Source organism: Pleurodeles waltl, chromosome 9 (genome assembly GCF_031143425.1).
Source record: "Pleurodeles waltl isolate 20211129_DDA chromosome 9, aPleWal1.hap1.20221129, whole genome shotgun sequence".
NCBI classification, from domain to species: Eukaryota; Metazoa; Chordata; class Amphibia; order Caudata; family Salamandridae; genus Pleurodeles; species Pleurodeles waltl.
Window position 1 is genome coordinate 353,824,730 of NC_090448.1, and position 72,089 is coordinate 353,896,818.

Here is a 72,089-nt window from a genome sequence, read left to right on the forward strand (position 1 = left end):
CTCAGGGTGGTCAAGAGCCTCTGGAATCTTAAACAGTGGCCCAGGGGACCGCCAAAAAGAGGAAGGGCAATGGGTGTGGGAAACCGGCCCCAGAGGTTTCCACGGTCCGGGAGGAGGCGGAGCCTGAGGGTCACACCCCGGAGCCTACAGGGGTACAGGTGGCTGAACTAGGTGAGGTCCCTGAGCTGTCGCCGTGGCAGCAGGAAGAGGGGCCCACCAGGGAGTTATTCTGTGAAGCACAGAAAACATGCCCTACTGTAGAGGGGCTGCTGCAGCAGGCTGCAGTCCAGGCAGCTGGCAAGGAGCCAGGTACTAACCTGATCTATTGGGAGGACGTCCTCATGTACAGTGAGCCTAAGGTGCCTGAGACTGGGTCAGCCCATGTGCTGGTGGTACCTTAGTGCTTTAGGACCTTCCGACTGGTTCTGGCTCATGATGTGCCTTTAGCTGGACATCTGGGGCGGGGCAAGATCCTTGACAGGCTTGTCACCCACTTCTATTGGCCCCAAATACGCAAGCACTCTGCTGCACACTGTAGGTCTTCCCCAACTTGTCAGGCAAGTGGCAAGAGTGGGGGGAAATGTAAGGGGCCCCTCCAACCTTTTCCTGTGGTTAGTACCCCCTTTATAAGGGTTGGTATTGACATTGTGGGGCCTCTGGATCCCAAGACAGCCCTGGGCAACACGTTCATCCTGGTCTTGGTGGACCATGCCACCAGGTACCCAGAAGCCATTCCTCTGGGTCAGTCACTTCCCCTGTGGTGGGTTGTGCATTGATGGGGGGTTTTACTCGCATGGGGTTTCCCAAGGAGGTGGTATCTGATAGGGGTACCAACTTCATATCTACTTATATGGAGTCTCTGTGGAAGGTGTGTGGGGTAACCTACAAGTTCACCAGACCTTACCACCCCCAAAATAATGGACTGGTTGAGAGATTCAACCGCACCTTGAAAGGCATGAATATGGGCCTGTCAGAGCTCTTGAGGCCGAAGTGGGACGTCCTCTTGCCATGCCTTCTGTTCGCCTACAGGGAGGTGCCTCAAAAGGGACGTGGGTTTAGTCCTTTTGAGCTGATATATGGCCACCCTGTGAGGGGACCGTTAAGTCTGGTGAAGGAGGCTTTGGAAGAAAGCTCCTTGTAAACCCCCCCAGGATGTATTTAGTTACATGCTGGCTTTGAGAAACCCACTGCTCGCTTCAGGAGTCTCGCTCAGGAGAACCTGGAAGCAAGCCAGGAGGATATGAAACAGTGGTATGACCGGAATGCCACTCTGGTCGAGTTTCAACCTGGTCAGAAAGTGTGGGTGATGCACCAGTGGAGCCTAGGGCACTTCAGGATAAGTGGACTGGGCCATTTGTGGTGGTGGAGTGCAAGAGTGAAGTCACCTACCTGATGGACTTGCAGGCTCCCAGGAACCCTTTAAGGGTCCTGCATGCACACTTTGAGCGGACTGAACTGCCCATGCTCCTTGCAACAGATAATGGGGTAGAGGAGGAGAGCGAGCCTCTTTCTGACCTCCTGTCTACAGGAGAAAAAGATGGGTCTGTGGAGGGAGTGATCCTCTCCCCCTCCCTGACTGCAGAGCAGCAGAGGGACTGTCGCCAGGTGTTGGGACAGTTCGCCTCACTGTTTTGCCTGATCCCAGGGGTCACACGATTGTGTACAAATGATGTGGATACTGCGGACAGTCCACCAATTAAACAGAAAGTTTACAGGGTGACTGACAGGGTCAGGGCTAGCATTAAGGATGAGGTATCTAAAATGTTAACCCAAGGGGTTATTGAGCACTCCAGCAGTCCTTGGGCCAGCCCAGTGGTATTGGTCCCAAAGGCTGCTGCACCTGGTGCCAGTCCAGAACTCAGGTTCTATGTGGACCACCGGGGGCTCAATGCAGTCAGCAAGACTGATGCACACCCGATCCCCGAGCTAATGAGCTCATTGATCGGTTGGGAGCTGCCACCTACCTCAGCACGTTTGACTTAACATCTGGGTACTGGCAGATTGCCTTAACTGAGGGGGCCAAGGAGAGGTCTGCATTTTCTACCCCAGATGGGCACTTTCTATTTAAAGTTATGCTATTTGGGATGAAGAATGCCCCTGCCACCTTTCAGAAGTTGGTCAACCAGGTGTTGGCTAGGCTGGATGAGTTCAGTGCCGCCTACCTGGACGACATTGCTGTTTTTAGTTCCACATGGGAAGAACATCTGCAACACCTCTGCAGAGAGTTGGAGGCCCTGCAGAAGGCAGGCCTCACTATTAAGGCAAGCAAGTGCCAAATAGGACAGAGTTCTGTGGTGTACTTGGGACACCAGGTAGGGAGTGGCCAGGTGGCACCTCTACAGCCTAAAATTGACACCATTCTGGCTTGGGAACCTCCCAAGACCCATACTGAGATGAGAGACGTTTTAGGTTTCACTGGCTACTACATGAGGTTTTTCAAGGGATATCGTACCATTGTTACCCCCTTGACTGAGTTGACTTTGAAGAAGCAACCCAAAAAGGTGATCTGGACAGAGGCTTGCCAGAACGCTTTTGAAGCCCTGAAGGCTGCCATGTGCACAGCACCTGTGCTGAGGGCACCTGACTACTCCAACGAGTTTGTTGTACGAAACAGATGCCTCAGAGAATGGTAATGGAGCAGTACTCTCACAGCTTAAAGAAGAGGGCCTATGTCAACCTGTAGCCTTCATTAGCAGGTTGTTACTTCCCAGGGAACGTAGGTGGAGTGCCATAGGACGGGAAGCATTTGCTTGGTCTGGGTGCTGAAGAAGCTAAGACCCTATTTGTTTGGGACTCACTTCCAGGTTCAGACAGACCACAGGCCCCTCAGATGGTTAATGCAGATGAGGGGTGAGAATCGAAAACTGTTGAGGTGGTCCATTTCCCTCCAGGGGAAGGACTTTACGGTGGAACACCGCCATGGTACAGAGCATGCCAATGCTGATTGTCTGTCCAGATTCTTCCACCTTAGTGAGGAGAACTCCTATGAGTTTGGGTAGTTGCTCCCCACTTTTAGCTGGGGGGGACACTTGTTAGACTTTTCATCCTTGGTGTGGTCTCCCTTAACCTTTTGCCTCTGTTTCCTATGTTGTTGATGTGTGCTGTACTCTGTTTTTGCTAGTTTTGTTACTCTGGGTACTTTATCACTGCTAACCAGTGCTAAAGTGCAAGTGCTCCTATACAAAATGTGTATGTAATTGGTTCATCCATGATTGGCATATTTGAATTACTGGTAAGTCCCTAGTACAGTGCACTGGAGGTACCCAGCGACTATAAATCAAATGCTACCAGTGGGCCTGCAGCACTGGTTGTGCCACCCACCATAGTAGCTCTGTAAACATGGCTCAGACCTGCCACTGCAGTGTCTCTGTGTGCAGTTTTAAACTGCCAATTCGACTTGGCAAGTGCACCAACTTGCCAGGCCTAAGCCATCCCTTTCCTTACATGTAAGACTCCCCTAAGGTAGGCCCTAGGTAGCCCCTCGGACAGGGTGCAGGGTATGTTTAAGGTAGTACATATACTAATATGTTTTATGTGTCCTAACAGTGAAATACTGCTAAATTCAGTTTTCACTGTTGCAAGGCCTATCCCTCTCATGGGTTAACATGGGGGCTGCCTTTGAATATAATTAAAGTGTAGATTCCCTTTGGGAGCGGATAGATATGTGGTGTTCGGGGTCTCTGAGCTCACAATTTAAAAATACATCTTTTAGTAAAGTTGATTTTAAGATTGTGTGTTGGAAAATGCACTTTTAGAAAGTGAGCATTTTCTTGCTTAAACCATTCTGTGACTCTGCCTGTTTGTGGATTCCCTGTCTGGGTCAGTTTGACAGTTGGGCTGTTTGCACCTCACACTAGACAGTGACACAAAGGGAGCTGGGGTGTAGCCTGCATATCCCGATGAGCCATCTGCGCTAGGAGGGAGGGGAGGAGTGGTCACTCACATCTGAAAGGGCTGTGCCTACCCTCACACAATGCAGTCTCCAACCCCCTGGTGCATGTCTGGGGCCTAGCCTGGGCAAGGCAGGATTTCACAAACAAGAGAGAATTTTCTTTGAAGAAAGCCTACTTCAAAGGGCAAAATAGGTATAAGAAGGGCACCCAAAACCACAGACTTTAGATCACTCCTGGAAACCAAGCGGAACCTCTGCCTGGAGAAGAGCTGAGGAAGAAGAGTTGCCCTGCCTGTGACTGTGCTTTGTGGACCTATACTGCAGTTGCTGCTTCTGCCTGTGCAAAAGGACAATGATTGGACCTTGTGTGCCTTTCTGCTTGTGAAGAACTCTCCAAGGGCTTGAAACTGAGCTTGCCTCCTGTTGTTGAAGTCTCAGGGTCAGCAAAGCCTTCTCTCTGCCAGCACCTGGAGCCTCTGCTGAGACTCCTGCCCTGCCAAGTGGTGCCATATCCAGTTCCTGAGCCCTTGACAGGTGAAGCTGGTGGACCACGGTTGGAATCCATGCACAGATCGCCGTGTGGGGAAATTTACGATGCAACTTCAGAGAGTGGCTAAAGAAACGACATGCCGCCTGCTCCGTGTCTGGAATTGACACAGAGCTTGCAGCACGGCTGGGAAATCAATGCCCGTGGCTAGAGAAACGACGCTCTGCATCCTGAACGGAGGCTGCAACCGCGCAACATCACTGGGTGTGGAAAAACAACGCAAGCCTGCCCGGACCTGAGGTGTTTTGTCCGGATCGACGCATCTCTCTCCTCACTTGCCGGTGAGAAATAACGATCTGCTTACTTTTTTGACGCTCACTCACCCGTGTGTTATTTTGATGCGACCCAGGTACATTTTCACACTAACAGCATTAGCGTTGTGTTTAAAAGAACATGAAGACTCTTTTTGCATTTTAATTAATAACTTGACTTGTGTATGGTGGATTTTTGTCATTTTGGTCTTGTTTTGTGTCGATAAATATTTTGTATTTTTCTAAAACTGTGTTGTGCCATTTTGTAGTGTTTTCATTGAGTTACTGTTTGTGTTGGTACAAATACTTTACACCTAGCACTCTGAAGTTAAACTTGCCTGCTCGTGCCAAGCTACCAAGGGGGTGAGCGGGGGTTAGCTTAGGGTGATTCTTTTTTACCCTGACTAGAGTGAGGGTCCTTGCTTGGACAGAGGGTAACCTAACTGCCAACCAAAGATCCCATTTCTAACAGTTTCTGCTTTGCATTCTGGGACCTGTAATTTTATTTTTTTAACATGATACAAGCGGCGAATACAAAGCATAAACCTGACTAGATGATCTACTCACATTAGAGTCTGTGAATCTAGTGCTGTGTGTGCACGTATTTATAAAATTAAGCTCGAGGACAGCTTACAGTTGATTAAGCTGTTCAATGGTCAATATTTTAGAACTAATATTTCAGTTCAAGACTAACTGAGGATCATTAATATCATGTCAGATGGTGCTCCTCAAGCGTGTGAAAAATCATGGGCATTTTGTCCAACTCCCCAGACTGTAGTAAAGGGACAGTGATCCAGTAAGCATGCATTCTTGGAGTTCAATTATTTATTCACTACCCCACTGGCAATGTCGCCTGTACCAATGCCAAGTAAATCTTTTGCACCTGGGAATAGTTTGTGTTTTAAGGACCTTGTTTAAAAAAATATTCCAGTAGGCTTCCTAGGGCTTTTGTTATATGCATGGCCACTGGGCAGGCTTGACCAATTAATGTGGCAAAAAAGGTCCAGTTATGTTTTTACAATGCCAATAGCTCCAACTCAAGTAAATGCGAGACCTATTGTATTGCAAGCGCTTGTTTAGACATGTTACAGAGCAGTGCAAGCATGGCTTAAAGTTAAAAAAATAACTATGACACGGTCAATGCTGTCTACATCATGGGATTTTAACTGGACCCAAGGGATCCTTTAAAAGAATAAAACATTTCAGAATAAAACAAGTCAAATGTATGGCTTTATTGTGTAAATCAATGGTTCACAGCAGGCCGTATTCGAGCCAAGACTGTTCCGCTACATGCATGTTGTGTACTCCTGCATAGCGAAAGGAAAGATATGTGTCATTGTGTATGAGTAAGGGCAGGGACACAAGACTCATTGGGCTAAAAGGGCTTCGGCCCCTCCCATCTTGTGTTTTAGTCCAGGCTGCAGCAGCTTCCAGGTCACACACATATCTTTATCTGGTCTGTGCTGGACTGACCTGGAGATGGGGCATGGCAGCCTCAAAATATGTCCAAAGTATTTGAAGTGCATAAAAAACAATGGGAACTCTGATCCCTAGTGCAATTTCACTGGTGCCAGTGCCACAAAATCTTCTGCAACTGTTTTCTCCTCTTTCATCTTCACGCAGATGTATACAAAATATTAAATACATCTTAATAAATAAAATAAGAGGCATAGTTACAAGACCCATGGTGCAGGGCAGCGCAGCAAGTACCTAGATGAGCCACCCTTCGCCACCGAGAAAAGGCAGAAATGCTCCATATCTACAACATACATGTATTTCTGTCCTCTCTCCCTGCACTGGGCACAAATTGCTGCCATGCACAGATGTATGATGGAACAACACATGAGTATATCACAAGGCGCTTTCTACAATGACTGCGTCTTTACCTCACATGCCTTTACAACAAATTTAATGTGAAAGCATGTTTGGTAAAGGAATATGTGTGGTAAATTATCCCCCGTCCTACCTCCTACACCGGACACCATACTCCACCCGACCAAGCCCTTAAAACTGCCTCTTCCACCCCCTGCCTTCAGCCCTAACTCCCCCGCCCTCACCTGCCCTGTCCTAAAACCTACCCGACCTTGTCCTAAAAACTGCCCCACCCATGCCCCACCCTAAAACCTACCCTGTTCCTACAAACTACCCCAACCCCCACCCTAAACCCTAAAACCTACTATATCATGTCCTAAAAACTACCCGCCGCCCCTCTCCCACCCAGCTACCCTGCCCTATCCTAAAACCTACCCTCCCCTGCCCTAAAAGCTACTCTGATCCCTCACCCCTGCCCTAAACCCTAAACCCTAAAACCTAGTCTATCTTAAAAACTACCCCAACACCTCATCCCACCCTGAACCCTAAAACCTATCCCCCCTGCGCTAAAAACTATCCCGACTCCCTGCCTTTGCCCTAAACACTAAAAGCTACCATGGCCTGTCCTAAAGCCTACCCCACCCTGTGCAAAAAACTACCCGACCCCTATGCCCTAAACCCTAAAACCTACACTGCCCTTCCTAAAAATTACCCCGACCCCTGCCCTCACCCAAAACCCTAAAAGCTATCCTGCCCTGTCCTCAAACCTACCCCGCCCTGTCCTAAACACTACCCCACCCCCTGCCCTAAACCCTAAAACTGACCCTGTCCCAAAACCTATCCCACCCTGTCCAAAAAACTACCCTGACCCCTTCACCCCCTCCCTAAATCCTGAAACGTACCCTGCTATATCCAAAAAACTAACCCACCCTAAACCCTAAAAGCTACCCTGCCCTGTCATAAAACCTACCCTGCCCTGTCATAAAAACTATCCCAATCCTCCACCTTGCTCTAAACACTAGCACCCACCCTGTCCTAAAAACTAACCCGACACCAACCCCCCTACCCTGAACACTAAAATCTCCCCCTCCCTGTCCTAAAAACTACCCAACCCCCTGACCCTGTTCTAAAAATGACCCCAACCCCCCACAAACCTCTCTCTCTTCTGATCGCTCCTTCTTCCTCTCCCGCCCGGACTGCTCTCTCTGCCATTACCATGCACACGCATGGTAAAGGCATGCATGCTAAAGGTGTAGTAAGCGCATATATGTGGTAATGGCAGCATGGTCAATGCATAGCGTTGCATTGATCATGTTGTTAGTGATGTTTTCCCCATGCACCAATGCAGGCCCTCTTGCAACATGGTGCAAGGGTGCCTGCTTTGTGGGGATGATTGTTTTTGTGCAGCAAGGAACACCTTTTAATGGAGCCAATTTCTTCCTTCTGTGTGTGCTGCAGAATGGAGCATATGTAGAAAGAGGAAAAAACAGGGAGAAATAATGTTAGTTCTCCCTGTCACACCACTCTTACATCACCCCTGAGGAGGCGTACGCTTTTGGCGCATTCCCAGGTTTAGGAAACCTTGTAAATCTGGGAATGCATCAAAATACATGTGTGTTGCATAGGAACACCCACGCAACACCCATAAAACACCCCACTGGCACACAGTAAGGTTACGCAGCGACTTACACTGCCTTGCCGTACTCCATATCTACAAGGCCATGTAAAGCCATGCAAAGTGGCTTTGTGTAGCCTTGTAGATATGAGTGTGCAACCTGCACAGCCAGTGCGTCAAAAAAAGTGACGCACCCGCAGCGCAGGCTGCTTAATAATATTGCCCTAAATGACAAAATAATCTGTGGGTAAATGCATTCTTTTAGAGTATGAAAGCTGGATTTGATAATGGTGCCACTACAGATGTCTGTGTGTATGTAACTAGACAGTCAGACAACTGAATCCTCGTTTGGACTTGCTAGAAACGTTAACTGTATTTATTCTGCTATGCGGTCCCAGCCTATGACTGAAAGCACTGTGAATATACATGTTTCCCTGTATATTACACACTGTGTATAAAAAAGGCTGTTTTAAGAGGTAAATTAACTAACTGTTTATGCAATGCATCGAAGCAACAAAAGTTGGGCTGAGAAACATGAAAAGGAGTGAGTTCAACAGCTCAACATCAAATATTAATTGATTCTTCCTTTATTCGGTGTACAAATGTGGAACCTTAAAAGACAGCAGCAAATACAAAATAATAAATACAATAAAAACACATGATGAAAAACATTCCAATATAAGAACAGTTCTAATGGATAACACTTTCCAGATTATGCCTGATCAAATTTGCTCTCATTAGCAATCACCCATGCCCCTGACAACATTTGAAAATATAAAAGTGCCGGACTAATTTGCCTAGAGCCACGGCTTTTGAGCAGGGGGATGCTAAATCTAATCCTTGGGGCGAGATACAATTTGCACCACAAGATAAAATTTAAAGAATCCTGGGGTGACATCTCATCACAACTGTAAGGCCCCAATTGATTAAGATCATAACATCCCTGTGGATGTTGTTTTTCACCATTATTAGATAAGGCTCGATATCCCATGTGGTGTATATCAGCACATGATGGTGAACAGAGGGTTTCACCAACTCAACCTCTTTCCTACATGATGATGGACTTTCCCTAAAGGAGTCTTTGGTCCACTTCAAGTCCTCTTTGACAATAGCATCTGAGTTGAGGAAAATCGTTGCCCTACCTAACTTTGTAAAAGTTTCCTTGACAAAATTAACCAAGACATTTTAAGAGTGTAATTCATCTATAAACAGTGTTATAGTATTAAGCATTTTAGAATCAATTACTCCTTGGACCAAACCATGATCAATGACAACATTGGGCGCAATGCAATAAGATCAGTGAGGTGTTTAAGCACTAACTCCTCATGTACAGCAAAAGTTGGAGTACATTAGGGAACACGTAATACACACCTGACAAATGTATTCTATTCTGTCAGTAATTCTCTAGGTTGAAGGTACCCCCATAATTCATGTCCATTATGTAATTTGAAATACATTTAGCTTAGTAAATTTTTATTAGGGCTTTGAGTGGTTTGTACCAAGTCTTGCTGCAAAACAAAAGATAGCCCCTCTAAAACTCATTAACCTTGCCTCTGTCAAAGGCTTCCAACTTAATTTGGAAACAAAATGGACCCCCAAGTAGGGGAAACTCTCAACTTTAACTAAGGGAGAGACTTTCAAGGTGATGGTCTCAGACTTTAAAGTTTTGAGGCCCATCACAATGATATATGATTTTGACAGATTGACATTGATCTGAATTCCCCATAAATGTATCAAATGCATTTATTAACTTTTGCAGACCGTTTGAGGTTCTCGCCATCAGGACCGCATCGTCTGCATATAACAATACTGGCACGGGGCATGAGCCGATTATCGAACAATCAGACTTAACATCCACTAGTGCCTTCACAAGCCAATTTAACTATATAGAAAACAAAAACAGAGCAAGAATGCAGCCCTGTCTCACCCCTCATCTCATTTTAAAGCTCTTGGAACATGCCAGTTCTGCCAAATATCTCACCACAGACAGGGAATCTGAGTGGAACTCTTTCAGGAAATGAACAATATTTGAGTCAATCCACATTTGCAGCAAGATGTTCCACAGTTTATCCCGGTTTACCTCGTCAAACTTGGCTGTTAAGCCTATAAATGCAAGATATATAGGCCCTCATTTTATCTATAGCGGTAAGTGCCCCTGTGCCGCGGCGACTGCCGCCAAAAGACCATCACTACGGCTAACAGCCATCCGCCAAATAATGACCACAGCCGGATTTCCACCACACGAAGGGCGGAAAGCCAGCTGTAGCCATACTGGCAGACGGTGTTAAGATGGCGCTGCTACCACCAGCAGCGCCACGCCAGTAGACCTCCGCCAGCCGTATTATGACAAATAATACGGCCTGGCGGTATTCTGCTGACGGGCGCTGCTGGTGGTAGCAGCCCCCGACCTATCCCCTACTGGAAGACCTTCTGCATCCAGGTAAATTGGGTTTCCGACAGGGGCGGGTGTGTTGTGTGTGTGTGTGGGAGTGTGTGCATGAATGTGTGGTAAGGGGTTTATTATCCCTAGAAACGCAGAATCCCTTGCAAAATGGCTCAAACATCTGTTTTAAAAACTGTTGGCCTGCAGAGGACTCCCGGTCAAGGTCAGATTCATCCGTCCTAAATCCTAGTTTACAATCTGTGAATGAAAATCTCTAAATTATTTCTGAGGAGACCGCTGTTCAAGCCAATAAAAAGGAGTATGCATCCCAGAACGCTTTGTCTACTACAAGGAGGCTAGTACAAGCGCCTGTGGCTGTGGAAACTGATTGACTTCCTTTAGATCGGGTCAACAGATGGTTTTTTTGTATCACAAACCCACAGGCAGAAGGGGGGTTAGATCCAGAGCTCCCGTCCTCTGGGATGAATGACTTACCCTTGGTTGCGTTAGATATATCCACGGTTAACTTACCCCATAGTAACATCAATGTTAGTCTGGTCAGTTTGACACCCTCGGGGAAAGCTACTGTAATTCAGGAGTCTTTAACTCTGAAACTCCTGACATGGAATTTGGCTGGAATTCGCAATAAACTAGACGATCCAGATTGGGGGGAGTTTATTGATAAATTCAATATATGTTTGTTCCAGGAAACTTGGTCAACCATCAACGTTTATAGACAAGGGTTCAACTCATTTTGCAAAGAAGCCAGGCCATCTTTGGCGGGGAGAGCGGCAGGGGGGCTTGTTACATGGATAAGGATCTCACATTTGGGGAAGATTAGAGAAATCCTAGTGGATTCAGATGATATACTGTCTTTATCTATTCAACAAAAGTGTGTTTTTTCTCTGTTGTGTGTCAATGTTTATAATAGACCGGGCCCACTGAATCAATTGCCCAAAACTATACAGGTGCTGAATGCATTGGTGTCAGATTATATATCATAGCATTATATTTTTGTTGCTGGGGATTTAAATGTAACACTTGAACCAAATTGTGCATTCTCTGAGGTCACGCAGCTAGAAGATATATCATGGAATATTCCTTCCTTCTCCTCTTTAAAGAAGCAGTCCAAATTAAGTGTTAGGGCGTTGTAGATTATACATTTTATGATAATGCATGGTCTTCGCCCAGGGAATGGGCGTTTTCCCTCGGATACCCCGGCCAAACCCAAATTTTTTTAGAAGGTTTTACAGTAGTATACTGGATTATGTGGTCATTGATGTGAGGCTATGGCATACCATTCAAGATATCTGTGTAGGAAAACAGTACAATAGTGATCATGCTCCAATCTTAGTTACATATGATGGGCTTACTGCCAATAGACCAGATATGCAACTTAGTAATGGAACCTCTTTACCCCTAGTAGTTTCCTCAAATAAGCGCGCTCTGAAATGGGAATGTTTCAAAAATTCACAAAAACGGTGGGGGAATATGCATGATTTAGTATCAACTCATCAATTAGTGGACGATTCTTGTTTATATTCCCCAAATGAGATTATTAGTTTGCATATGGATCTTTTTGCCACTTCGAGGGACCTTTTCTTTAAAACTGTTAAACAAACTAATCGTCCAATAGCTGGACTCCATCATAGATGGTACGGCAAAGAATGTAGGGAGTCCAAGTGTAGCCTGATAAGGGCAATTCAATCTAAAGATAGATCCTTGATAAATAGTGCTAGGCGTGAGTATGCACTAACAATAAAGACCTGTAAAAATAATTGGGAAGTAGAGTCATGGCAGGATTTGTTGACGGCAGCCAAGAAAAAGCAATCAAAACGTTTTTGGTCTTTGGTGGCCTCTAACAGGCGAAAACAAAGTTTTCGGCCTGATTGTCACATTGCACCTGAAAAATGGGTGGCCCATTTATCGATGCTGTATGACGTAGAAAATAATAATAGTGCTCCAACTGGACCAGACTCCTTTTTTAACAATAGTTTGAACCCGTTCACATGGAAACGAAACTAGAATGGCCATTATGGACCAAAAACCTGGAAAAGCCCCTGGCCTTGATGGCATACCTGCCGATCTATATAGATCTGATTTAGACATATGGGGCCCATATGTTAACAATGTATCAAATGCCGTCCTGGCCAGTGGAACTCACCCCCGCTCTTAGAAGGGTGCAATTATTGTACCAATTTATAAAAAGGGGAATAGGGCTGCTCCGGTGAATTACAGGCCAATTAGTCTTTTGGATAATCTCTGAAAAATATTTTGTTAACAGGTCCTGATAAGGATCAAGGAATGGCTAGAAGAGTCCGAAGTGCTTAGTGATCTTCAAGCAGGGTTCAGACAGAAAACCAGCACAATTGATCAGATATTTAGATTCCTAACGATTAAATGGAAGATTGTAGATCTGGATGGAGGGAACCTCTTTGTGGCCTTTGTGGATCTTAAATCTGCATTTGACATGGTCCCACGCCACAAATTGTGGGAGGTACTGGAAAGAGTTGGATTTCCAAGTTCACTATTAACCATAATCAAAAGCTTATATACAGAGAGTTTTGCAAAAATCCGTTGGGGAGTAAATGGGGAGGTAACAAGTGAAATTCCGATTAAAAGGGGGGTGAGGCAGGGATGTGTTTTGGCCCCCACACTGTTTCTAATGTTTATTAATGCATGCATCTCTTATTTACTTGCCTGTGACAACGATGCACCAAAATTAGATGGGGTTAAGGCTCCGTGCTTATTATTTGTGGACGACACTTTGCTATTATCCCAAACTGCCTCCGGTCTTATCAACTTACTTGCGAAGTTTACATCCTTTTGTAATGATTATGGCCTTGAAGTTAATTCTGCGAAAACCAAACATATGGTTTTTGGTGACAAAAAATGTAAAGTAAGGAAGATAATTACAATGGAAGGGGAAGTACTAGAGAGAGTTGCTGATTTTGATTGCCTGGGGGTTAGAATAGAGGATACGGATAAATGGCAGGCCCAGCTATTAAAGGCCCACATGAGATTGAAACAGAATTTGGGGGGGTGTCCTGAGATTTGCCAATAGATCTCCTAGATTTGCAATCTCCCCTGCAATGGAAATATATAAAATACAAGCAAGGGGGAGTGTTTTGTATGGAGCAGAGTTATGGGGCCATGGCAACTTGAGGGACCTAGAGCTCACTGAAAATTCATTTATGAAGTCTTTGCTTAAAATACCTACTAGATCTCCCCTGTTGCCAATTCGGATGGACTTGAGCTAAGATTCTATTGCTCATATAGCTGCCTTAAAACCAATATTGTATTGGATTAGGATTTGGTCCATGGATATTTTCGGCCCTTTTAGGGTATGGCTGAATGTCCTGTTTAGCACAAACATAATAAAGAAAATTCCATGGTGTAACCATGTTGAAAGCAGTTTGTTCACTTTAGGATTGGCTCATTTTTGGGCAGCCCCAAGTTGTCTTCCCAAAAATGCGGCGCAAATTGTTAAGGACGCATACTGGTTACAGCTAAAAATAGCGTGTCTGCGTGTCAGTGTGAATGTGATACGGATGTGTGCATGAATGAATGGATGCATGCGTGTATGCCTGTGTGAGTGAGTGTGTGAATGCGTGGTACGTGCCTTCGTGTGTGTATGGGGGTAAGCGATTTTAAGGGGGGAGCGTGGATGGAGGGGGCAAGGGGGGGTCTGGCGAGTGTTTGGAGGGAGGGGTCCTCCTATCAGTGACAGCAAAGGAATTCCCTGTCAGTGATAGGGCCTACCGCCATGGTTTTCGTGGTGTTAAAAACGCCACAGAAACCATGGCTGCAGGCAGGGGCAAAATGCCTGAGGCGATACAGTAGCGGCCGCTGAGCTGGAGATTCTTATCTCCAGCCCGGCGGCTGCTACTGCCATGGTGGTCGGAATGGTACATTGGCGGGTTGGCTCTCATAATGTGGCAGTATGTACCGCCAGCTGGTACTACCTCCACATTATCACTGACCGCCGGGGTCATAATGACCCCCATAGTCTCAGAACTGGCTATGGTGTACTTTCTGGCTACCATAAAAAGATTCAAACACTAGTCCTTAGTGGACTCGCCCTGCTGAAACCCATATTTAAACCCCAACATTATACTGTTTTCTTCTGCCCAAGAATGCATCCTATCCAGTAGCACCCTCACCAGGAACTTTACTATGGAGTGAATTAAGGGTATGGGCCTATAACACTCCGGTCTGCTCTTATCGCCTTTCTTAAATACTGGAACAATGGTCGATCAAGGAGGGGAGCCCTTCCTCACCGCAGTGTTCAGCACAAACATTAGTAAAGGGGCCCAAACCTTAATGTGCAGTGCAAAGGGATCTGGTGGACCCCGTCATGACCAGGGGCCTTATTCCTAGCAAGGCCCTTAATACCCTGTCTCACTTCATGTAAAGTGAAGATATGATTAGACTTTTCACGCTCCACCTCTACCTCCTTTCTGAAGACATCCTGTGAAGGACAATTGAACATTTTCTCATAATAACCACCCACTCCTGGGCTGGCATATGATGTCATATACTAGGGACATTTTCCTGGTTACAGCAGGGTTGGTCAATGATTCTCCAAAACTACTTTTGATTGTGCTAGACTGCACCAATTCCTCCCATGCCCTCTCCTTTAAGTTCCCCTTCCTCCTCACAAGCTTATCTTTATATGTGCGTAAACAAGTTCTCACTCTGATCCTGTCTCTAGATGAAGCTTTGAGGGTGATTTTCAAGTCACACAGGGCTTTCAAACAACTAGGGTCAAACCATTTTGGGGTCTGGTTTAAAGATCCAGTACCATCAACAGTCAGAAGGGCCCTAACCTTGGCTGCAATAGCTGAACAAACAGTAACAAATGACTCTAAGCAGGATGCCAGGTCATATATGCAACTATAGAATAAGCAAGGCACAAAAGAACCAGGCTCCACTAACGAACACCTTAAATGTCTCCCCTGATTATGTGTCTCGATTCGGGGGGGCCGCTTGCTGATTTATAAAAATTTTTACTGCCGACCTAGGTCCCCTCATCTTCATCACTAGAGGATTATGATCACTGAAGTGATGGCACAAAATATCAAAGTTGATAACTGATAAAAATAAGATTGCTGAAACAAAAGTATAATCAATAATAGAAGCATAGCTTTTACTCTGATAAGATCTACAACCAAATCATTTTTACAAGCTCCTAAAACTCTGGGATACTACCTGTGGAGGAGCAGTTGATGATGGTCTTAATATTACCCCTTAAAGTGAATAAGGTACATTCCTGTCTGCCCTGCCTCAGTTTGTCTGATGAAATACCCTCTGACGGGGTATGCAAAGATGCACTTGGATGCCCCGGAATCCCCATTGGCTGCCCTCCATTCACCCCCAACATCGTTCACGCTGTTATATTGCAGCGACTAGTTAAAGGGTCCAGTAATCCCTTAATAAAAAGTTCAAGTTTAGAATAAAACGCATCCATGCAAGACTGTAAGTGACTATTAATCAGGTCCTCCAATAATTTATTTCCCAAATTAGATCTCAAGGTAAATGACAACCCAATCTCCTTTCCCTGCTCCCGACCATCCGTCTTCTTCTATTCCTGGCCGGGGATGTGGATTCTCCTCCTTTCTCGGACCCTGAGGCTCCAGGTTTAGAACACTGTCTGTAGGCACAGCTGCTCAATAAACCTGGGTTTCAACAGAGACTAAATTCAGGGCGGAGTCTCCCAAAATGGATGTGGGACATTCAGGGACTACAGTTTGTGTACTGGCTCCATTACGCTGCACCAATTCCCCCTGCACTTGATTAATTTCTTGCTCCAGGGACCCCATGGCAGATGATAGAAAAGATAATTTGCTTTTTTTCTCCTGATGGGGGTTAGGGGAGCCAATTTCTTGCCCCCCTTGATCCTTTGCCATTTGCCTTGTGCGTCCTCATCTGCTCACCAAACTCAAGACGGGGTGGAGCACAAACACCAATGACTAACAGCCACTGGAGACCAATGTCTGCTGTAAACAGAGCTGAAGAAGGGCCTTCCTTTTTGCCAATAAAATATTTATAGCTGACATTTGCCTTGACCAAACAACCCTTAGAGAGTTATCTACATGACTTTGAGCTTGAGTTTGTAATAAACCCCTTAACTTTATTTTTGATTGGAGTTTTCCTTGTATAGCCAAACGGGACATACTGTTTGACTTAATTGGTTTGTATTGAAATTGTGAAGTATTGTTCTACCACATCCTGCTGCAGGGTCCAAAGATCCATCAACCTGAAACTGAGCATTGATTCCTGCGACAGATAAAAATGCTCCAGCATATCTGGTAGCAGAAGATGGTTTGTCCCACAAGGAGAGAGAACCATTCAAGTTTAGTATTAGGGAGATAGAATTGGCCATATGCAATTGCTCAGTCTACAAATTATCCCCCCCCAAGATTTTGTCTCATGGTCCGTTCTGAAGACTGATGAGGTTCTAGTGTAGTGCCTATAAGCAATGGATGTGTGAGTATTAATAGGGTTTTGCACTTGTATTGCTTTTGGCCTGAATATTGTCGTAGAGAGTGATGTTTTTAAGTGTTTTGCCAAGATGTTGTATTCATTTGACTGTGGCGCTTATTGCTAAAACAATGTCTGTGGTTATTTTAGACGGGTCCGTCAAGGCCTAAGATCCTGCGATAATGCACAAGTGTAGCAGACAGTTGGTTAATTTATTGTCTGAAGTGAGGTACTTGTCATGAGACATCGCTGACAGTGCCAATAATTTTGCTTCAGTGAGTGGGAGTTTTATTTAGTATTAAGTGAACCCTGAGGGCCCACAAAGGATCTGTATCAACCCAAGTGGGAAATGATGGTCAAGTTTCACACATTGTGTAACTGTTAAAGCTACAGCCAGAAAATGTATTTACTATCAGCTTTGAAGTGTTTGAGTTCCTACACTGTAGAGCGCAGACAGGTTGTTGGTTTTCAGTCACAATATTTTACATTAGAGCTGTGTGTGAGCAATTGTGTGGGAGTCAATAGTGAAGTGACTGCAGTGCTGAAAGAAGTGAGTGTGATCTGATTTTGTGCTGGGCTGGTATAGGTCGGTTAGTGTGAAGCCAAGCTGGTCTTGGTGGAGCATGGTGTGGTTGGTTGAGAAAATCATGAGAAAAGGATTGTGGGATTGAAATTACCTCCTGGTTCGATCTAAAGTTATTGGGATTAATTGAATTTGATTAAAATGAAGTTCTTTAAAGTTTTAAAGAGTGTATTAAGAAGAAATGTGTTTATATCAGTTAAAGAGGTTATAGAAGCCCCACCTGAAGGAACTTCAGATCACTATGTGTCACCTGTTAAAGGATTTCATTCATGTTTGTGGCTTGAACAGTGGAGTAAAATTACTGAAAAAGAAGGTGCTTGAGCATTTCCCCATTATGGAACATTTATTTTAAGAATTTGAGATAATATGAGGCAAATACTGTAAGCATAGACCCTGAATCAGATGGTGCCAAGTATACCTGCAAATTCAGCTACACCAATCTTTGTGGTGAATCAACCAGTTCAGGGTGCTAGTACAATTCTGCCTATATCACATCCAGTTATGAATCCTGTTGTGCCAAATTCTATTGTGAATCAGACGGTGCAGTCACCCTATATGAATCCACCGGTACAAAATGATATTCTGAATCAACCTGTGCCAATGTTTAGTCAGTTCAGTCAATGCCAAATTTTATCCTGAGTCAAACAGGACAAAGTTTCAGTACTGTCGTAACAGGACAGAGTGTAGGAGTGGCAATTCCTCAGGATCAACTCAGGATCAGGCAAATCATATGGGTTCAGATGCATTAACAGTCACTGTGACTATAGGGCCTGTTGTTCCTTTGCATGCTTCAGGTACATCTGGAAGCAATGCCCACCCAATAAACATTCCGACAGTTCCTGATACACCAGTTACATCGGCTGGGATATCACCAATTGGTATGCAGAGGTCAGTATATTCTAACAATTCAGAGATGGAGAGAACAGCTTCCCTTGTTAGACTGTTAAGCCCTGTACACATTGTTGATCCAAACCCAATGATAAGTCAGACAGGATTTACTCATGAAATGAGTTTTCCTCAGAGATCCCCTCCCTATTTTGTGTCCAGACCTGAACAGCTTCCGAATCCACATTGCAGGACTTGCAAGGTAAAAAGAAAACAATATTTGCAATAAAAATGGAAGAAATATTTATTTTACTATATACTTTAAACTTTTTGAAACAGACAGGACATTTATTCAAACACATGATCCTTAAAACACCAGACCACAACCACTTAATTTTCACAATGAGAATCTAAGAACTTAACCATTAGGATTAGTATAGAGGGGAGGGGGAGCTGTACTTCTTCTGTGCCACTCTCCAATCTAACAATTACAGGCTCATCATCCCCTTCCTCATTTTCAAGGCTTTCGGGAACCTTCTGTTTACCTCATCTCTCATGGTGGGTCTCCTATCCAGATGATCAGAAGTGGGGCTTGAAAAATGGGAGAATGCTTTTTTTCCATTCAGTAGTCATAATGTTGTTGTGTACAGTGTAAGAGCAGTCACAACAACATCCTCCTCTACAGCAAGCTCAACTTCCTGATCTGCCACTACATCTGGATGATCAGGTGTTACAGGCTGTGCTTTCTGTTGTCAACATACCTGAGAAGATTAGATTGGCTGCTGGGATGATTCTATTTTAGACCTACTACTCTCCATGACCGCAATCACTGCAGGGTTGTGAGACATGGGGTTAGGTTTTGGTGAGGTGCCTCATGTCAGCCTCTTCCTCCCAAGAGGGGTTGCAGCAGTTACATCATTGTTCTGGAAAATGAGGCAGTCTTGATGATATTTGTGGCACTGGCATCAGACTTTTTATTCTCCTCACTGTACACTTTCTTGGTAGGAGTTTCCTTCTTTTGGGCTACCTTATTTTATGGGTTATCAGCACGTGGCCCAAACAAAAACACTTAGCAGAGGACACCAGTGTTGCTGTTAGTTAATTTGCTGACTTCTTTCCATCTCAGTATATTGTGTGACGTTACATCTCGTGCACCCACAGTCAACTAAAAAGAAGCAGGAAACTAGTGAGACTTAAGCAGTGTAGCTAGTGTAATATAACATCATCATTATCATCATCAATGCTTAACAGTACTGTTTTCATGAATAAACTATGTTGTGCTAGACAATACACATCAAAAGCTCACTTGGTGCCCCACCAGAGCCCATTGGAACACTATGAGAGGCAGGGGCCAGGCAAAGAAATAAAATAAATTAATAAAACAGTTGGTGGTGCCCCTTCAAGGCCCATGGGGACCCAATGGGAAGTGGGGGTGCAGAAAAACTGAATAAAACAATTGCTGCTCCTTCTCCAGGCCCTGCGGGATGAGACGCAGGCAAAGGGAACAAATTAGTTAAATAATTGCAGGAGCCTACCCAGGGCCAAAAGTGGCTAATAAAGTTGTGGTGGACAAGCAGACATGAATTAATCAATTAAATATAAACCTGTGCCCCTCCTAGGCTCATGAGGTCCCCATGGAAGGCAGGGAGGGGTAGGCAAAAATTGAATAACTCAATCAAAATAACTTCACAGTCCTACAATTAACCACGAGTACAAATAAATATATCAGGAAAATTAAACATTAACAAAAATGTTATGAGCTTCTTCTATCACTGTTCCTTGAAACTACCCTTTAAAATGGGAATAAAACACACACTGGCTGCACAGAATAGTGGTAGTCAGCTTCTCCACCAAATGGCAAGCAAAGTAAGAGTCATGGCAAACAAAAAGCAAAATGGCCACACACACACACATACATATGCACTCACTGAATCCATATAACGGTGGTAATGCATGGCCAGCAAAACAGGCATAGAGACCAAAGACAAAATGGCCACCACACACTCACATCCATGCACCCACTGCCCATTCAAATGGCCACCACCGCATTGCCAGCAAAGAAGGAGACACGGAGAACTAAGAAAAAGGGCATCCTATGACATACGCACACTGACTACACAAACTGGTCACCGCCTCTCGACCAGCTAAGAAGAAGACATAGAGAACAAAGAACAGGTTACACTGTTCTGCCTGGTGCACCTCCCCTCCTGAAAAGAAAAACAAGTTTTATCATTGCAGAACAAGGGTTGTGCAGATATACCCAGAATGTGTCCGGACCACATTTGGGATGGCCCTTTACCCACCGCCAGTAAATCAGCAATGTCTGAAAAGAGAATTAAATACTCATTACACATTCACCAACCACAAATGGCCCAAAACAACATCAATTATCCCTCCTTTTTAAAAATTGCAGAACAAAATAAAACACAATATCAACCATGTCAAATATGCACAAACTAACAAAACATGATGGGCAAAGCGCATCTAAAGAAGGTGGTTGAGAACAAAGGAATATGTCTGGCTACATGGGCCTGGCTGGATTCCATAACCCCGGCCATTAACAGGCACATGCAGACAAAAGATAACCTTCATTTTGAATTTATTAGAAGGCCATCCATAACCCCCTAAAATGATTTTAAAACACATAGCACAGCAGCAGAGAGAATGTGAAAACATATTTTAAAAATACACCAAAGCCCTAATGTAGGGCAGCCTAGAAAAGTAAAACACCAATTCAGTAAGCCTATTTACATATCAGTATAAAATGAACGAAAAATGCAAGAAATTGAAGAAAATGTGTTGATAACATGAGGCTTCCAACATCCTAAAAGTATGTAAATATTATCCTTTAATCCCTTCGCTGCTAGGCATTTCCCCCCTGCTGTGCTAAGCCTTTTATTGGCTATTTGGGTATTTTGTCCACAGAATCTTCCCATGCCAAATGTGTGTCCTTTTTATCCAACATCCTGGGGATTCTAAAGGTACCCTTAGTGGGGACTGAGAAATTAGCCAAAATACAGCTAAACGTTTTGTCAAAAATGGAAAAAGTGGTGCAGAAGAAACCATCTGTTTTTTCCCAGCACATGGCATCAACAAAGAGTTTGCAGTGCTAAAATCATCATCTTCCCAGCTTTCAGAAACAGGCGGACTAGTATCAGAAACCCACATTTTTCAATGGGGTTTTGGAATTTTGCTGGGACATACCCCATTTTTCCTTTTTTGTGCTTTTCACCATCTTCCATTTAGTGACAGGAATGGGTGTGAAACCAATGGTGGCTTCTGGACTGCTACATTTCTAAAGATTATACACAATTCTGAATTCAGCAAGGGCTCATTTGTGCAGATCCTTCAAGGTTTTCCTTTAGAAAGTAAGGTTTGAAATGAAGAAAATATTGAAATTGAATGGAAAAAAACAGCCACTTCTGTTTACGTTTTAATCTGTAACTTTTTCCATCTATAGTAGACTTTCAAAAGCTATACACTGTTACGTCGTCCGTGGAACCTTGTGGTTGCGGGGATATATAGTGCTAGTAGGTTCACCAAGAACCCAGGGTACCCAGAGCCAATAAATGAGCTGCACCTTGCAATGTGTTTTTATTGGGTGACAGGTGTACAGCAATTCATTTGGCAAAATATTAAGAGTTAAAAATAAGTATCAAGGAAACCTATGTATTTCCGAAATGGGCTCAAGATACAGAACTTAGAAGCCATGTTATTTGCACATCTCTAAATTTGGGGGTGCCCATACTAGCATGTGAATGACAGGGCATTTCTCAAAATTACTTCTTTCTTACACTGTCTTACATTTGGAAGATGCAAATACAGAGAAAGGCAATTGGTAATAACACCTGCCATACTGTATTCCCCCAAGCTTCTTGATAGAAATGATACCTCACTTGTGTGGGTAGGCCTAGTGCCCACCACAGGAAATGCCCCAAAACTCAACCTAGACACATCACATTTTTCCACTGAAAACTGTTGCATTTTTTGCAAAGTGCCTACCTGTGGATTTTGACCTCTACCACTGACGGCACAGAGGGAAACCTAGCAAACCTGTACATTTTTTAAAACTAGACAACCAGAGAAATCCAGGATGGAGTGACGTCTGGAGCTGTCACCAGGTTCTGTCACCCAGAATCCTTTGCAAACCTCACAATTTGTCTAAAAATACATTCCCCTCACATTTCCGTGATGCCAAGTTCTGGAATCTGAGGGGAGCCAGAAACTTCCTTACACCCAGCATTTCCCTAAGTCTCCTGACAAAAATGGTACCTCACTTGTGTGGGTAGGCCTAGTGCCTGCAACAGAAAACACCCAAAAACTCATTGTGGACACATCAAATCTTTACACTGAAAACTGATTCGTTTTTTTGCAAAGTGCAAAGGTGTGGATTTTGGGCTCTAGCTCAGCTGGTACCTGAGAAACCTAGAAGACCTGTACATTTTTTTAAAATAGACACCCATGGAAGTTCAGGATGGGGCAAACTGTGGGGCTCTCATCAGGTTCTGTCACCAGACCCCTTTGCAAACCTCAAATTTTGTGTAAACATCATATTTTCCTCACTTTTCTGTGATGCAAAGTTCTGGAACCTGAGAGGAGCCACAAACTTCATTCCTTCCAGCATTCCTCCAAGTCTCCCAATAAAAATGGTACCTCACTTGTGTGGGTAGGCCTGGTGCCTGTGTCAGGAAACGGCCTAGGACATATTGAGGAGACATCAAAATTATCTATCACAAAACAACTTGGTATTGGAAGGGGGCAACCTTCAATTTTGTTTCTCGGCTGGGTGGCCATCTATGGAAACCTACCAAACACAGACATTTCTGAAAACTAGATACCTGGAGGAGTCCAGGGAGATGTGGCTTACATAGATCCGCTCACGTTTTGTTACCTAGAATCACCTGCATACCTCAAATTTAGCTAAAATATCACATTTTCCTCACATATTCAAGTCTGATTCCACTCTGAAATGTCCGCTGCAAATCTCAAGTTTAGCTAAAAAATGCATTTCCCTCAAATGTCAAGCACAACAATATAATACAGCTGCAAGCGATCTCTGTTCTGTGACTCTGGATTAAACATCTGACCTTCAGAACACAGAAAAAAAGCTTCAAATTCACAGTAAGCCTGCTGGAATAGCTTCAACCTTTGGACCTTGCAGCACATCTGACTGCCAGTGTGTTACAGGTCCAAGGGCTACGACTTGAGAATGTGTGCTGGAGCTTTACTTTGGCAATGAGATACACTGAACTGATGTACATAGTCAATCGTCATTCACTAATCAATCCTTTCTGTGTTTATTTCAGACAATTTGTAATCAATAGAACATATATACAATAAATACAATTCAGTAAAACACAAAACAAAACTTGTTTACAAATTCAAAACATCAAAGAAGGCTCTGGTGCTCAATGGATGTTTTGTTTATGGTATAAGGTAATTGAGCAAAATGGTGAGGCAGTCACTAGTAAAGTATTTGTCTATCTAAGACAAAGGACCGCCTCCCTATTTTATATTTATAGTGTGCAGCAACATCAAAAACACACTCAGAATATCTTTAAATGCCAGGGCTAGGATTGATATTCAGAGATGGCAAAATATGCAAACTGTGAGGTATCAAATTTACACAGCATCAGGGCAAATTTGTAGCGCTTTATTCTTCTTCTCCGCTATCATGATATTGAGATGAAAAAAAATACCCATCAGTTTCTATAGTAAAGGGGAGAAGGGGCAGCAGCCAGATAACTTACGTTGTGATGCCCACGTTTTTGTTAGATCGACCAATTATAATGTGCTGAGGGGGAGACACAAAACCAATCTCTTAGCGCACTGAGGATCCACAAAATCTATTTAGTGTTCTATGATAGGTGGATTCTTTTGCATGATATAGTGATTGGGTAGGAATTCCATTGCTGTGCATTTTAGGATTGAATGCTCATTCCACAATTTGTATGTATATTTCACAGTCTGTACAATTCATTTACAAATGTCATCCAGATTAGCTTAAACTTGCATAGTCTGTTGGTGCTCCACGACTGAAGATGTTTGCTGACTGCCTCTTCAAGGCTGAGACCAAGAATGAAGCTCCGCCCATAGCCCTATCACATGGATGCCTGATAACTGAAAGTGTTAACAAAAAAGGAGATCATTAGTCAGAGAAGGTTTTAGTACCTATTATCGACTCCCAGAATATCATGGTACAAGAAATTTGAGTACAGAATTTCAAGGGACAAAATACTGAAAAATAAACGTATGTATGGAGCTAAAGAGTTACTGTTCCTAACTTCACATCTACGTACCTTGAAAATATATATCACTAAGGCACATATATGTGGAGTTTAGTTTAAAACATCTAGACTTACTTACCTGTCAATAATATATTTTCAATATTTTGTCCTTCATATTGTGTTCCATTGATATTCTGGTTTTGATATTCAGGGTGCAAAATGTCAGAGAATGTCTCAAAGTAATCTAGAGACTCTTCTCCAGAAACAGAGCAGAGTTGCACTGACATCAGGATGCAGATATGCATACAGGTGCCAAAGCTGCTGAATACTAGGGATGCAGAATACCAAGATGGCCTAGTTTTGACGTCACATCATGGCTCTATCTCCCACCCCACAACATTCCCTGTCTCTATTTGTCACTCTTGCAAGCCCTCCTTTCCCCATTTTTTATTGTTTTAATATCTTCGTCTTCTTCCTTTTTAACTCTTTTTCTGCCTTGCTCATTCTTGTTCTCGATCAGACTCTGATGATGATAGATAAGTTCCAGTCCTAAAAGTGAGAGCTGCACTTCAAATGGGAATATTTCTTCACCCATTCTTTGCTTGCCAAGGTGTTCAATAAATAAATCAAATAGAATGGACAAGAGTGGACATCCCACCGAGTACCTCTAAGGATACTAACTCTACTTGTAAGGAGGTTAGTTACTAAGGGTGTGTGTTGTATTATAGTGGGTGTTAGTTAAGATTCTATTAGTGCTTAGCAACTTGTGGAATGTTGAGTAGAATATGAGGTGGACTCAGTTAGCTGCTTGGATCTGCCAGGGTTGGATGTATACATCTGAAATGGAATAAAGAAGATATACTTAAGGAATGCCATGTCTTTGGTTCCTTTAGTGTGGCAGATGAATGTAGGTTTAAAACTTTCAGAGACTATAAGAGGAGACAGGCTACCAAAGTTCTTAGGGCACAACCAAAGATATTTCCACAATACCTCATCTGACTTGGCTACATCAATCACTACTATTACAACAGGTTGGTTATAATAAATAGCAAGATCTATAGCTCCAAACACTGGTTGGACCAATTTTTCAAGTTGTCTTCCAGGAATAAAACCCTCCTGGTCCCTCCCAACTAATTTCATAAGTGCCATAGAGAGGCTTCAGTGAAATTGGTCAATGAGAATCACATTTAGTTGGATTTGCATTTGGCTTTGAAATAGCTACTACAATTGCTGCTGCTCAAGAACCAGGTAGGAATTGCTGCTAAGCAAAATACTGTTAACTACATCTTTCCATAGAATCATTAATTGATTACCTAATGTTGGAGGTGGCAGGCTCTGTTTGGCTGAGGCAAAGCACTAGCAAGGCAGAACCTACCACTCCCATTAGGGGTTGGTGATTACACTCACTGTATAACCTCCACTCACCCTTGGGTAGCTTGGCACTGAGCAGTCAGGCTTATCACTGGTGCAATGTGTAAAGCATTGGCACAGCACTTTCACACAACAAATGCACTGAGCATCACGAAAGAGATTTCACAAGAGGTGCATGTAAATAACGCTTGTATTCAGCACACATTAGATAACACAACATGAACACCATGTATCTCTGGGCATAAATCACATTTGGAAATATCACTTGCAGTACCAGGCCCAACCGAGTTAAAATGGCATCAGTGATATGTAAACATTGAGAAAGATCCTACTTTACCCCCAGCAACCACATGTGGTGCAAAACATTGTCAGCACACGACCCACCCAAACAATTATTTTAATTCAATCCAACAGAGTTATAGGGTGCGCCCGGTTCACAACGATAGCAGTAATGTGTACACATAGGTAATTAAAACAGTTTTAAACAGCCCCGTGGGCCGGAGGCCGCACTGATAAGAATCAATGTCCCAAGTAATACACTTTTGGAATGAGTTAACGTGTTGGGCAACACGGACTTGCAGTGTTCTTAATCACAGGCAGTCACTCTCATGCACACACTCAGCACCGATAACCGGTGCTACGGATATCAGGCAGGTTGTATGGCACACACTCACACACACACGCACATACAGCACCCTAATGAGGTGCACTGATGTCTGGCAGGTGAATAGATATTGTACTCACCCAAACCCTCCTCTACCCTTCAGCCAATCTCAACTACCCCACCCCGCAGATGGAAGTTGATGGAAACATTTCTCCTCCCTGGATACTAGGCCAATCCTGGCCTAAGTCACACTTTTCCAGGGAAAAAGGTGGGAGGATAGATAACAGGCAATTCCAGGTGGCAGTCGACAAATGGAGGTTTGGCCACCCTTCTGCAAGTTCAATCAAAGGACACCCCACCGTGCCGCCAGGCACTTGCCTAGTTCTGCAAGTCACAAGAGGGGTCACCACATCTTAGTATCTGCTCCGGATCACTCTTAAAAGCGTTCTGTAGCCCACTCACTTACTCTCTCCACCCAGGCCCGTTCCATCAATACAACCTGGTAACAAGGAGTTGACAGGGCTGGGTGAGGAGATGGCAGTTGGTCCACCGCACTGAGGCCAGCAAAAGGAGCAATTGGTGAGTAATAAGTGAAGCAGTGGAGCCTTTCAGAAGGAGGAAGCCCCCGTAGGACACATGATGAACAAAGTTGCACTCAGGCAATCTGGGCAGTCAGGGACACAAATTTGCTCCCCTGTGCCTCTCTGGCAATGAGGCACAATGTCTTGTGTGTGATGACTTGAGTCGCACCAGAACATTCTGATCACACGGAGTGCAAAGCAGCAAATTCAGCACCTCCTTGAAAATCAGGCATGTCTGGTGTGCGATAACAGGAGTCACATCAGATAGTTCTGGGCACACAAACAAAGAGTTACCAATTCCATTCCTCCCTGGGAATTAAGCACTAGTCTAGTGCTCAATGACTTGAGTCGCACCAAACAATTCCAGTCACACAAATGAAGAGTGCCCAGTTCTGTATCTTCCTGGAAATAAGGCACAATGTCTGGTGCGCAATAACTTGAGTCGCACCAGACAATTCGGTTCACACACGCACAGGCGCAAGTTCAGTGGTGCCACACGAGGTAGAATGCAGCACTGATTCGGGTACACCCCACCACCCAGGGTCACAACCTGTGAATCAGACACCGCACACAATGAGCATGCAGTCAGCTTGTTGCACAATCGGCATAGAGGGCCTCTGGGGTCCCGCACCCAGTGAATCTGCTCACCACCAACAAGACGCTAATGAGTGTCATGGCCCCACGATGGAGGGCCACCCTCCTTGAATGTGAGAAGTTTCTTTGGTGCTCCACACCAGGCAATCCGGTCTCCAGGCACAGTACTTGGTTTCATGCTCACACTGCTGCTACCAGGTGGGATCCAGCAGACCATGTGGGCACTTAAGAGGGCACCGCTCTCCAGGTGTCAGAGGTAGATGGTGTAGGTCCCTTGTGGGAGGTCCTTGATGTCCGTGAGACCTCCACCAGACACCTGGGGGCAAGCCAACAAGCCCTTGGAGAGGACACTTCGGTGTGCCACACAACAGCAGGCAGTCAGCCACTATTTAGGAGGGGTGCACAGTCCCTTCCAAAGGCAGTAATTATTCCTCATGCACAGCACATTCCTCTGGCAGTGTGCACCACACAGTCAAGTATCTCCAGTCCTGCATCCCCACAAGCGTGTCTCTTGTTTGCTGCAGAGCAGTACCAGTAATTATACTGTAGTGTGCCTCTGAAGTTGGTGGAGGTTCAGAGGGTTCCCCTTTGAACCACAGATATCTCCCCTAAATTTCTGTCCTGTCTGCCATGGGGCCATGAATTGTTGATCTTAATCTTTAGTAGGGCCATGATCTGGCTCCAAGAGGCCAAGTGTCAAAACCTCTCGCACCAATCTATCCAGCCAGACCTTCTAATGGCAGAGATCCGTTGTTGCAGAAATTGGGAAATTCACAGCCTCCGTGTGGATTAGAGTTGAATTTAAAAGGCACACAAAAGCTTTTTAGAGTATAGAAATGCCCACTTTCTAGACGTGGCATTTCTAGGCTATTATTGATGAAACCACCTTTACCACAGAAAGGGGTTTGTCAGGATGAATCTGTTGATAGCAAACACTGCGTGGCTGCTCCACTGCAAGTCATTACTGCAGCTGGGAGTAACTGTAAACTTCTCCTATATTAACCTATGGGCAGAGCAGATCTCTTAGGTAGTGAAAACACACATGGGTATTCTTCACTCCCTGTGCTTACTTGCCCTTGCACACTCACATGCCTGCATTGGCAGTCTGGGGACATATTTAAGAACAACATAGGTGTCAGTGCGCACACATGGGCCTTCTATGACAGGCTAAACTCATGTTTAAGAACACCATTGGTGTCACTGTGCACACATAGGCCTGCTATGACAGACTGGACTAGTGTTTAAGAACACCATAGGTGCAAGTGTGCACACACAGACCTACTATGACAGGCTTAGCGCCTATGAGGTACACCAGTGGCCAGTGTTACTTCTGAATATATGTAGGAAAGGTGCCTGCACTTTCACTCTGTCCGTACAGTGGGTAAGTGCCCACTAATGCCACTGGCTAGAGAATCAGCAAAACGTATGGAAAGAACCAATCCCCTAGGTAGGGAAAACCCACATGGGGGTTCTTCACTACCTGGGCATGGGACACTCAGCCCAGCCTTTCATCTACCACCTGCTCAACCCCTTCAGGGGGTGCTCTAGAGGTAGCGCAGGACCCACTCAGGATTGGCTACGGAGTTAGAAGTCCCAACCTGAGCTCAAGCACAACTGCACCTCCACAGGCCAGCATTGTGAGGCTGGATATATGCTTGACAGGCTATTCTATTCGGTGGCACACTCTATGTGGCACTCCTGGGTATAGTACAGTGGGGGAGTGCCCAAAGTCCTAAGAACACTCAAATAGAGTCAGCACAAAACCAGGAGGAAAAAGCAAAAAATGTCAGGGCCATGTCCAATACCTGTTATCTCACTTATGCACCTCTCCAGGAATCCAATCAAGGTCAGCCATTTCGTCCTTCTCTATACTGGCAATAACTATTTTATTTCCTCCTCCCAGGAACCATGTTTTAAGAGCCCCTGATCCTGATGACTGAGACAAAGCAGTGCAGAGGCTAAAGTCAGGGCCTCATTTCCTATTCACTTGCAGCTACGTCATCGCTCTGTAAGATCTGGTAAAAAATAACTCCCCCATATCTTCATTTTGACTAACCAGGGCACCATCTATCTATTCGATATGAATAAGAGCAAATAGTGATGGCATTTGGTGGTCTATCGGGTTACAGTATTAATCAGAGTAAGATTGTGATGAAGCAGAAATGAAGGTTTTACATTTATTAGCGCTTAAACGTAGTGCTGAAATAATCATGTGTGACTCTAACCGAACTAATAAAGATTGTACGGGGACAAAATGTGCCCTTAGAGTAGTTTGCCAACATTTATAAGCGTGCTTTATATAACGTGGTGTATTAGAATTGCACTAATCCGACATAATCATAAACGTATGCTACGATTTGCTTGTTTGAAATGCTTTAGCTTAGCATAACTTTAGTAGAGGCTTCGGCCTAGTTGCCCGGTCTCACGGTTTAGATGCTCGTATTTTTCCAATGTGCTATTAAACGTGTATTTTTGCTTGAAGCTGTACTTTTCCACTGGGATCGTTCACATGCTTATCTTAAAGTTTCGTGCCAGCTTGGCATTTTTCTCTTTACTCCAAGGTCGATCTGCAGGTGCGGACAATGGAGGCTCTGAAAGTGAGCTAATTGGTATAAAATGTTGCAACTTGCGTACCCATCCCCAAGGATAATGTATGCTTAAGTAAAAGCTTGAGAACTGTCGTTTTTGATTGGACAATTTGAAGCTAACCTATGAACCCTCCAATGGAAGACCCTACTGGATTTGAACTGTTGTCTATAAAACCCAGGTGCACGAGAGGAAAGTAGCCATTATTGGACATCCCGCCATTTTTGCAGACTTCGTAGCTATTATGGCCCACCTTGCTGCGACGCCATTTTGAAAGAGACTTTGATGCTTTCTCTAATCGAGAGAAAGAGACTTTAAATGATTCTTGCCCTAGAGACTTTAACTTTGATCCCTTTGCATGAAGTAGTAGTTTTATTTTGCCGCCGTGAGGCATTTGCCCGTCCACCTTGCCCCTTTACCCCGTCCCATGCTGATCGAGAAACGGTACCTGTGAGACGAAGACTTCCTTGTATGCTGATCGTAATTGGTAAATATGAAAGGAAATTGTACAATTGCATTGTGTTTCCTTTAGGTAACCAACTGCTGATTTTGATAAGAGCCCTAGTTAGGAGTTTTCTAAATTAATGTTACTAAATTGTTTTTGCATGAAGTCCCACATGCCGATGCTAATTTGAGGTTAGACGAGGATTCCTTTTGTTGCACGATGCAATTTGAGACCTTGTTATGCTGACTAAATGTATGCAATTAGTTCATTACAGATTATCGTATTAGTGATTTGCATTGCTATTATCGAATGCCTTGTTATTCAAATGCTGCATAGATTACATTTGTTTCGCCGTTATGGACAGCTATTAATGTTCATTTACGTTTATCATTTGGTGTTGAGACACATTTATATTGTGTTAGCTTTGTTAATATAGGGAAATAAATTCACTAACTTTGAATAAACTGGTGTGGTTATTCCTGACTGAAAGGTCAGGGTTCGTCGAAATGTATTCTGGATTAATTGTCAAATGTTATGTTGATCAGGGTGTTGCTTATGTTCGTTATTGATTATTGATTTGATGCAATTGATCGATATAGAGTACGGAGAGTTCCACTTAGTCAAAAGATTCATCGGCCTAAAGAGCGTCCGAATACAGGTAAATTATTAGTACGGACCGCTCTATCAGTAGATGGTAGCAGAGGATGGTTTCGTCTTTTGGGACCCCGTACTCTTAAAGTACATGGTGTTGAATTAACGGTCACGCCCTTTGAGACCCCACTCGAGAAGTTGAATTAGATTTTTCTTGGATAAAACTGATTGAGAAGATGATGATGGGCTAGGTCCACCGCGACTTTCCCAGGATCTCGGAGCTTGCTAATGAAGAGAATGGAGGTGTGGAATCGGCGTTGGCGGTACTAGTGATGGTATGAGTGAAGTTAGGGTTTTGCGCTTGCACAGCTTATTGCCGCAGATTGTGTGAAAAGATTGCGAGGAATTTTTTTTCTTTTAGAGGATAGCGGAGGTGCGACTCCGAGTGTAGAAGTAGAGAAGTCGTCGAACTTCATAGAAATAGCGGAGGTGCGACTCCGAGTGTGAGAGTAGGGAAGTCGTCGAACTTCATGTGTGTGTGGCGCTTTGTGCATAAAAAGGTCCACGTGGTTGTTGTTGTTGAGACGGGCCCTGCGAGGTCAAGAGACTCCGGAGTAGGTTGATCTATGTTGTGGTCTGGGCGGTTTAGTAGGTTGATCGGGCGTGGTCAACGAGTCGGTACGTGTGTCGAGGGAGTGAAAGGAACTTCGACTTCGGGCTTTGACAAAATTCTAAGTGCACTAGAATAGATCATTGACAAGTTGAGAGTAGGTCTGCGGGTCAGATTTGCTTGCGAACGTGGGGACCGAGAAAGATGGAATAACTGCCGAGGCTAGTGAAAAATCCCTAAGGTCCTGAAGCGACTGTGTTACCCTTCCTGTAGTAAACCGACAGATCTGTTTTATTTTTGGTAGCTCGCGATACATGCAAGAAGTTGTTACGAGAGGAGGTGAGTGAAGGAGGACTAGCCGCGAGGCTTTGTCAGCCGCAGTGTGTGTGAGTGTGACGTCACTAGGAGCCGCGCTGGGATAGGTTGGTTGCAGAGAAGGGTCGCGCACGGATTGGACGCAGTCCGGGGAGCTCGATTGGAAAGGGAAAGGCAAGCGAAGAGTATTCCGGGAATTAAAGTCACCTATTGATTACAGATTTTGTGAAATAAAAGACGAGAAAATGAAATTTTTTAAAGCATTAAGGAGTGCGATGAAAGGGGAGTCTTACATTAAAGCGAGCGTAGGAGAGGAGACGCCGCCCGAAGGCACACCAGCTTACATTGTAATGGAGGAAAAAGGGGTAGCTCCGTGCCTTTGGCTAAAGCAATGGCACAAACTGACAGAGAAACATGGGAGCGTAGCGTTCCCGATTCATGGGACATTCAATATAAGGATCCTAGAGAATTTGAGATTTACGATGTACGACATGAAGGTACCTCCAAGGCCAGCACAGTTTGAGGCTCTAGCGATTTGGGAACTGATGGCTAGACAGCAACAGCAAAATAAGTTAGAGAACAGGATAAGAAAAGTAGAAAAGACACTAGCGGACGCTAGGTGGGATAATGCACAGAAGGTGTGGAGGTCAGATGTATTGCAGGGGATAAAATTGTTTCCGGCAATTACTAAGGAAGAAGAGGAGACAGGTAAGAAAGCTACCTGTAAGACAGACAGGAAGTGTTCCAAGGATAGAGAGGACGAGGAAAAGTTGAGAAGAGAAGAGGAGTTAGAGGATGAGGAGTTGATAATGCAATTGCTGAACGACCGTCCACCACCTTATGCAGAGAGTGGACAAGGTCCAAGTACCAGTTCTGCCCCTCCGGCACCGGTACAGAACAGTGAAACCCAGAGTTCAGGAGCATCATCGGGATCTAAGGACCCGAGTCTACTGTTCACCCCGCAGATACCGCAGGTTAGGAGAATATATCCAGATGTGCCCATGTTGAAACCAGCAGAAAATTATCAGCCGCAGATGCCAGGGTACTACAGCAGTGACAACAGTGCGGGAATGATTCTAGATCCAACCACAATGGGAGGACAGAATGGTCACAACCCAACATTGGCACAAGCTGAATCAACCCAGTTTTTGATGCCTCAAAAGCAGATGCAGGGGGGAAACGTACATGCTCAGATGACGGGGAGTCAGATGGGCATGCCGGCAATGATGACCCATGGTGTGGGAATGAACATGCCTCGGAACATGGGAAATGGACAAAACCCAGATGCGATATCGCTACCCATTACTGTAGGTCCACCGGTACCTTTGTACAGTCAGCCTAATTTAGGTATGAGCGGTCAGGGATCAATGCTGCAGAATGGGACAGAGAGGAGGTGCATAGAAAACACTCCAGGGATAACTCCGATAGCGGCTCAGCCAACTGGATCTGGGACCTTGATGGAGTTTAGTCCCATATGTGCTCAGTCGACACTGGTGAGGTCGAGTCCCCCACTGATAATACCTCTAACATCGGATACTGAAAAGTTACCGCAACCATCAATGGCAGTCGATGTGAATGCTACACTGATGGGGTTGAATGCGCAACAGCTGACACAATGGTTCAACAGTCTAAATTCCACACAAAGTTCAGCCAGTGGGAAGGGAGAAGATTATATGAATAGGGTCAGGTTGAACATGGAAGCACAAGAATTGGTGGAAGGGACTATGGGTGTGAATAGGTTAGAGTCCTACTCGGAAGAAGAGCTGAGGTATCTATGTCCCAGGATAACAAAAGAAGTGAACAAGGTACACAAAAGCTTGCAAGAGGTAGCTGACAAAAACGGGGTTGATATAGACAAGACGAAACACTTGAGCAGGAGCTATAGGTTGGATTTCGGGACCACAGATTTTGAACACATGAGGTCAGCAGGCATGAAGGCGCACCTTAGAGAACTGCTGCAGAGTGCACAAGTGTGGAGATGCTTAGACAAGTGGGAAAGCAGATGGGTAAAGAGGAAGGAAAAGAGGAGGGACAGTGCTACAGAGCTCAACGAGAAAAGACCACAGAGTAGCGAGGCAGTAACCATGTTACCAATGAGGGAGACAGCAGGGGGAAAATTAATACATGTACCATGGCACAGAAGCGACATTCAGTCATTTACGGATGACTTTCCCAAACTGAGAGAGAAGCCGATTGAATGGTATCAACAGACTGATAGGTTTGTGAAGCTTGCAAAATGTCTCTGGGAAGACCTGAATACTCTCTTTGAGATTGTGGTTCCAGCAGATTTGTGGGAGGATTGCAAAAGAGCTGTAGGTTGGCCGACAAGTGAACCAGAGAGAGACAGGGAGACGGGTGCACCATCACCTATGGCGATGAGCTTGTACTACAAGGTGATTGAGCATTTGAAGACGAAAGTTGCCGCGAAAAATGTGGATTGGCAGAAGATCGATCGAACGGCCCAAGAGGCTAAAGAGTCGATTCATAGTTACTATGAGAGGTTGTTGAAGGCGTTCAAAAACTACAGTGGCACGGAGACAATAGAGGCGAAGGACATGCTTCATTTTGTGTTCAGATTTGTGGAAGGGCTGAAACCAGAGATAAGTCAGATGATAAAGTCGCATTTGATTTGTTGGCAGTCGAAACCGATCGATGAGGTGTTGAATTATGCGAAATACTGTAGCGACGAAATTGAAGTGAAACAGAAGAGGCTGAAAGAGAAGGTGATGATGATGCAGCTTAAAGCAGCTCAGACAGGGCTGCAAGGTTTGCAAGGGATGCAAGGGTTCCAACAGCAGGTACCGCAATCGCCGCCGCAGTTGCAGGGAAATATGATGTTTCAGCCACAGGCCAGAGGCAGAGGCAGAGGAGGTTTTGCGAATAATGGTCCGGATTTGAACACTGTTGTGACTGGCGTGCAGGCAATGAAGAAGGTGATGCCGTGTCACGTGTGCGGAATTGTCGGTCATTGGAAACGCGCGTGCCCGATGGTGGTGCAGGAAGGTGCAGGTGCAGGTGCAGGTGTTGGTCAGCAAAACAATGATGTCAATGCATTTCAGACAATGAGGGGACCGAAAATGAGAGGTCCAAACTCAAATTTTCAGACCGTAAATCAGTTGCAAGGATTACAACCTATGCAGCCACAGCAGATGCAGATGCCTCGTATGCAGATGACGCAAATGCAGCCAATGCAACAGCAGTTTCCCATGGTACCTAATCAGCAAATGCAAATACCTTTGGCACCAATGAGTCAGCAGCAAGTGATGGTTCCTCCACAGGTCTCGGGTCAGGTAATGAGTACAAATGGCACCGTACAACAGTTCCCATTACACAGTGAGAGTGGAATAAACAATGTATGGGAGAGTGAAAGTTCAGAAGAAGAAGGAGATTGTGTGCTTGCAGCATCCTTGGAAGTTGATCAAAAGGGTCCGTAAGTAGAGGGAAGAGTAATGGGTCATCGTGTTTCATTCTTGGTTGACACAGGAGCCACACGTTCAACTGTTAAGAGCAGTGAAGTACCAAATTTGCCACTCTCAGGGAGGACAGTTCAAGTGGTGGGAGTAGCAAACAGGCACCTGACGAACCCAATAACAGATCCGGTACCAGTCAGCATCGGTAACTATCAAGGGGTGCATCAATTTGTGATATGTGACTCAAGCCCAATAGCACTGTTAGGGAGAGACCTATTGTGCAAATTGGGTTGTTCGATCATGTGTTCGAACGAGGGAATAACAATCCAGACGAGCAGTGATGGGGAAGAAGAGGACAGTGTAGAGGGGGATGAGATGGAAACTGTCGATGAAGAGTATCCTCTGATTTGTCTTTTCCCGATGATAACTGAAGAAGATATTCCAGCCGAATTACGGGAAACAGTCGGAAAGGAAGTGTGGGATATGACAGGGAAAGAGGTGGGATTGATGAGAGGAGTGGAACCAGTGAAAGTGACTGTAAAGCCCAATGCAATCTTTCCCCAGACCCCACAATACCACATGGCACAAGATACCCTCATGAAAGTTGCCCAACTTATTGACGAATTTGTAAAACAGGGAGTACTGAAAGAAGTGTTAAGCAGTCCATGTAATTCACCAGTAATGGGACTAATAAAGCCAAGTGGAAAGGTCCGACTTGTGCAGGACTTGAGGAAAATAAACGACATCATAGTCAAGTGTTGCCCTGTCGTACCAAATCCAGCTGTGATAATGTTTCAAGTCCCTTGCGATGCCGAATGGTTCTCAGTCATCGACTTGTCACAAGCATTCTTTTCTGTGCCTCTTCATGAGGACAGCCAATTCCTCTTTTGTTTCAAATTCTTAGACAGAGTCTACAGTTGGTGCCGAATTCCTCAAAGGTTCTCTGAGTCACCGTCAATCTTCAATCAGATCCTAAAGAAAGATTTGGAAGCATTAGAATTGCCATTCGAGTCAACCCTAGTACAGTACATTGATGACTTACTGGTTGCATCAAAGACAGAAAGTGCTGCACAGCCGATACCATTGCTCTGTTGAACCATTTGGGAAGGAATGGACACAAGGTGTCTCCTTCAAAATTGCAGTTCTGTCAGAAGAAAGTGAAATACTTGGGTCACCAAATAGAGAAAGGGTCACGGAGAATAATGAAGGAAAGAATAACAAGTGTACTTCAAATGAGTCCACCCAAGACAAGGAGGGAGGTGAGGAAGTTTTTGGGAATGGTGGGCTACTGTCGCCAGTGGATTCCCAACTTCTCGACTCTAGCAAAGCCTCTACTGAAGCTGACCCAGAAGGATGCCTTGGATCAAATTGAGCTGAAAGGAGATGAGATGGATGCTTTTGTTGAATTGAAAGAATGCATGTGCAGGGCTCCAGCTTTAGGTATGCCTGATTACACAAAGCCTTTCACATTGTTTTGTCATGAACGTGATGCATGTTCTCTGTCTGTCTTGACTCAGGCCCATGGTGGCGTAAACAGACCAGTAGCGTATTTTTCAGCTACTTTGGATCCGGTCGCAGCAGCACTCCCAGGGTGTTTGCGCGCCGTAGCAGCAGTTGGTATCAGCCTCACTCAGAGTGAAGGAATAGTGATGGGACACCCAGTAACAGTCATGGTCCCTCACTCAGTTGAGATACTTTTGACCCGCTCCCGAACGCAACACATGACCGGAGCAAGACTCACAAGGTATGAAACGATAATTCTGGGCTCACCGAATGTGCAGCTGAAAAGGTGCACTACGTTGAATCCAGCAACCTTGCTTCCTGGTGAAAATGCTGAAGTTGAGAACGCTGAAGACATCGAGCATGACTGCCTTCAGGTGACTGAATTTTGCACAAAACCTCGACCTGACATTAAGGACACTGAGCTTGATGAAAATGATCAAATTGTTTTTGTTGATGGTTCATGTCTAAGAGATGGGATGGGAATTTTGAAAGCAGGATATGCTGTATGTACTGTAACAGGTGTCTTGGAAGCGGGCTGGCTCCAAGGAGTCTATTCTGCACAAGTAGCAGAACTTGTAGCCCTTACAAGAGCATGTCAACTGTCTGCATTGATGAAAGTCACCATTTACACTGATAGTCAGTACGGGTTTGGGATTGTGCACGACTTTGGACAACTATGGTCACAGAGAGGTTTCCTGACTTCTTCAGGATCTCCAGTGAAAAATGGGGAAAGAATAAGGGAATTGTTACACGCCATTCAAATGCCAGCCGAAGTTGCAGTGGTAAAGTGTAGTGCTCATACAAAAGGACAGGACTATGTTTCTCTGGGAAATGCATATGCGGATCAAGTCGCAAGATTTTGTGCCTTGAACTGTATATTACTCAGGGATGAATGGAATTCGATAAGTGAGCCAGAACTCGAACCAGCTGAAGCATTCGCCTTGAAAGTTGTAGATACAATAGATGAACTAAAAGCACTGCAGAATAACGTCAGGGAAGATGAGAGAGATTCCTGGATTAAATCACAATGTATAAAGAGACCAGACGAGTTATGGGTTTCAAATGAGGGAAAATTTGTTTTGCCAAACAGTCTCTTATCACAGCTTGCGCGGTTCTATCATGGGCAAGCTCACCTAGGGAGAGATGCCATTACACGATTGTTCAAAACTGATTGGTTTAACCCCAGATTTCGTCAAGCTGCAGAAGCAGTTTGCCATTGATGTGTCACTTGCCAGCAGATGAACCCAGGAAAGGGAACAGTTGTGAACGCCAGCCACATTGGCAGGGCCAGTGGGCCATTTAGTAGGATGCAGATAGATTTCATTGAGATGCCTGTGCATGGAGGTCTGAAGTATGTGTTGGTGATTGTGTGCATTTTTAGTCACTGGATTGAGGCATACCCCACACGTAGAAATGACAGCCTTACAGTTGCAAAGCTATTGTTGAGAGAGTTGATACCACGTTTCGGATTCCCGATCTCTTTAGAATCAGATAGGGGAAGTCACTTCAATAACGAGGTGATAAAGTTACTTTGCGAAGCGCTGAACATTGAGCAAAAACTGCATTGTAGCTATCGCCCTGAAGCATCAGGATTGGTGGAGCAGATGAATGGTACACTGAAATCAAGAATGGCGAAAATATGTGCATCGACAAATTTGAAATGGCCTGACGCGTTGCCCTTGGCGCTAATGTCAATGAGAAACACCCCTGATAGAAAGACTGGATTGTCTCCGCACGAAATTCTCATGGGCAGGGCTATGAGACTTCCTGCAGTTCCCGCAAACGCACTTTTGAATATTACAGATGATATGGTGTTAGACTACTGCAAAGGACTGGCTGACGTGGTTCGCTCTTTCTCTCACCAGGTGGAAGCAACCACCTTGCCACCGATCCAAGGTCCAGGACACGCACTGAAAGCAGGTGACTGGGTCGTGGTAAAGAAGCACGTGAGGAAGTCGTGTCTGGAACCCCGTTGGAAAGGCCCTTTCCAAGTGATCCTGACGACAACTACCGCTGTGAAGTGTGCGGGGGTTCCCAACTGGATTCACGCCAGTCACACAAAGAAAGTGTTGTGTCCCACAGATGAGGAAGTTGAAGCGCTAAAACTACCAGTGCCTGATAAAACAGTGCTGAGTGCTGAGACAGAACAAAACCGAACTGAAAGCGAACAGGCAGAAGCAGGAGTGAGAGAGATATTATTGGAGGACGAAGAGACAGACTCACTTGGGGAAGACCAAGGAGAAAGTTCAGACAGCGACGAAGCAGCTGAAGGTGACAAAGGACCTGAAGCAGCTGAGGGTAGCAAAAAGCCTGAAGCAGCTGAGGGTGACAAGGAACCTGAAGCAGCTGAAAGTGATACAGAGCCTGACGAAAGTAACGGTGACGAAGGGCTCGAAAAAGGTGAAAAAGCAGGAGAGCCTGATCAGAGGAGGGCTTTCCCAGAAGCAGACGATACAGAAAAAGAAAAGGAGAACGTGATTGATTCCCCAGGAGGAGGGGACAAGGCAGAACAGGACGAAAAGGTTCAAGCTTCTACAGAAAAGGTCGCAGGTCCAACAAATGGACATGGTGCAAAGAGGAGACTAAGGCCCTCATTCCGACCCTGGCGGTTTCAAACCGCCAGGGTGGAGGACCGCGGGAGCACCGCCGACAGGCCGGCGGTGCTCCAATGGGCATTCCGACCGCGGCGGTAAAGCCGCGGTCGGACCGGCAACACTGGCGGTCTCCGCCCCCGTAAGAGGGCCCCTAAATGTATTTCACTGTCTGCTTCGCAGACAGTGAAATACGCGACGGGTGCAACTGCACCCGTCGCACAGCTTCCACTCCGCCGGCTCGATTCCGAGCCGGCTTCATCGTGGAAGCCTCTTTCCCGCTGGGCTGGCGGGCGGCCTGAAGGCGGCCGCCCGCCAGCCCAGCGGGAAAGTCAGAATCACCGCCGCGGTCTTTCGACCGCGGAACGGTATTCTGGCGGCCCCCGACAGGCCGGCGGCGACCGCCGCCGGCCAATGTCGGAATGAGGGCCTAAGTATATCACCAGTAAAACAAAGGACTGGAGAAGGTTTGAACGACGGAGAAAGGCCAAAAGTGAAAGAGAAAAGAAAAGAAGTGTCTGTCGTGGTACCAATCTCGAGTGAAGAAAAAGACTTGACAAAAGAGGAAAGTACCAGCGAGGCAGAATCGAAAAGGGAAGCAAAATTGAAAAGGAAAAGGATACCCAACAGGAGATATTCCGGTCCAGAATGGGCATATGCAGTCAATGACGATTGGACTGACGAGTTTGTATCTCTAAGCATCGAGAACGAAGAAGAAGAGATACCAATAGAAAAGAAAAGTTTTATGGACTCTGTTGATTAAAAGGGTGATAAATGATATCGCTTGCTACAATATAACGTGAAACAAACAACCAGCTGAGACATTGCTAAACCAGATGAGACATTTGCTAAACTGATAAAGACTGAGTTATTGCCGAATTGAGACAAATGCTGCTAACCGATAAGTGACTGGCCTCCTGAAGAAAAACTGTGTGAACATTGCGCTCGTTCAGCTTTGTAACTGAATTGCTAAATAGTTTCATTTATAGGTGCTTCTAGCTCTCTGATTCTATACAGATCATGGCTACACAAAACAGTAGAAAGAAATATTGTAAATATGTGTGTATATGCTTGATAATTGCATGTGTACTAATAATAATGGCAATAGTGCTTGCAATGCATGGAAAGGGTAAGAATGAGAAAATTGACGCTTCTACTTTTGCTCCTGTTACCGTCACTGAACTAACCGCATTGAAAAGACTAGAAATAGATGATAGACTCTTGCATGATAAGAAAGAGCTTTCGTATAATGTTTTCTATCGCTTGCTAACAGAATATGTTGAGACTATGGATGCGAAAGATTGTTATGTGTGTACACAGATACCGACATCAGTAAAGGAAGGGGTGACATATCACCACATGCCTCTTACATACGGGATTACATGTAGTATAGTAATGTCTAGGTTTTATGGTCAAACTAACATATAGTATTTTTACTCGAATTATGATGTTATTTTTGCATATGTTCCTATAATAGCGCAGCTAAGCCAGATTGCTAAAGATTGGGATGCTAAAATAATGAGGGAATTTTTCGAGCCAATGCTACCTTTTGAAACGGCTCACGCTCATAGGGAAAACCTTACCTGCTCGCTCTCTGCAGTAGAAATAAGCTTTTTAGATCGTACAGATGATAGAAGGGCACAAATGAATGCGAAATTAGAAAAGGAACTACATAAGAGGACTTCAGTAGATAATTATGATTTTGCCGCAATAAAGACACAAGGGAGAATTGCTTTAGATGCATGGCATGTAGGGAAATTTTGTATATATCGAGGTGAATCTTATTATGACAACATTTTTGTAGGAGCGAGTGAGTGTAAACATACGTTTATCTTTAAGGCCAAATGGACATTCATGATGAACGGACTTGACCCTGTCATTCCAGGTGTATATTACATTTGTGGGTATAATGCCTATTATCGTCTTCCAAAGGGATGGTGGGGGAGATGTTATTTGGGTATAGTGTTCCCAAAGGTTTATCAACTGGATGACCTATCGATGATTCAAAAGACATCTGGATCCCATCGTATCCAGAAAAGAGAGACCGCAGCTGCTGTGGTAGGAGATATATTTGGAGCCATGATTCCTTCATTAGGAGTTGTGTTGAATTCCATCAAAATACGAAAGTTGTCTACTATAGTGGATAACATGTTGACAAAGTTTTCAGGTGCTATAATACTGATAGATGCTGAGCTTGCAGCGGAAAGAGCTATGACTCTTCAAAATAGGCTTGCTTTAGACATTCTTTTAGCAAAGGATGGCGGCGTTTGTAAAATGCTTGGTGCGCGCCACTGTTGTACATATATTCCCGACAACAGTGTGAAGATTAAAACTATGCTTGCTAATCTAACAAAAGAAAGTGCAGATTTGAAGGAATTGAAAGAACCAGGAGTGTGGGAGAAGGTTGGAAAAGGACTTGCTTCAGTGGGACATTGGCTTGGGGGAATTTGGAATGGAATATTACTGAAAATAATACAAGGAATATTAATTGTAATGATTTGTATATTTGGAATTTGGGGAATAAAAAGGGGAATAATAATGATTATGGAGAGAATTAAAAGAAGAAAGGAAGAGAAAATAATGAAAAGGATGGCAGAAGAATACAAAGCGAAAACTAGGGGAATTAAAAGGAAAAGAGAACTGACAGAATTTTAATGAAATAAAATTTGTGGGCATGATTTGGTGTGATGACAAGTAGTCATCAGAGGAGGGATTGATGAAGCAGAAATGAAGGTTTTACATTTATTAGCGCTTAAACGTAGTGCTGAAATAATCATGTGTGACTCTAACCGAACTAATAAAGATTGTACGGGGACAAAATGTGCCCTTAGAGTAGTTTGCCAACATTTATAAGCGTGCTTTATATAACGTGGTGTATTAGAATTGCACTAATCCGACATAATCATAAACGTATGCTACGATTTGCTTGTTTGAAATGCTTTAGCTTAGCATAACTTTAGTAGAGGCTTCAGCCTAGTTGCCCAGTCTCACGGTTTAGATGCTCGTATTTTTCCAATGTGCTATTAAACGTGTATTTTTGCTTGAAGCTGTACTTTTCCACTGGGATCGTTCACATGCTTATCTTAAAGTTTCGTGCCAGCTTGGCATTTTTCTCTTTACTCCAAGGTCGATCTGCAGGTGCGGACAATGGAGGCTCTGAAAGTGAGCTAATTGGTATAAAATGTTGCAACTTGCGTACCCATCCCCAAGGATAATGTATGCTTAAGTAAAAGCTTGAGAACTGTCGTTTTTGATTGGACAATTTGAAGCTAACCTATGAACCCTCCAATGGAAGACCCTACTGGATTTGAACTGTTGTCTATAAAACCCAGGTGCACGAGAGGAAAGTAGCCATTATTGGACATCCCGCCATTTTTGCAGACTTCGTAGCTATTATGGCCCACCTTGCTGCGACGCCATTTTGAAAGAGACTTTGATGCTTTCTCTAATCGAGAGAAAGAGACTTTAAATGATTCTTGCCCTAGAGACTTTAACTTTGATCCCTTTGCATGAAGTAGTAGTTTTATTTTGCCGCCGTGAGGCATTTGCCCGTCCACCTTGCCCCTTTACCCCGTCCCATGCTGATCGAGAAACGGTACCTGTGAGACGAAGACTTCCTTGTATGCTGATCGTAATTGGTAAATATGAAAGGAAATTGTACAATTGCATTGTGTTTCCTTTAGGTAACCAACTGCTGATTTTGATAAGAGCCCTAGTTAGGAGTTTTCTAAATTAATGTTACTAAATTGTTTTTGCATGAAGTCCCACATGCCGATGCTAATTTGAGGTTAGACGAGGATTCCTTTTGTTGCACGATGCAATTTGAGACCTTGTTATGCTGACTAAATGTATGCAATTAGTTCATTACAGATTATCGTATTAGTGATTTGCATTGCTATTATCGAATGCCTTGTTATTCAAATGCTGCATAGATTACATTTATTTCGCCGTTATGGACAGCTATTAATGTTCATTTACGTTTATCATTTGGTGTTGAGACACATTTATATTGTGTTAGCTTTGTTAATATAGGGAAATAAATTCACTAACTTTGAATAAACTGGTGTGGTTATTCCTGACTGAAAGGTCAGGGTTCGTCGAAATGTATTCTGGATTAATTGTCAAATGTTATGTTGATCAGGGTGTTGCTTATGTTCGTTATTGATTATTGATTTGATGCAATTGATCGATATAGAGTACGGAGAGTTCCACTTAGTCAAAAGATTCATCGGCCTAAAGAGCGTCCGAATACAGGTAAATTATTAGTACGGACCGCTCTATCAATTGAAAGTATGATCTGAAATATAGATACCGGCTTTGAGGTGGAACCCTGCATATCAGATATCTGGGGATAGATTTCTTGCAGAATCTACATCAGATTCCGAAACAGAATCTAGCAGGAATGGCTACGGAGATAAATACATTTTGCAAAATCTTCCTTCAACAATGCACGGTAGAGTCTGATTAAGATGTTTATTCTACCCAAAGTTACGTTTCTATTCAATAACATACTTCTAGGGTTTGAATCAGTAGACATTCAAAGTATTCAAAGTACTATTCATAGTTTTATTTGATTTCCAAAGGTTCTAGGATAACTTGAAAAAACTAAGAAATAAGCTGAAGAAGGGACATATTCAGCTCTCCGATATACAAACTTATTGAAGGGCCTTTCAATTTAAGTTTTTAGGATGCTTCTATGGGCACTCAGCATGTCAAATAGCGGAATTATGTTACAGGCCATGATGAAATCCATAGAGCTAAGGCGTGCTCCTGCATAAATATGGGTCTCCGACGTTTTTAAATAGAAAGGAGCTAAGGTTTTGGAGACTTGGGCAAGATTATGGGCTAATGTTAGGTCCAGATGTGGAATTTTATACTATAACACCTATGTACCAACATGGGACTCTCTCAGGACACCGGAGTGCTTAAGGGATGCTTTGAGTTTTTTGCTACAGAAAACAAATATCAACCAATGGAGTGACCTGCTGTCTGGAGAAGATCTGGAATCATGGGGCGATCTAAAGCTCAAGACACAAGTATATTCATTCAGCCTGCCTCCTGGTATGCAGTACAAAGGTGGGAAAGAAATTACGAAGAAGGGGTTGTGGACGAAATGCATTCTTCTGAACTGAAAAAAGAAGTGAGTACATGTTACAGTTAACGATTGTAACAGCGAAGATGCATCAAGTCTGGAATGGATGCTTTCTGAACAGGTGTTAATGGAGTTATCACAAGTATTTTTCACTTGCTTTATTTTACTGTTACTCTAGCTTCTTTGAGAAGGAGCTATTTTCTTACTTTACACAGTGCATACTAGACCCTCTTCCGCCCCCCCCCCCCAACAAGATGGCACAATGGGCAGATCATTGTGTGTTGGCTAGTAGGAAATGTGATATTCTAACTGCGGATGATGAACATGTGTTCGCAAAATGTCCTGCCCTGAAAACATTCTGGGGCGGCTCAAGTAAATGCTACTAAACGTGATATAGAGAGGTAAGCCTCTCTTTAACTATGTTTGGTGTTTGCTTATAATCTTTGAAACAGCTGGATCAAAATGAAGCTCAACTAGTTTTCTATTAAGTCTTGATAGCTAGTAATACGATTTGCAAAAACTGGTTGGATAGGATTACTCGCTTGTATATATCGAGGAACTTTACCACTTAACCTTGAACTTAGTGGGACGGTGAAATTCCAAATAAGAATGCTCTTAATACATCTGAGCCGCTTTCTGTACTAGTAGGGAAAGGGGGCTTTTAGTTAATTTTTTAGAACAAGAAACAAGAGGTGAATATTCGAGGTAGGGGAACCCTATTTTTGTTATATCTTTGATCTGCTCTCTCCCTGTCTCTTTTTTCATGTATAGATGAAAGACTGATGGAAGCTGTGGGTATTTATTCCTTTAGAAATCCGGTTACTTTGAAGATTATTTTGGTATGTGAAGAAATAAGTTATTGTTTTTAGGAGTAAAGGGTTGGTCTCTTAGACTTACGGATTTCTTTCTGTCATTGATTTAAGGCTCTTTGTTTTGAAATAGAGATGGATCTATGAATTTGGCTCTATGCTGGTATGAGGAGCCTTGCATGATCAGAAGCTGAAGCTAGAAATCCAGTCTTTCTATGTTCTCTGTATAAGGGAACGCATCATCATTGTCATCTGATATTTAATGTTGTTAATATATCTATAGTGGGGATTAGTCTGGGAAGTCACGTATATTTGTTGGTGTCTTCTGCATGTATTGGGGGTTCTAATTTTCTTGCACTGCCTTTTGGCTTTGGACTCTTTTCGGTTTTATTTTTATCTTTATTTTTATTTTGATATGTTTTTTAATCACTCTTCATTTATTTTCTCACTTGATTTCTTTGTTCATGCACTCTGGATCTTTTTTACGGTATTGGATTGTGGTATTATGCAGGTGGTTAGCTGAATCTCAAGGAATTGTAGTAAACGTTCTATTATGATATATATTTTTTTATTGTTACTTTTTGTATTTATTAGATTTGATTCGGATGGGAAAGACGAGAATCTAAAAGATCTGCGACATTAGTCACCTAACATTAAAAAGGAACTGCCCTGATGAAGGCGGCTTTACAAATCAGAGGTTTACCGCCGAAACGCGCGTAGGCTTAGTTCCTACAGTTGTTAGAATGGAATATGAACTCCAGGGTCCAAGTAATTTTTCTTTATGAATTAGGTGGAGACGTGATCTTGTTCTAAGTTATAATATGTTACAATTGTGAATACTGTTAAGGCTTCAAAGTAGTGCTGTAGAGAAAGTATATATTCAATTTGTATTTTATTGTATTTTGGACAGTTTTGGACTTCGTGTTCTTTTTTCAATGTTATGTTTCTATTATCTTTTGTGTCTTGTCTTGCTTTACTCTTTGTCTTTGTCTATTCACTATATACAAGTGTGTGTGTCTTTCCCTTTGAACATGTAAATATTTATATTAATTCAATTTTGATTATCGTGTTGTTTTTGTTGTTGTACATACATATGTAATAAACATTGGTTATTGTATTTCATTTATCTTGATTTTTTGGTTGTTTTACATTGTAAACAACAGTGAACATTAGCTGTAGCTCATTCTTCTTTCTTGGATAGGAATCCACCACGGTTGAAGATTGGATTAGTATGGTGTATAGAATTAGTACACAGGTTCTACTTTACATGAGCCCTGAGAAAAAACACTTTAGCAACCGATAACAAGATGGTCCAATGTGTAATCCACTCATCTGTTTCTTGTTCTCATTGCGGTTTTGGCCTAGGGAGTCTGAAAGAGCTACTCTGCCCTGCAGCATGTTCGAAACCTAGATGGCAGTATATAATAGGCATCGATAAAACAGAGGTGATGAGGATTCACAAAAAAAAGGCAAAAAGTGGCAGCTGATTACCACCGCTTACGACTAAAAACAGAATTTAAGCACTGCTCCAGACCTTAAATGGAAGATGGTATTCAGAATAAAAAATAATGACACAAGCTGCCCCCAAGTATAAAACCGCTTAGGACAATCAGGAACAGCGTAAGCTCATCTCACGCAGTACAGAGCGTAAGCAGCACAGCAAGCTTTTCTGTCAAACATAGTTGAAGCAGCTCAGGCATCACAAATGCAGTGCTCTAAATCATATCTATTCACGATTATCTTGGTCACTCCCACATCCACTCCCACCATTACTTCTGAAGCTCTCTTTGCCCTCTCCTACATCCATCTGCTCGGAGTGGAATGAATATGACACTGAAGCTTCATCTGTCCATCTCTGCCTGCTCCCACACAGTGTAGGCAACAGGTGCAGGAATGCAAGATGCCTAGGCAGACAGCCCACAGAGCACACTGGAGGTAAGGGCTTCGCAGCCGTGGCCACCGCAAATCTCAACAGAGAGGGGTGTGGGGCGAAGAGAAAGAATACAAATAAATCAATACAAAATAAAAGACACTTACCTTCTGCCGCTTCCGACTCCTGCTGACTCGCTCGTCGGTCCTCTTCTTGTGGTGTCCCAGCAGTCACTGGGCCACCAACACAAGCTTCCCAGCAATCCTGGTGCTGCTTTCATGCTAAAGCTAGCATGAAAGCAGTGTCAGAATTGGTCACTGCCGCTCAGACACAGCCCTGGGGTCTGTGCAGTTTCTCCAGCCTGGCTGTTTAACACAGCCAGGCTGGAGATACCTACATGCGCATGTGTGCTTGGTAGGCCAGAGATGGCCTACCAATCATATGGGCACTTCAGTGCACTCTGTATTCCTCCCACCTCCCGTGACCAAGCCTCGCCCCTCCCCTGTACTGCTGGCTGAGCCAGCAGATGAAAAATTAAACGACTGTGGAACTGGATGATGGTAAGACAGCTCTTTACACATTCAACATTGTGTAGGGATTACATTTTTAGATAGAGCTCTGTATCAAATGTTTTGAATTTTTATCTTATTATTGACCATAAGTACTCTTAAAGGCAACATGTGAAGTTTTAAAAACACTGACGAGAGGGTGGAGCCTCAGGATTTACCATCACAGTATGGGTCATTATAGAACATTCTGGTGCTGATGACGTGTGTAAGGCTTCATGATTGATGATCGGAAAGGCTGCGTAGAGCCCATCTCCTCTACCAATAGGGATTCAAGACATTCTGATTAGTGCCACTTGCATTTTATGCCTGATAGATTTGGGGAATGAACCATCTAGCTATTATTGGTGCAATTAACATTAAATTAAACATATTTTTTTCTGGTCAGCTGGGACGAATTGAGGCCTATACTGTGAATGCATCCTTCACTGTTGTCACGAAGATGGTGAGGAATCCTGTCCAGACCTCCGTCAGGAAACCCTAAAATATGCCTGTGCTGACCGTTGTGTTTTTGTCACATTTTTCCACTATATGTTCCTTGACCTGACACCACTTGTGCGAAATGGAGCACATTTGTAATCATGACAGGTGTTGCCTGAGTGTGATACACTTAGCTCAGCACTGAACTATGGAACCAGATGGAAAAAATGGAAACACCATAATCAACATACTGTTCCCTGACTAAGAAGCAGCCCACCAGCATCTCATAAGTACAGGCCATAAATAGCAGGAGGACGACAGCACAGTCATTATCTCTAGCTACAGAACCACCAGAAGCCACTGCTGGATTGAATGTACACCAAGGTTTAACTGCAGGGACAATATCCTACAGCCATACCTAGATCCTGCCAAAAACCATAATCATCCCAGGTATGTAGGGTTAACTCTCTTGAAGAAAATTCAGAAAGGGCACAGGTAGAATTACAGGTCCCCAGAAGCTAAGACCTGCCCTCCAAAGTGAGACACACAAACAAGTTCACGACTGGATTGCCTTGAAATGGAGCTATGTTACCTGTTATAGTGTAATTCACAGTAAGGGGTACCATTTTGTTTTTAAGTGATTGTTAATAGGCAGCGGGGCAATGTCTGAAAGTGTAGGCACACCGCTCTATCTCTAGGCTGAAACAAGAATGAGGGATGACTATTAATATGACACAATGCTAATTTTATGTGACTTGTTGACAAGCACTGGAAATCCAAGCTGACATACTGAGAGCTAAAAAAAACATCCCCAGAACAAATTTGAATGATGTCAAACCTGCATGCTATCAATGAGAGACAGACTTGACAAAGCTGCAAACTGTGTCAAATTGTGTGCAGCAATGTTGCAAGCAGAGTCCTCTTGCATTCAAAAAAGGACAGCAACTGAACACCTCCTTGACAGTTCAACTCCTTTGTGTGGTTAAGTAATCATTTGGCAGTGTTTCTAGCTTACTGTATTTTTAAGGGATCAATATTTTCCACACCACCTCTTTAAAGATAAACCCTCTAAGGTCCAATTTTAAAGATTTTCAGAAGTGGGAATATGATTTTAAATATAATGGAAGTGAATTTCCATGCATTTAATCCGAATTTGTATTCAGAGTAAAAAATGCAGTAATATAATTTCACTGCATGGAAATTCAATACATGTTTTCAACAACTAAGATCTGTTGTTAACATTGAATCTTCACAAAACATGCAAGTATGTTTTTTATTTTTAAATGCTTGGTTCACACTCTGTTCCTCATCCATTCCTAGGAGGAGGTGACGCTGCCCCTGAGACAGATAACCCTTTATTTTATAACTGTGGTGTAATATGTTTTAGTTTTTCCATCTAGTAGAAGATGCATTTTATCCTTTCTTGCCTGTCCCACCCCTAAATACCAATGCAGCAAAGACACTGACCCTTATATACCAAGCCTCATCCATTGTAGACCTATAGCACAACTCAAAGGCTCGACGGAAGGTGCCAATAGAGGAGGTCACAGGAGGGGGCAACAAGAGAGAATAAAGACTGTAATGAGGAAGACTAGGACTCAGAATAATGAAGAATATCAATGAATAATAGCGGTAACAATACCAGAATTTCCACAAAGAGCTTAACTTTGTTTAAATGATGGCCTAAAGCTAGGTAATTGTCAAAAAGACAACCACACCATTCTAAACAAGGAAGAAAAAAAAGGTTATATAAAAAAAAGAAACAGTCACTGCATTTATGACATTATGTATGAAAATGATAAACTGTACTTGTTTTTTATGTATGTCATAATAAAGAGTGTAGGAATGTGCCCTCTTTCTTGGCATGGTTACCCACATTTTTTGCCTGTCGTCAGTGTGTTTGACTGTGATCACTGGGATTCTACTAACCAGGACACCAGTGATTACACTGTCTCCTCCAAATTTGGTTGCTACTAACCTTTTCTCCCCACAATTGGCATACTGGGGCCCTTTGTAAGTCCCTAGTATATGGTACCTAGGTACCCAGGGCATCAGGGTTCCAGGGGATCTCTATGGGCTGCAGCCATTATTCTGCCACCCATAGGGAGCCCATACAAAGGGTTCTGCAGGCCTGCCATTGCAGTCTGCGTGAAGCAGGTGCACGCACCCAGTTTCACTACAGGTCACTGCACCAGGTCACTGTAAGTCACCCCTATGGTAGGCCCTCGCAGCCCAGAGGGCAGGCTGCAGGTACATGTTTGTGAGGGCACCCCTGCACTAGCATAGGTGCCCCCACAAACTTCAGCCCCATTTTACTGGACTTCGTGAGTGCAAGGACACCATTTTATATGTATACCGGACATAGGTCACTACCTATGTCCAGCTACATAATGGTAACTCAAACTTGGGCATGTTTGGTATCAAACATGTCGGAATCATACCCCAATACTGTTGCAAGTATTGGAAGTATAATTCCATGCACTCTGGGGGCTTCTTTGAGGACCCCCAGCATTGCTACCACCAGTTTTACAGGGTTGTCCCGGGCACCTCAGCTGCTGCCACCACTCAGACAGATTTCTGCTCCCTGCTGCTTGATCTGATCAAGCCCAGGAAGGCAGAAGAAAGGATTTCCTGTTGGAGGGGGAGATAGCAACCTCTCCCTTTGGAAATAGGTGTGACTGGCTTGGGAGGGGTATCCTCCCAAAGCCACTGGTTTTGCTTTGAAGGGCACATGTGGTGCCCTCCATGCATAAACTAGTCCACATCGGTTCAGGGACCCTCAGTCCTTGCTGTGGTATGAAACTAGACAGTGGAAAGGAGAGTGACCACTTCCCTGTCCATCACCACCCCAGGGGTGATGCCCAGAGCTCCTCCAGAGGGTCTCCGGGTTCTGCCATCTTGAGTCCAAGGTTGGCAGGGAACTCTGGGAGTATCTGAGTGGCCAGGCCAGGCAGGTGACATCAGAGGCACCCTCTGATAGGTAGATACCTGGTTAAGTGACCAAGGCCCCTCTTTAGGCTATATTGGGTCTTCCTCTGGGGCTGATCTTTGGATTCGGCTTGCAGGATTACAGCAAGACTCCTCTGCAACCTAAGCTTTGGCTTCTGGCCTCCGGAACTGTGACTGGACGCTCCAGGAACCTACAAGCTGCAGATCCATAAGGAATGCTCTTCTGCAACATTGTATCCAGAATTCCTGCCAGCTTTGCAACATTTCCCCAGCTGTACATCCTCAGAAGACTGCAACTCTTCAGCCTGCACAAGAAGAAGAAGGAATCCTTTTTACCATTTATTGTAGTTAGCCTATGCAGCCATGACAATTACACATTTACAAATACCAATCAAACGTAACACTTCAAAAAGCACGTAAAATAAAAATATGTCAGTAAAAACTACACTTAACATTAGTGCTTAGACATGCGCCACAAAGCTGCGCCTAATATACCCTACATTATCATGTAAATTCTTTTTAACTGCGGCTAACCAATCGTGCCATAGTTTATTTACATAACACACTAGACTGTTCTGTAATGGCGTTATGGATCTCAAGATTAAATAACTTAACCTGGCGCTAGTCATTTGGGACCCTTCAGTACAAACCTCCAGTTTGATGACGTCCCACAAATTATCCCTGTTTTACCTCATCCTGCACCAATTTCCCCAGGCTGGGAACACCAGTGGGATGCTATGAGCAGTTAATCTTGTGCTAGCTGCAGGTACATTGATGAACGTAGCTTCCATGTATCCAGGATATATGTTGAAAACATCATCACAATGTGTTTTTCGGCTGATAGCATACATAGCACTTCCTGACTCCGTATGTTCTGAAAAGTGGGCGTAGGTACAGTTTACGAAGTTTTAGCGTAAAGTGACATAATAAAAGGAAATGGGATAATGTTTCTTGGCCGCCATGAAGGCATGGACAGCAGTCTGATCTACCAGGGGAGACAGACTGCCAGTTATTGGTCGCCGCAGTCACTGGTAGTGTGCCCATGCACTCTTTTTTCCTCCGGGTAGATACTATCTATGAAAGCAGCAGGTTTGAGTTCTTGATTAAATAAAATGTAGTGCTTAAATAAAGGACTAAGACCCTCATTACAACCCTGGCGGATGGTGTAAAAGCAGCGGTAATACCACCAACAGGCCGGCGGTAAAAAAAAAATGGAATCACGACCATGGCAGAAACCGCCCACACAGACAGCCACTTTAACACACCAACCGCAACGGCGGTAGAAACAAACACCGCGGCAGTAACCGCCAACAGACAGGCAAAAGACAATGTATCGCCCACTGTATTACAAGGCACCAATCCGCCAGCTTTTCCGGGGCGGTACCAACGCGAACAAAAGCACGGCCGAAACAGTACTTGGAACGGAAACCACTCACCTCTCGACACTCAATGAGGAACCAGGACGCCATGGAGCCCAAACTACAGGTGTTACCAATGTTGGTTTACCTCCTCTTCTGCCAGGAACATCAAAGACGGCGGCGGCGACCACGCTGAGTACTGCACCTAGCACACAGGGGAGGGGGGGAGGAAAAAGAGAGTGACACACACATGCAACACCCCCACCCTCACCCCCAACACCATACACACAAATACATGCATCAACATTACATAAACACCCCGTAACCCTCTGGAAGAACGCAAGGACCAAATGAAATGATTGTAACGAGTGTTATCATCGAAAATCCAGATAGGGCAACAGGTCTGTATAATATCAATATATACAAATATGTACAGCAACTACACAAGTCCAGATAGTGTTCTGTTCATTGTCTGTGGACCAGTGGTCCCAAAATGCATGGGCGAAGCCCACACATGACACCTGCCTCAAAACGGAGAGAACACTGCAGGGGCATCAGGTCGAAAAAAAACAGACACCTCAGGGGGAAGGGGAGGGGGGGCACCTCAGCCGGATGATAGGATGACGCCACTGCTCCTCAAGGGGGCTCCATGCCCACTGCTTGCTCCTGGGGAGTGCAAAGCCACAGTCTCTCAAGTCTCTCAAGTGGGTGATTTGCCCACTGATTGGTCCTGGGGAGTGTAAAGCCACAGTCTCTCTAGTGGATGCTTTTCTCCACTGGTTCTGGAGGGGGCTTGGTTCCCAGAGTGCTTCATCCTGCCAAGGACTGGGGTAGTGGGTGCTTTTCTCCACTGGTTCCGGAGGGGGTTTAGTGCCCAGAGTGCTATATCCTGCCAAGGACTTGGGGAATGGATGCTTTTCTCCACTGGTTATGTAGGGGGCTTGGTGCCCAGAATGCTGCACATGGTGTGTGGCCGTTCCCATTCCCTCACCTGGGTGTCAGAGCCACGAGATTTTCTGTGAACAGGTAGCCTGATACTCCATGGAGGCAGAGACACACTCCAACCTGCAGTGACTTAGCCTGCCATCTACTGGTACAGCCAGTGCTGGTTGTGTTGCCTCATGTAGTGTGTGCAGGGTCCAGGACGTTTCCTGTAGCCTCGGACGACTGCCCACTGGGGATGATGTTCATTTCGGCTGTGGTGGCACTGGCAGAGCACGTCGCAGGGCAGTGGTTGCGGCGGTGTCTGAGGCGGAGATGCTGCCGGTGGTGCATGTGTCAGCACCTGTGGAGGGAGACAGCAGGACGTCTCCTTGCAGCCTTGGATGGCTGCCCACTGGGGATGATGCTGGGGACAGTAGCAGAGGCAGAAGACGTGCAGGCGGTGGTGCAGGTGGTGGTGGTTGCGGAGGTGCCCACCGCCATACAGGTTGCTGTTCTGTCTTGCAGAAGGGGTGACACCAGCCCCTCACCCGGAGGCTCCGTGCCCTGAGCTGACTTCCCTTTAGCCTTGTGCCCCTTTCCCACCTTGGAAGTCGCTGCTGGGACCTTGGCACTGTCCTCTTTTGTCTTGGAGGAGGCCTTGCTGGGTGGTTGGTGCAGCTTTTCCCTACGGCATTTGGGCCCCTTCTTCACCCTGGCAGGTGGCAGATTAGGGTGATCCTTGGCCTCACTAGGTGGCACACTGGCTGCCCTGATGGGTGCCGCCCGCGATGTTACTGGACTTGCAGGGACCACAGTGCTCGAGGAGTTTGTGGCTGAGGTGCTGGGCTAGGATCTGGAAATCCTGGCCCTGGGGGAAGGACGGGGGGAGGTGTAGGGAAGGGGTCAATGTTAGCGAGGAAAGGTTTTTTAGACACACTGGGACGGGAAGATGTAGGGGTTTGGGAGTGGAGGAAGAGGTAGTGGTTGTAGGAGGTGTACGTCTGCTAAGTTTGGGTGAAAGTGCATGGGTTGGAGGCTGTTGTGAGGTGGATGGCTGTTGAGTGGGTGTGTGCCTGCATTTGTGTACTTTGGGAGGAGGGCTCACAGACACACTGGGAGAGGAAACAGGGGATGTGTGAATGGTAGTAGGGGTGGTGATTGCATGTGAGCGGATTGTGGTAATGGCTGTGCTGGTGATGGAGGTAGTGGCTGAGGATGTAGTGCATGCAGGTGTGTGTGGAGATGAGACTGGGAGGGAGGAGGAGGACGTGGAGGAGGAGGACACAGTGGAGGCAGTTGATGTAGGTGTGTCTGCATGGGGATGGTGCTTGTGTGAGTGCCTGTGGGATGTGTGGTGCTTATGTTTGCCATGTCCACTCTTGTGTGTTGATGAGTGTGCATGCTGGTCTGATGATGTGCTTAGGATAGGCTGAGGTACAGGAGATTGGGTCTGGGTAGTGGAAGTTGGAGGAGGGAGGCTGGACACAGGGACAATGTCTGCCATCAGTGCTGAGACCAGAGCCTGAAATGCTCTCTGCTGGGCTGCCACGCCAGAATGAATGCCCTCCAGGTATGCAATTGTTTGTTGCAAATGCCTCTCGACACCCTGGATGGCATTCAGAATGGTTGATTGCCCAACAGTGAGGGATCTCAGGAGGTCAATAGCCTCCTCAATGAGGGCAGCAGGGCTGACTGGGGCAGGGCCTGAGGTGCCTGGGGCGAAGGAGATGCACACCCTCCTGGGTGAGCGGGCACAGGAAACACGCTGAGGGGCTGCTGGGAGGGCAGCGCTGGTAGGTGGGGGTGGCAGCTGTACCTGTTGATGCGGTGAGCACAGAGGTGCTCGCCACCGCAAGGGAGCTCCCATCAGAGGAGGAGTCGCTGTCACTGGTGTCTCCTCCTGGCCCCGTCGTGGAGCTCCCCTTGCCCTCCGTCCCACTGGTGCCTTCATGCTCCGTACATTGAGCCTCCTGGGCCATGTGGGTTGCAGCTCCCTCCTGCCCTGGTGCCAATGCTCCTGGGCCAGATGATGCTAATGCACACAAGGACAGGGTGACAAAACAAAAGGGGGCGGAAAGACAGAAGAGACACATGGTCAATGCCTGCAACAACACCACTGTTGGCGGACACAACACACGGAGCAGCCCTATGCACTAGGCCATGCAATAACAGTTCAGGGGGAAATCACATGCCCATAGGGGACTGTGCCTAGACCCATTTGATGCACACCTGGAACCCACAGGAGCCTGACTAGGATTAGATGGCTACTACCACTTTTGGGTTTGGAGTGCCACTGAGCCTGCCTAAAAATTGATCCACCCTGGCACGTTTGCCCTGGCCTAGGGGAACCCACAGCCCACTTCCCCCACCCAGAATCCTCATAAAGCGCGCAGAGTCAGCTGAATGAGACTATACTCACCCCCTTGTGGCTGTTGTGATGCCCTCAAGTGCCCATTTAACCCAGGATATGCCACCGCCAGGATCCGGTACATCAGGGGGGTCTTGGTGCGACGGGCACGCCTTCCACGTTAGGGGGCCATCCCCAGCTGGGCCTCCACCGTCTTCTTGCTCAGCGGCGCAGGTCCTCACATCTTTTCCGGCAGTGGGTGCTCCGTCTATGGTTGACCCCCAGGGTCCGCACTTCCTTGGCGATGGCACAACAAATACCCTTCTTCTGGTGGGCGCTGACCTAGAGGAAAAGTGAAGTAAGAATGTATTTTACTCCTCCGCCTGGTTCTTCTTACTCATTGGCCACAACTTCCCACCCTGGCCCAGAAACACATACACTGAATATCCTCACATGCTGGCCTCTGCCCACCCCTTGTATCTTCCATCCATGCCACTCCATACATTCATGTCCCATCCATCATGCTCACAGTGTACTCACCTGTTTGTCTGGAGGATCGTAGAGTAGCGTGTACTGGGGGAGGACCCCAGCCACCAGGTTGTCTAACTCCTCTGCGGTGAAGGCAGGGGCCCTTTCCCCAGACACTGTAGCTATTGTCGCTTCCAGACTCAGGTCACAGCAGCACTTGCAGTGTAGGTCCTCTGCTGTTGAAGGTCAGGTATCAAGTGAGTGAACAGATCTAAAATGGCGGTCACGTCTGCGGCGGTGCATACCATCACCACCGGCGTACATCGTCATTGGCTCCTGGATCCCATAGGGGCCAATGATAACCAATGCTGAATTGCGCCACGGTCTTCATCCGCCTACCACGGCGCTGCACAATGCCAGCGTAGTTACCTCATTTCCCCTTGTCCCTCCTTACAGGTCAGGCAGCAGCCATTTCACGGGGCCACATGGCAGGGCAACTAACTGCGTCACATCACTTTAGTGCAGGAATACGGAGAGACAGCGCAACACACAGATTACATCACAATTGTTCAAAACACCCTTGTGGTGTATGACCCTCTGCTCACCCTTCTCCTCCATAGGGCACGTCCGCTGGGGCAGATGATGAGATGGCGTCATCCTCCGGTATACAGACCCCTGGTGGACCTGTCGACAATGGAAGACAGACACATCATTATCACCTACAGACTTGATCGTGCCACAATCCATGAACTGTGTGCCAGAGTGTTGTCTGCCCTGCTGAAACACATGCGCAGCTACATCGTTTTCCCTCAGGTGGAGAATTTGCCCACAGTGAAAGGTGACTTTTATGCTCTGGGACATATCCCCAACATCATTGGTTCCACTGATGGTACACATGTGGCATTTGTCCCCCATGCAGGAATGAACAGGTGTACAGAAACCCCAAAAGCTACCATTCCATGAATGTGCAGATGGTGTGTTTGGCAGACCAGTACATCTCCCATGTGGATGCCAAGTATCCTGGCTCAGTGCATGATGCTTACATTTTGAGGAATGGTAGCATCCCTGTTGTGATGGGGCAACTCCAGAGGCACCGGGTGTGGCTAATAGGTGAGCCCAAGTTCCCTACACAGTTTACATAGGTGTCTGGGTATTGGAGAGTCCCTAAGGGTCGGTGTGTGTCTAACAGTTGTCCCTCGATATTTGCAGGTGACTCTGGTTACCCCAACCTGTCATGGCTACTGACCCCAGGGAGGAATCCCAGGACAAGGGCAGAGGAACGCTACAATGAGTCACATAGACAAACTAGCAGGATAATATAGCAGGCTTTCGGCCTCCTGAAGGTCAGGTTCCGGTGCCTCTATCTGACAGGTGGCTCCCTATACTACTCACCGAAGAAAGTGTGCCAGATAATCGTGGCATGCTGTATGTTGCACAACCTGGCTTTGCGACGCCAGGTGCCTTTTCTGCAGGAGAATGGGCCTGATGTTGGCCTTGTGCCAGCTGTGGAGCCTGTGAACAGTGAAGAAGAGGAGGCAGAAGAAGAAGATATAGACACCCGAAACAACATCATCATGCAGACACAAGGAAGAGACGGGCACTGCTCCTCTCATTCCATACTGTAGTGGGACATTGCATGGTTCTGCCTTTTTACCTCTGTGTATGGACCCTGACAGTTCACTTGGCCCTTCCGTTTCACAGATCTAGGTACCACTTTCTGCATTCTGCTATGTTTACTGTTGCCCAACAGCTGTCGAACATTGGTATGTGGAAATGAACATTGACATTGCTATTTTTCTGAGAGGTTGCAATAACACATTTGTGAAAGTACAGACTGACTCCAGATTGATTTGTGATTCAAGGGTGTTTATTTCTGTGCTAATAAGTGGAAGGGGCTGTGCAATGGGCTTGGGTGAAGGTGAAGGAATGTCCATGGTGGAGTCCAGTCTATTGGTATCGCAGGTGCATTGTCCAAGGGGGCATAGGAAGTGGAGTAATGGCTGTTCAAGGTTGTCAGGGTGACATAGTGGGACACAAGGGTGACAATCAGGAGAGTCTTATTTCCTGGTGGGGGTCTTGGAAATGTTCTCTGTCTTGTTCCTGGATCTCAGGGACCTTTGCGGGCTGGTTCTCGTTCTGTAGGGGGTGGGGTGCTGGTGGCCTGTTGGTCCTGTGGCAGGACCTCCTGTCCTCTAGCGCCGGCAGAGGTGGAGGGCTGTTATTCGGTGTGGCTAGTGTCAGGTGCCAGTTGGAGTGCCACTGTGTCCCTCATGGTGTTGGCCATGTCTGCCAGCACCCCTGCAATGGTGACCAGGGTGGTGTTACTGGACTTCAAGTCCTCCCTGATCCCCAGGTACTGTTCCTACTGCAGCCGCTGGGTCTCCTGAAACTTGGCCAGTACCGTGCCCATGGTCTCCTGGAAATGGTGATATGCTCCCATGATGTTGGAGAGTGCTTTGTGGAGAGTGGGTTCCCTGGGCCTGTCCTCCCCCTGTCACACAGCAGTACTCCCAGCTTCCCTGTTATCCTGTGCTTCTGTCGCCTGAACCGTGTGCCCACTTCCACTGACCCCAGGTCCCTGATTGTCTTGGGTTAGTCGGTTTGCCTGTGGTCCCTGTAGTGGTAGACACACTGCTGATTGACGTGTCCTGGGGACAGAGGGATGGGCCCACTGGGTGGGTGCTGTGGTGGTGTTTCCTGAGGGGGAGGTTCTGTGGTGGTTTGTGACTGTGGCAGGTGAACCGACTGTCCAGAGGTCCCTGATGGGTTGGGCTGGTCATCTTGATCCAGGTGTGCAGAGCTGCTGTTGTCACTGTTGGCCTCTTCTGTGGGGGGACTGGATATGTCTGGCACCTCCTATCCGGTGACATTGGGTAGGGGTCCTGTTGGGGTGTAAATGCATAGTTATTGCATCTGTGTTTGCCATCTTGTGCAATGTGTGAGTTACCCTCTACTCCTGTGTTTGGCTTATTGTCTTTGCCCTTGTGTGATTGGTGATTTTGGGGCCTGGGTGAGTATCTGTACTGGACAGGCTTTGGTGATGGGTGTCCATGCATTGGTGTAACATGCAGGGCTTGGTATTGGGATGTGTGGATTGTGATAGTGGGGTATCTGTGGGGTGTTGGGGTGATGGGTGTGAGGGTAGAGGTAGGAGTTTGTGATGGCATGCAGGTATGGTGGGGGGATATCGTAGTAAAGAGTCCAGTCCTCCAGCGAGGCCCTCAGGATGCATGATCACCAAGACTTGCTCCTCCCATGTTGTTAGTTGTGGGGGAGGAGGTGGGGGTCCACCGCCAGTCCTCTGTGTTGCTACCTGGAGTCTGGATACCACGGAACGCACCTTCCCTCGTAGGTCGTTCCACCTCTTCCTGATGTCATCCCGTGTTCTTGGATGCTGTCCCACTGCGTTGACCCTGTTGACAATTCTCCGCCATAGCTCCATCTTTCTTGCAATGGATGTCTGCTGCACCTTTGATCCAAATAGCTGTGGCTCTACTCAGATGATTTCCTCCACCATGACCTTGAGCTCCTCCTCAGAAAACCTGGGGTGTCTTTGGGGTGCCATAATGTGTTGTGGGTGATGTGTGAGGTGATGTTTGTTGTGCTGTGTGATGTGTTGTGTTGGCGTGTGTTCTTTGAGGTGCGTGGATTTTGTATAAATAATGGTGTTGTGTGCCTGTGGATGCTGGTGTTGTGTTTGCTATTCTATCTCTCTCTCCTTCTTCTGAAAAAATCAGTGTAAGGGGTTGTGGGTAATGTCGGTGTGTGTTTTATAATGGTGTGAGTGTGTGGGTGTGGTGTGTGTATGTGCATCAGGTGTGTGTGTTTTGAATTGTCCAATGTGGTTGTGTTTTGTAAATGTGTGTGTATTTTGAGCGCGGCGGTGTGTACCAGCAATGAATTACCGCGGTTGACTTACCGCCGCGTTGATTCGTGGGTCTTGATAGTGTGGGCGGACTCCTGTTGGTGTGATGGTGTAGGTTTTGCTATCGCAAGTTTATCACTGACCTTTGGGTGGCGGACTTGTGTGGGTGTCTGTATTGTGGTGGATAACAAGATGTGCATCGTAATGCCTGTAGCTGATTTCTGCCTAGGCCACGGTATCTTGACGGCCGCCAGCGCGGCGGTAAGCAGGATTTACTGCCAAGGTTGTAATGAGGGCCTAAGTTTCTCACACATGTTCTGTGTCATTTGGTTCAAATATGCCTTTTTTTTAGCAAGTAAACTAGACCTTCTGATTTTTTCTGGATGAAGCCAGAGTGCTTCCAGGCCAATTGCAGCCAGGGTGGTTGAGATGTGTTTAAACCAAGGTAGTTTCTGATGGTTTTGTAGATTCATAATGTCGTTCAGTACATCTTTATATGATAGTTCCTCTTTTGCCTAAATGCGAATCCAGTATGTTATTGGAGCCAATGCAATATAATCCTCAATTTTCCTCATTTTTAGATCTATTCTTATCGCATTCATAGGTATGGCATTGCCTAGACAGAGTAATTAACGTATGAATTTATTTTCAGTTACTTGTATTGGTGTAGTCTTTTTGAATCCTCAAATCCCTGTGCCGTATAGTGCTGCGGCCACTGCTTTTGTTTTGTATGCAAGCAGTGCAGAACTCACGGAGTGATTACCTGTGGCTTTTGCAAATCTAAGTACGGTTCCAGCTTGTTGGGCCAGGGAGATGTTACTTTTATAGACTTGCAGTTTCCATGTCAATTTATCATCCAGCCTGCAGCCCAGGTAATCATAGGTTGCCACTTGGGCCAGGGGCTTTTTATTTACCCTGAAGGTCACTCGCATCTTCTGTTTTTGATTGAGAATCATAAACTTAGTTTTGCCCTCATTGATCGCCATGCTCCTCGAGGCACAAAATGATTCAAAACCATTTAATAGATGGTGCATTGCTATCTCTGTTCTTGTCAATAGGACAGCGTCATCTGCTGAGAGCAGGATAGGTATGCTTTCATTAGCTAGTTTCGGCACGTCCAAGTTTAAGTTCCTCAGGTCTTGGCCTACTTCATTTATATAACAATTAAATAGAGTTGAGGCCAAGACACAGCCTTGTTTAATACCTTGCTGGATTGGAATCTCTGCTGTATAGTCATTTCTCGTGCTGTATCTGACCCAGGCGGTATTTCCTACATGCAGTAAGATTAACAGCCTTAAGAGTTTTTCTGATATTCCCATTTCTGACAGTAGCTGCCATAATGTTTGGCGATTCACACTGTCAAATGCAGTTTGAAGATCCACAAAGACCAGGTATAATGGGGAGTCCTTTAGGGCGACATACTTTGCACAAATCATGTTCAGCTTGAAGAGTTGATCTGTTGTGCTTTGGCCCCTCCTGAAACCAGCCTGATGTAACGATAATAAATCTCCATCCTGCCACCACTGGTCTAGGCGCGACTGGATCAATTTGGCAAAAATGTTCCCAACACTGTCAAGCAATGAGATTGGCCTGTAGTTTCACACCATGGGACAGATGTACGAGGCGTTTTGAATGGCACAAACTGTGAAATTCGCAGTTTGCGCCATGCAAAACGCGCATCGCAATGCAAATCCCATTTTGCGAGTCGGTTCTGACTCGCAAAATGGGACTGCGACTCGCAAATAGGAAGGGGTGATGCAGAATTGCTTTGTGACCACGAATGCGGTCGCAAAGCAATTCGCAGTTAGCACCGATGTCAAGTTGGTGCTAACTCATTCGCAAAAGAGAAGGGGTCCCTATGGGACCCCTTCCCCTTTGTGAATGTCGCCAGAAATATTTTTTCAGAGCAGGCAGTGGTCCAATGGACCACTGCCTACTCTGAAAAAACGAAACCAAATAGTTTCATTTTTTCTTTTGTATTGCAACTCGAACTGGCTGCAATACAAAAAAAAAAAAAAACTGCTTTATTAAAAAAGCAGTCAAAGACATGAAGGTCTGCTGTCTCCAGCAGGCCACCATCCCTGTGAGTGCAGGGAATTGCAAGGGGGTCGCAAATTGCGACCCACCTCATTAATAATAATGAGGTGGGTCTTTGGGACCCCCTTGCGATTTACACAAGGTGTCTGAGACACAATTCTGCATATGATTTTGCGACTCGGAAATTGCGAGTCGCAAAATCACATCTTACTACATCTGGCCCCATGTCCCTTGGCCCTTTTTTGTGGATTGGAACAATTATTGATTTCCTCCATGAGGACAGAATTACCTCAAAAGTGCCAAACGCTGTTACATAGGTGAGCTAGAGCAGGTAGCCATTACATTAGTTGGTTACGATAGACGTCTGAGGGAATGCCATCTGGTCCTGCAGCCTTGTACGGCTTTTGGAGAAGTATTACATGTTTTATTTCTTTCTCACTGAATTCAAACGCTCGCTCCATGGCGCCTGGAACAGCATGGATTATTTGCATAGAGTTTGCACCAGAAAGATTGTTGGGGACTGATTTGTCCTGTATTTCATATTCTGATACAATGGGCCGCTTTGATAATACCACATAAGGTTCTTGGGATGGCAATGCCTTACTGGATTTGTGGTTTCTGCCATCTGACCCTTGTCTGAGAATATTCGGATTAATGATGCTCCCAGGTACCGTCTTGTCCTCTTCCTGATACAGGGCGATGAAGTGCTCTACCCAGAGTTGTGGGTTGATGTCCAGCTCTAGATTTTTTGGGGGGCCTTCACGTCCCCACCTAATTATCTCCCAGAAATTTTTAGAGTTTCCAACTGAGATTACATACAAGAGGTCTTTCCAAAGCTTGTGTGGAAAAGTCTTCTTATATGGGAGTAATTTCTTATATTGTTGCCTGCACTCAAAAAAAAATTGCTCATTAAGATTATTCCGGTGCCGGTTCTTTAGTGCTTGTGATAGAGCCTTTTTTAATTTTAAACACTCACTGTCTAACCAGCCCTCAGTCGTTTTTGGGTTGGTTATGAGATGCCTAGTTCTTTCCTTTGATGTTTGTAATAGCAAACTGTTAAAATGATGCCAAAGGAGTGAGGCCTCATTGTCTGGTAGGTTAAGGAACATGGAGAGTGATGACAACCAGGTATGACTAGGTGCACCCATAAAAGATTCAACCACATCTGTCCTTACAATGTTTTTCCTGTTTGGTCTCAGAGCTATTGTTAGACTATTTCTTTTATATGGGGGTTCAGATTTCCCAGGTCTCATGTCCAGGTGGGCCATCTCCATTAACAATGAGTTGTGGTCACTCTCTATCCTGTCCCTTATTTCCATGTTGATAACATAGTGCCAGGCTTCGATGTTTATTGCCATACAGTCAATAATACTTTGCCTTTTCCCAATCGGAAAGTAGATTTGAAAGCTCTATCTGAGTTTGTTCTGCTGTTTAATATACATGTCCCTCCTTCTATTAGAGCTTCAAAGATTAATTCTCCTTTCTTGGAGTCTTGGCAATGTTGAGTAGGGGGGATTGGAATATTCCATACATGATCTTCCTCTACTACTTGTTCATCTCCAAGAATAGAATGGGGTTTGGTGTTAAAATCGCCACATATTAGTAGGATGCCTTTACAGAACTGAGGGGGGTGGTCATGCATGTGGCCAAATCCTGGATTTCACCGGCCTTTAGATCTTTTATTTAAGATGTATTCCTTGAGAAGCCGCACTCCTGGCTTGACTAGAACCCAGTTGATAGGAGGGAAATACACGTTCACTATTTCGAGTGACCACTCCTCGTATTTTACTGTTAGCGTATGAATTTCCTTGCTTAATACAACATGAGTTACTGTGGAATTTTTCAACAATGAAATTCTAATCCAGATGATCAAACCTCCTGTTGGTCTTCCTTTTTTGTGTTTAGTTGCGGGTAGATTAAAGGTGGAGAACCCATCTAGATCGATGGCATTAATAGACCAGGTTTCCTGGAAACAACTGATATCTTGTTGTTTCATGCATTCTACACAGTCCTTGTCCTCCATTTTGGCTTTTAGGCCTGCAATATTCCAACTTAGAATTTTTAGTGGTGGGCTAGTTCTATCTTTTGTACTCGGCAATCCAGTTTTTGCTGCATGCTTCTAAGTGACTGTTCGTCATATGTCTGTGGCAGTAGGGGGTTACCCATGATGTTTCTTGGGGAATTACCCAGCAAGCGGAACCTCATGTTGCTCAGGTTTGTTAGTTCGGGTAATTGTTGTTTGGAGCTAATTGCTCCCTGCAATATCGAGCCAGTTTGCCTTTTGCCTCGTACCTGCTTGGCGCATTTTGCTTTTTAACTTTTTCGAGAAATATTGATGGATACAGTTCCTTTTGCGGGATGACAGTGGCTATTCCCCAGCTCTTCAGCAGACTGGAGCATTTTAGGATCTGTTTTACTAACCATGATGAAACCCAGACTGTTTCTGTTGATTCCCCACTTTCTAACCCTTTTCTTTGTATGAATCTTACTGAGAGCAGGTCTTTAGTCGCTACGTTCTGCAAAGCTGGCAGGGAATTAACCAGTTGTAGAATATTACATCTGTTTAGAATGTCTTGGCTCCCTCTTGAGGAATATTCGGGGATAAACATGATCACGTCTTCGTGCTCTTTACTTCTTTCAATGTGGCTCTCCGTATGCTCACCACCTCCCTGTGACCAACTTCCTTGCGATCGATTATCTTCTTGGTGATAGCTACCGATCCTGTAGATGCTGGCTCTTCCTGATCTTTCATCCTTCCATGATACATCTCTGTTTCCTTGTGTCCTTCATGTATTTGCCTTTTTGACGGCCAGTTTTCCATTTTTACTTTATTTTCCCGGTCAAGTGCTGGGCATGAAAGGGCTGGCAGGACGGTGACCCGCCCGAGCTGGCTACTGTAATTTTCTAGGCTGACCAAAGAACAGTATGTTGTTTTTATCCCAGGTACAGGGGCCGGGACTAATGAATTGTTATTGGTTTCCACACATGTGATTATTCTTGTACTTAGGTCGCTTCCTTTGCCCTCCTGATTTTGCTTTTACTATTTGCTTGTGATGTCCCTTCGATAGTGGAGTTTAATAATCGATGGCAGTTTCCATTATGATTCCCTACTACATTTGGGTAATGTACTTGGACTAGATGTTCTGTTTTTGTAACTACGGGATGCTTGTCTTTACCGGTGCTTGACTTTGATTTTGATATCTCTGGACTCCATTTGTGTGTTCCATTGACTAAGGCACCGCTTGCTTCACTTAACCATAGGTTTGCTACTAGATCTATTTCCGGCCTCTTTATGTTGCCTGTCTCATGGGTAAGTGCTTGGCTTCCCCTAACTCCTGTGGGTATGCGATTTATGTGAGAATGGTAAGTGCTGCTTTTGTCGCACAATAACCCTGGGTTTTTATTCATAAAGTTACTATCTTTGTCCGTTGCTTTCCCAGGACTCTCTGTCTTGATATTTTGGTGTATGTGCTGTTGTTGGGCGGGCTGATTGGCAATTTTTCTGATTTGCCCTGTTGGGCTTAACTGCCGCAACAGATTTGGTGCCTTTTTTGTTGTAACTTTTTTATTCCCGCTGACTTGTTTCCATTTATTTTTCCATTTCCCTCTTTGTTAAGGCCTTTTGATCTGGGCCCTCTTTCCTGCTATATTTGAAGCTTCTGTCCTGATACAAGGCTTCCGTTATTTTCCTCTGTCTTGTCTATGCAAATGTTCACGTTTGGGCAGTCTCCTTGACCTAGGCTTGGCGGACCTTCTCTGTCTGTTGGCATTCCTGCAATTCTAGACTCTATTTCTGGGGGCTCATGGTTGCACACATATGAGCTTTTGAGGCTGTGTTTACAATCTTCAATTATTTTTTTTATTACCTTCGGGACTTCCAGTAGTTTTTCCAGCAATGGTCCACAGGCTTGCCTGTCTACCTTGTCAACCACAGCCTGATGTCGCAGATTTTCCCTAACAGCACCCTCTACCAGGGCCATCCTATAATCTATGGTCTTTATTGAGGCTGTAAATTGTTTGGTTAGCTCCAGTTGATTGTCGAGTTTAAGGGACTTGGCCATGATCATTGTTGCAATCGAGTCCAAGATTGTACATATGACTTTCATGGTACAAAGAATTGGTTGATCTAGTGAGAAATCAACTCTTTTTTCCCAAGCTTGTCCGTTATGCTTATTTATTGTTTGGCCTTCTGAGATCTTGTCATCCTTGCCCCCAAGGCCTTTTATTAGATCGCCATCCAATATTGCCAATTACAGAGTTGTCAAGTGAAGAGAGCGTTAGACTAAATGATCTAATTTCGTGTCTATATAGTGTTGAATTGGTTTTTCCTACTTGGCTTCCATAATAGGACTGCGGCGCTGAAAGCTTACGGATCTGCTTTGTTGATGGTTGTTCCATTTCAGGCCCCTTTATATTCTGATGTACTATTGGCTTTGCTTGGATGCATTCTGCGGGGATTGTGCTCCCAGGGTTGGATAACCCTGTTTGGATGTGGGAATAATTTCTGTGTGATTCATGGCTTGTTCTTTGCTACCCTAGTGAAAGGCCCCACTCTGGTAGATTATTTACTTCCGCTTCACCACCCTTTGGGGAGTCTTTCATTGGTTGAGATGATTGTAGCAAAGATAAAGGAATATCCGCCTGCTAAATCTCCAATTGCTCTAGTTTAACTCCCCTCAACTTGGCGTCATCTTTTTCCCCTAGTGGCTGTACTATGGAGTCACTAATCATGGAGATTTGCATCTACAGCCAGTCAGTGGTCGAGTTAAGATAGTTATAATAGTTGGTTATAGTGTTTGCCTTTGATTTGGCTCTCCTTATTCCCTTGTTCCCAGCTAATCCCACATGCGTCGATATGTTCTGTTGTTTCCTGCTTGGGGTATTTGTGGGGCCCCTTTCAGTTTCTCCGACATTCGATGTTGCATACCCGATGTCATGGGTCAGGCTTTGAAACTCCCCCCTCCCCACTGGGTCTCTTGTCCTCCATATCGTCGGGGTCAGCGCAAGGTTCCAAGACCAGATCCGGTGCCCTACCCGTCCTCTCTTCTGATTCACTTTCATTGCCAGGGCTTTGTTGAGCACCCCCAGCTGAGTCCTCTGCATGCCTTGCAAGTTTCTCTTGAGTTGGTTGTGAGGTTCTGAGGTCCTGATCTGGCCTGGGATCATGCGGAGGGTCGAGGTCCTTCTTTGAACTTTGGAGCTTCATTGGGCGGGCTAGTCCTTCTTTGGTCTCCTTAGCCCTCTTTGTTTTTCCCCTTGTTCCAAACATCCAGGGGGTGTGTGGCTTCACCTTTAGTTACTTGCTAGATCTTTGAGATCCTTAAATGACTTTTTGTTGCTCTGTTTGTTGTGGGGCACTTGCCTTCTAGCACAATCTTCCAGCAGTTAGTACACGCGGTATAACTGTCCCTCAAGCGTCGCTAGCATCTGCCCCACTCCTCTCCTCATCTGTCCTTATCTTTCTCCTCTCTTCTCCTCTCTTCTCCCCTTAGCAGCCACTCGTTCGCAGCTCGATTGTCAACGGGCTATTACGGGCTGTTAAGGGTTATTATCAAGCACTCAAAGCAGATCGTTGAGTTGCTTACTCGCTTACTTGCTTACTTGTGTCTGTTTGGCGCCTGGCGACTTCACTCCTCTCCTCTCCTCCTCACCTCCTCACCTCCTCACGGGCGTGCCTGGCCTTAGCCACACGAGGGCTACACAGGAGCCAGAAGCAGGTACCCAGCAACTAACCCCCAGGAAATGGCAGCAGCAACAGCCAAAATGGGGGAGGGGGAGGGCAGCAAGGAACAGCAAGGAGCAGCCCTCCCACTAAAGCCAGCGGCAGGACAGCAGGGCCAGCACAGGAGCACAGGGGCCAGCATCAGCAGGACCGTGGAGGACCCATGCAGGATCTGTGCACACCTCTCAAACTTCACACACTTCGCGGCAGGAACCGTGCTGCCTGTATCCGTGTATCCACACTCCGCTTCGCCACCACGACTCGCCTCCACTCACTGGGGGAGACATGAGCCACCCGGCACCAGCGTCATCTGCGTCGTTGTCTTGCAGTTCCGGTTGAAGCGCACTCCAGATGTACTCCAGCTATTGCATAGGCAAGAAAAAATGTCTGGAGTTCTGTCCAATTCTCGATCACTATAATCAGCCAGTCTCTGGGCACACTTGGTTTGTTGCTTGTTCTGGATTGACCAAGGTAGGGGTGACCCTTTCCAGTAGCCACAGTTCTGCTGATAATAAAACACCAAGCAGGCAATAACTTCCAGAAGGAGTCCCAGAGGAAAAAACCCATTGTAGGAAAAACCTCAGAATCAAGGACTTCTGAAAAAAGAAGAACAAAAGCACAAAAAAGAACTGGAACAAGCTGCAGGCAGAAAAAGAACAGGAGAAATCCAAAATCACAGGATACAGGAGCGAGGAGTACAACCACGAAGGAAGTGTTTGCAAGGAATGTCCCTTGGGGTGAAGGCATCGCTTCCCTGTAACTGCAGGTACCTGGCTGCAACTATGACTGGCTTCTTGGATCTCCCCTCATCCTGAGTGGCGTGGGTACTGCCTCACGGGTCGTGGTCTGGAGAGTTGCCCCTGGTCTTCTCTACCAGCTGCCACACTTTGGTAGTGATAAGTCCTTTCCACCCCAAGTAAGACAGTGCCCCCGAGGACAGTGTCCTTTGTAGCTGCCAAGGCTCGTCTGCTCACCTCCAAGGGGAATTTCAGGCAACATATGTCTCCAGCCCCCCAGTACTCCCTCCTGCAACTCCTAGGCCTCTGTGTGGTCCTCCGACCATGTGGGAGCAACTTCTGTGGTGCTGCGTGGGCTGCTTCTGTGACTCCTGTGTCCCTGTCCTTTGGGACACCTGTGGGTGCTGCCTCTGCCCTGTGGGCCTTCTGTGATGCAGAGGATCCCCTGTGACTCCCCCTTCTGGGTAGAGTCCCTCTGGACCTTGCTGGTCTCCGGCAGTACCCCTTTTCTCCAACCGCGAGTTTGCCTTTGCCAAGGCTTGTTGGTGGAAATCCTTCACATACACCCATCTGCAATCTAGCTTCCAGCATGGGACACCTTTTGCATGCATTAGGAACTCTTCTCCAGCTTCTGCACTGCAGTGCTGACCTGTCTTCCTTCTTCGTCGACCAGCTCCAAAAGGTACCTCTGGGTGGGTGGTATCCCCTACTCCCACTGGACTCCACAGACACTTCTGGACTTGTTCCCCTCTCTCCAGAGGTCTCCATCTTCGTCAGCCCACTGCTGGTTCCTTGCAGGCTGTTCTGGGTGTCCTCCTTTTCTTCTTTTCATCCTTTGGGGTGGTTTTGGGGACATCCAGTGTTTTACCACTGCATTACTTACCTGTGTGGTTTCCTAGTAATCACAACTCCCCTCTACACAATTTACTTAAATAGGTGGGGGCCCTGTGTTCACATTCCACTTTCTTAGTATATGGTTTGGGCTCCCCCTGTGGCTATTATTGCTTATTGCTATTTTACACTGTTTTCTAACCTTTTTATGCCTCTTACTATTTACTAGTGTATGTATATTGTATATTTACTTACCTCCTATAGGAGCTAACCTCTCTAGTAATTTCTAATACTGTGTTCCAAAAATAAAGTACCTTTACGAAGTGTTTCCTTTCTTGTGTGTAAGTACTGAGTAACTGTAATGGTACTGCATGAGCTCTGTATGTCTCCTAGATAAGCCTTGGCTGCTCATCCACAGCTACCTCTACAGAGCCTGGCTTCTAGACACTGCCTACACTTCACTGAAGGGGGTGCCTGGGCCTGGTATATGGTGTAAGTACCATAGGTACCCACCACACACCAGGCCAGCTTCCTACAAAGTGAAAGTTTGAAGTTTGAAGTCTAGTTTGAAGGTTGAAGCCTAGGTCTATCACTTTCGCAACAGGAGGGGGGATCCTTAATAGAGCTGTTATCTTATCAACACCTCCCTCACAAAATTCCTGGAATAAAATTGATGTACAAAGACCTTACTATAGATGTATCTGCTCTGATTTCCAAGTAGTCATAGCCATCCTCATGTGACCACAGAAGTATATCTGAGGGAATCTTATGCAATGCTGCTGGCGACCGTATTCTTCTGCAATTGCTGGTCAGGTAACTACCCACCTACAAATCAGACGCGTTGGATACCGGAGGAGGCAAGGGGCGGGACCTGAGCCCCATCTTAAAAACTGTGTGCACGCCCACTTCGCAGGACGCGTAGGATACCGGAGGAGGCAAGGGACGGGACCTGAGACCCATCTTAAAAACTGTGTGCGCGCCCGCTTCGCGGGACGCGCAGGATACCGGAGGAGGCAAGGGGCGGGACCTGAGTCCCATCTTAAAAACTGTGTGTGCTTCCCGCGGGCCAAGCCCGGGCCAAGGACAGGCCCGTCTTGCGCCCGTCATCGACCATCAGAGGCTGGGCTGAGCCACCCCCCATTCATCTTGCTGTGGATGGCGAGTTTTTTGGTAATTACCTATTGTATTAGTGCCTGGAGACTTTTCTGCTTGAAACCCTTGTTTCAAACTGTGTATCCTGCTGCTGCCCTCAGTGAGATGCTACTGTTTGCTTAAATGGGGCGGAAAAAGGGCCAGCTATCTGGAGCCATGAGTGGTGGCGGTGGCAGGCAGGGTAACGTAAATACTACTTTGGACTCCTTTCTTGGGAGAGCGGTTGTGGTCGTGACCAAGGAAATTGACTTGGCGGAGAGGAGGCTATCTATGGAGATGGAGGATTGGCGTCATGTCTCGTTAGTCAGCAATCCCTCAGTGGCCTTGGAGGAGGAGGAGGGGGTGGTGGCCCATCATGGAGGAGAGCTGTGTGATGTATCAGGGCGTGACCATGCAGAGAAATTAGGGGACTCTAGTGACCCAGGGCCTTCGAGAAGAAGTAAAAGGAACTTGTTGTCTTCTCCTATGGTCTGCTCTATGGATAAGTGCAGCCCTCCGCCAAGGAAGAAAAAGACACTGAAGAAATCTGTCCCTAAAACGAAAGCTTCTCTTGTGGATAGTTCCAAGGAGTTATATGGTGGTACAAAATCTAGCGAGCCAATGGGCTGTGATGCAACCATTCTTTGCTAAAGCTTAAGGAGATGATTGAGGGTATTCTGTCACCTGCGATGGCAAAACTATCGGTGATAGAAAAAGCAGTTACTCGTCTAGGTGAATTAAGAAGCCAAGGGAGCCATTCTATGGGGGGCGTAAGGCCCTGTGTTGTGTATCTCATCCTAGTGTGGAGGAGAATTTACAGGAGGAAAATGCTGGGCCCCTGGGAAATTTGCCTCAGCATATGGATAACCCGTCAAGTTCTGGGGGCCAAGGTGCCTGTGTTCAGTCTGTGTTGGCCCCAACTACTGCCCCACCAATGGGCAGTGGGACCTTGAATGGTCCCAGCCTCGGAATGCAACCTGACTGTGGTTCTGTGGTGGTTGGGTGGGCTTGCCCACAGCCGGTTGGGAAGTCCAATCAGAATCCGTTGAGTAAAAAGTCTTCATTGGGCCGTCTGGATCTCCCCCAGCATGTGCCCCTTATGTGGTAGTACTGACTAATGTCCCTGCTCTGGCCCTTGGGTTAA